Genomic DNA, 72,089 nt, shown 5'->3' on the forward strand with positions numbered 1-72,089 from the left:
AATACATGTCAGTCAGAAGGCTGACCATGTCTCCCCTGTGAAAAGGAATAAGGTACTTTGACCATGGTCTTAAAGGCAGGTGAATTGGTCCTCCAGCTAGTTCAGAAAGGTGTTACAAAAGGGGGAGTGTAAAAATTACCTGGGCAAATATTTATCTTCTTATAAGGTAGCACTGATAGCAGCCAAGCAGATCTCAGTCATGCTGAATGCGAATGTTCTGCAAATACCATGCGTACTTTAAATTCCCAGATGATCAGCACTGGATGAAGTGTGGTTTAACAGATAAGATCTGAGATTACTTATGTTTGATCAGCAATAGCATTGACAGGCATATTTGCTTTACACTGCAGTAGAATTACTGGCAACTTGTTTATAGGTTCTGGGTACAAGTTAGAAGAGCTGATGTCTGGAGGATAAGAGATCATGGTGCAATCACATCTCAACCAAGGCTTCATTGTCTTATTGTCATTTGCAAGCCAGTATTTACACCAGCGTAACAATTTAAATATCCCTGCTTAAACCACATTGATCTCCCACTTCATATGGAAGCAAATGACAAATAACAGATACAACTATACAGTAATTATTTTAAAATGAGTAGCCCACACAGCTACTGTAGCAAATGATGAGGAAGACTCAGTTCACAGTAAAACTTAAGCCTTTCTATTCCTGCCATTTAAAGAGATTTGAAATCAATCATATTTACTTTTTTCTGGAATAGACAGAGTTCAAATTGTTTTCTATAAGGATTCCAATCCATGATTTGATTGTACGTCCCCCACTGGCGCGTCAATGCAAACGTACATAAAGTAAATAAATAAAACAGCTAAAAATAGACAGCAGGTCAATAGCAGGCGTAATTATTACTACATAAATGACCTTTGAACTGTCTGTTTATTTGTAGTTGCAAATTAGATTGTAGACTGCACATTGAATGGCTGACAACCCTAAAAACTGGTATTGCACCAAGATGAGACTGACATAATCCACTTTCATCTTACAGATTAAGAATTGGCATTAATATTACAGAATTTACTTTTCCATCATAGTGTTTTGAAAAAAAATTGTTCAAAACAAAGTTATTTGAATTACTTCCTGCTGTAGGCACTCCTTTCTTATACTCAAGTCCCAGCTGATAGAGCATGTTTATACAAATTAGGGTGTTAATTTGAATGTGTTTTTCAACTCAAACTCACCGAGCCAAATTCCTGACAGCCCTGTTGTGGCTTTGTTTAGATTCAGCTCAATCTATTTCAGGAGTGGTGCATATTCTGCAGTAGAGCAGGAGTCATTCAGCTGTGTTTAGACTAACAAGTTAGGTCGGTAGTCTTCAAAATGTTAACATATCTTCAGTTACAAAGTGCTACAATACAATTCTTCAGTACTTCAACCGCCTAGCTGTTAAGCACTTTTTGATTCTTTAACCAGTTTGTCATTCTTTTTATTATCATCAAAATAATATTAGTTTGTAGCAGTGATTTATTTTCTAGATGTTTGCCTTACTGTAAAGCTTCAAGAATTCCTAAGTAAGAGAACTGAATTCAATAACAACCTCTTGACATTCACTTTCTCAGTATATCATGATAAGAAAAGGTTTGGGGTTTTTAGTCATCAGCACTGCACACATTGCTCATATTGTTAAGTCGTTTAAAGTGCTGTTGTTTTTTCCACAAGACAAAACAGTCATTTTCATCAATCTTTTATTAAAACAAGATTTACTTCAAAAAGCGCACAGAGTTAAAATTCTGGCTGTGAGCCTACAATGAATTGAATATGGGATATTATTAGGGGTCTGATTAAAGAAATTTGGTACGCTTTAAATTTGAAGCAGAACAGCCTCCCAAGCTTCCGTGTTCGTGTTGTACAGCGACAGCAGATTTCTGTGCTTGATGTATGAACCTTTACATAGTCTTCTCTGGAAAGAGAGGAACATTATCATGAATGCATCATTGTAATTACGTCTCATGAATAACATTTGCAAGTCTGTAGGGAAATCCACAGCAGTCTGTTAAACTTAAGGGTTTTAAACAATTCTATTAAAAAAAAAGTTTAACAGTAATTAATAGCGCTTTAATGCACCAAATAACTTAGCAGGTACCATGGTTCCAGCTCAATTCCTAAGCACAGTCTGATTTTAAAAGAATGACTTCCTATTAACCGTTTAGATTACAAACATAATGCTAAATAATTTGGCCATTTCCATGTACAAATGACAAGAAAAATGTAAACAGAATAAAGTACTTAGAAGAGAATTTGTTGTATTTAAACATGATTAACTTGACAAATTTTAAAAAAAGTTTTATTAATTTGTGAAGTTTGTGCAACACATTCTCTGCGATATCAATTGCATATTGTGCCAGAACACTTCGCATGCTTTTGTACTGGAGTCTATATGACTATAGATCTACCATAACTGTACTCAAACTGACGTCAAAGACCTATTGAACAAGTTAAATGGCACAGGATAATTAGAAAATACCTTGCAAAAAATGCACCAAAATGTTTATTATGGTGTGCTTGGTACAAACCTTGTTAACGGTCAGGTTTACGTAACAGATGCAAAAGGTTGTACTGAATGTGGAGCTTATAAAATTATTTTATACACGACTTACGGTAGTTGCACATAATGGCGTGCTACGGTGCTGATCATCTTTATTATTTCTAGAATGATACCAAAGAAGGAGCATTCTGCTATATCTTCAGATTCATTTCAGACAAAATGCAAAAACGAAGAACTTCACTTTCTCAGCCAAGCCAAGGGATAGATTCTACTGGCCAAGTTTAAAAAAAAAAATTATTACAGAAATATTACAATAATGGTTTACAGTATTACGAGGAGTTTGCATCTGGGACTTCACTAAAAGACAAGAGGAATGATGTTCCGTTTATAATTTTAGATCATTAAAATGTGTTCATGGTTAATTCAGCTGGAAAAAGAGTTAGCATAAGAAGTCACAATTGGCTTTAAGTGTGCACTTAAATAAATAAAATGTATAAAAAACGACAAGACGCCTAATAATGAACAACCAGACCATAAATTTATTGTAGATATACTCCGCTACAATTATTACAAAAACAAAACAAAAAAGATAAAAAGGTAATTGTGAGCCATAAGGTGCAGACCATAAACCTCTGCAGCATGATTACAGTATGAATGAGAAATATTTAATGTCCCTTGAAGACAGCTGCAGCATGTGATGGCCCATTATTCCCCATTTAATTCACTGTACTATCAGTTCTGCTTGAAATCAACCATCCTTTAAAAACAAAACTCTTACAGAATAGCAAACACTTGCAATACTCAAACTTGCTTAGAAGTATACATCTCACAACCCTTTAGTTTGATACAAGATACCTTGCTGCTGATACAAGTGCATTTCTTAGGTCATTTCTGGCATCAGGGCTGGTATTTTTATTAATGTTGTATGTATTTACTTATTTTTAAAAGGGAGGAATCAGTGTGTGAAATCACTTTACACCCAAATCCAGCTGACCCATCAATACTTCCTACACATCCTAACATCTTAAATAAGCAATTTACAAAATCACCAATCTTGACTTTAGTAAAGCTAAGGGGTCACTGGTAAACATAGGCTTTACATAAAATGTTAGCAAATGACCAAGTCAAAACTTTAAATTACTATAATGCATTTTTCTAATGATAAATCGCTCTAATACCCAAATCAACAATGTTAAAATTGAGTGAGGATAATAAATTTGGAAATCTCTCAAAATCACAACTTAATTTACTGAAAAAGTATAAAACTTACAGTAAAATATGCAACAATGTTCAATCCATACCTACAGGAGACACAAGTGTGGGTAATTCACATCTGTTCCAGCCTCCCCTCATCCCCCACACCCTGTAGGTGTTGCTAAGGGTGCATCAACTTGTAAGCTAATGCATTTTCTCCACCAATTATATATAAATGAAATCCCAGATGGTAGAGGTCTATTTTATACAGCAAATTAAAAAAAAAAAAAAAGGAATCCTGGAGGCACACTATTAAACTATTACCTTTTCTAATATCAGCAATTTTACAGCAGCAAGGCCAATACCACATTGTTTCCCTCCAAGCACATTAGCATACTTTTTATTCTTGAACTGAGGTAAAGCATGATGCCGAGTGCAATGCTTACTTGTGCTACATGTACAAAAATAGCAAACAAACAAAAACAATTAAGTGTCTGTTAGAAAATAGACTTAAAATAAATCTGCAGCATATAAAAAGGAGGACAACATTACCTTAAATGCACTTTTTAAACCCAGTAAATTCTGGTATAAAAATCTCTGCATGAGATATATGCCAACTTTGCCATCGATTTCAGTCTGTGCGGTTCATTGAGACACATGGTGTTGAGAGTCCTTTTATCACTGAAAACAATTTGCGAATGTGGCACCATCAAGTGATTTCACATTTTTCAAAGTTATTCTCACAAAAACAAAAAGGTAATTAAATGAATGTTTCTGCCTAACATATAATATTCTTAATTACAAAATGGTAAAGTGTAGAAATGCATACAGTGTGAATCCTAGTCCGAGTTCACCTCAGGTGTTCCAAAGCACACTGCAATGAGGTTACATTAAGGAGTTTAAATAGTTGTAAATGCATACAATAAAAAGCCACTAATTATCAGCTTTCATGTAACAATGTATGAGGTTCAGTTAATATATCTGCATGAATGACAAACAGATTGCCGTGTTTAAAAAGATGCTAAACCGCCTGAATTACAGCTAACTAAAATTTGATTATTTTGGCAGAATTGACCTAAAGATTTGACAACCTGAGGTTACATGTAATAATGCTCTGCATGGTTCATCACAGTGAGTTTACATGAAGAACTCCATTCCCCACAACATATCTACAGTAGACTCACAATATTATGCTGGGAGACAGTACAGGAAAATCATTACAGTATATGGCGAATAGGTTATAAAAAGGACCATTTATATGGCACATGGGCCTTTTGTTTTATCCAAACAATTTAGGGTAGTCACAGATTAAAAAGTTGGCCATTTGCAGATGAGATCTTCCTGATGCAACAATAGTTAAATGTTACATAAACTTATTTATACAAAACAAAAGGCACCATTTTTCTATAAAAACAAAATGGTTATACTTGTGGGAATGACTATGTAGTGCAAAGTGTTATCTTATAAGAGGCATGTGCCCATCATATTAAAAAGTCTTGGCCTTACAGCCATTTACATGTTTAAGGAGTGCAGCTTTATTCAGGAATATGTCTAAATATTTATATTAGCCTGAACCAGTTCCTAAGGTAGCAGCACCCATTTCCAAGTTACATCATCTGATTCTGCAATGAAATGTGAAGCCTGATCTGAACTTGTTTTACTAGCTGCTGAGAAAAACAATACTATACCTGTGGAGATGTAATGACAACCATGATCGGCCTACAATTTCATAGAATTGTACATACTGGAGGTCAATAACTTGACACTAGCAGCAGTTAATTACTGATGTGCAGCAACTTCACAAAGCATTCCCTATAAAGTGATTTTTTTGTTTTTTTTTTGTTAAATTATAAAATAACTTATCAAGACAGTTTTTACCAAAGGATTCTGATAGGGGTGGACTAGAAAGACAGCAATCTGTTTTCTCCTGCAAAACATTAAGTGACCCATTTAAATTTGAGATATTCAAGGAAGAATTACAAAACTCAAAATGAAAGAAAGAAAAAAGCATGATGAACAAGCATCTACCTCAGGTTTTATGTGCAGAAAATATCATCTCTCAGCTTTCCCAAAAGCACTTCAAGCATAAATCAAAAGGGAAAATTTAAATTGCAGCTAACCACGGATTCACTGCTGGTAGTCTGGACAACTGATCCAACGTATTTAAAAGGAGGTATTATAGTTAGAGTGCAAAAAATTAAAATATTCAAGCTTAATACAAAAATACATAGCACCAAAAACAGAAAACAATGCATGCAAATAACTGAGGTATTCAAGTGAAGAGTGCCTAATTATACCAAGTACAAAAAAAAAAAAAAAAAAACACACTAAAAACTAAACAAAGGCTGGTTTAAATGTCATGTCATATTATATATATATATATATATTATATATATATATATATATATATATATATATATATATATATATATATATATATATATATATATGTATATATATATATATATATATTATTCACATATATATCACACACTTTAAATGACACTTGCCTCACAAATGCAATCTTGTGGCATTGCAACAGCGGTAACTTTGGTAAATTAAGTTGGTATGCAATCTGTGAGGACTACAGTAAGAAACCTGTGTATCTTAAAAGTGTAAAGGTGCTCCATTTCATACAGAAGTAACCAATTCTTACAAAATCTGCAGCATATTTCCTAGGCGATATGTCTAAGTTTGTAATATCAAAACTTAAGTCAATGGAAACATTTAATGCTCACTTTTTGACACTTGATTGAAATTGTAACTGTTCTTGGTATCAAAAACATATACATCTACCAGCATTTTATATATATATGTAGCTTTATAGGTTATTATAACCCTGCAAATAGGTTTATAATATTTCACAGCTACACAAACATGCATTCGAGTGCTGTTAAAACAAAAAAATATATATATACTTATTTTAACTATTACAGTGAATGGGAATGTAAAAAATCTTATTTTTGCAAGAGAAACATTTCTAGGTAATTTAAGGCAGAACCTTTTTACTCAAATGCAAAAATTGTATATGGAGTCACTATAATCCGATCACGTACATCTACTCACTACACACTATGTATATAAAGCCCCTATCAAATAAGTGCAATAATGATTAAGAATGCCATCTCAGGACAACAGATGAGACGGAATGAGAGGGCAATACTGGCACTCCTTTAGTTCTCATACCAGCTAATCCACAGCAGCAACTTCACTGCTTTAGCACTGGCAAGGAAATTGAGGAATTCAGGGTTTTTTTGTATTTATTTCTTTCTTTTAAATTTTACTTTGTAAAACTACGTACAATCTAAATCAACCTACCGTTAAGCACGAGCTTATTGGCTCACCAACACAAAAGCAGAACTTTATAAAATAAGAAATACAAATAAAAAAAAGACCAAGACCTGACCTTTCTCTCTAAACACAAATGTTTTAAAGCACTCTCGTGAGTAAAAAAAAAAAAAAAAAAAGCAGAAGATTATTTCCTTTTTTTATACAAATGCTTTAAGTTGTGTGTTTTTTTTGTTTTTTTTTGTTTGTTTCTTCAGCTTTTGCTCACAATTTGCTTTTAATTTAATGACATCTTGAGCCTGATGCTCAGCTGGTTTGGACCTGAGGTTGATTCGCTTTGAGACTCCGCAGGGCTCTCCGTGCTGCTGCCGATTTGGCTATCCTGTAGCTTCGACCGACGCCTTTGAACTTTCCCTTCCCTACGACTTCCACTGTGACCCGGACTTTCCCATCGTAGGTCCTTTCAGCAGGGCTTGGTGGTTAGCAAGACAAAACAAAATCATTAGGTCACATTGCAGGTTTTATTTTACATTCTTTGTGATGTACCTTGGGGTTAAGCATTTACCCTTTCTGTTCTTTTTAGGATCACAGTCTACTCACATACAGCAGCTAAAAATCAATCATTTAAGATGGTTTTGGACATGACCGTTATTACTAATCTAAATACAACTTTTTTTTTTTTTTTTTTTTTTTTTTTTTTTGCAATTTGATGTTGTTGAGCACAGCCCAGGTCTGGAGATGAAATCCAAAAGTGAAATAGCACAGAACCTGTGCTTAATTGTTAAACTCTTTACAGTCCACTGCTTATATTTTCAGAATACAAGAGTAAAATGTAAAACCATTTTGTTTGCTTTTGTTTAAAGAACAGTGCAGCGATAGCTGCCAAAAATCATGCCAAGTATTCAAACCCACCAGCAAACCTGCCACACTAAACCATTAACGATGCGGGGAAAGTGTAACAAAGTACTTCCCATCATAAATCTGCACTGCATATTCGACCTCAGAATTTTAACACAACAATTCAATAGTGCTACAACTGTTAAGTAAAGGCAGTTAAAATAAATAAATACTTTGATTAAAATAGTCTAAAAGTACCAACCCATATTCATAACTTACCTGAATTTGGCAGTCTCTGGCTCCATCTCTAACAACTCACGTACTGGAGAACGAGGAACATTAGCAGAAAATTTCTCTGCAAAAAATATAGGTTTTATTTTATTTTTTACTTTAAGGTCATGTTTTGGCACATTAAAAAGGTGAATAAATTTAAAACGTTCTCTTAAATTAGGTTATCAGCCCTTTTTCCATCTCTTGGGTCGACTCATGATTTGTCGGCTCCCCCCCCCCCCCCCCCCCCCCATTATATAAAGCAGAGTAGAGAGTTAAAATAAACATTGATTTAAATTTTAAAAAATTTAATTTGCATTTCTGTAGTGCTGAAAATAATGGGTAGAAAGCCGTGAAATACATGAGTGAAACTAAAAAGAGAAGAATGGCGAATAAGGAGATGTGCCTAGGTGCAAAATCATTAATTATCATACCTCTTAAATGAATCCTTTTGATTTGCAATAGAAATTTTGTTTTAAAAGGAGTGTAAAAACTTTCCAAACACTAGTAACCATTTCCAGGTAGCAAACAAAATGTTTTTTGCAACAGTAACATGTACTTTACATTATGGAAAATGTAATAAAATAAATATTCAGCTGTTCTTACCAATTAGTGGCCTCATCATTGGATAGTACACTTGCCACACGGTCTCCAAAGACATCCCACTATCCATGTAAAGTGCCCCAGCAAGGGACTCAAAGATGTCTCCCATTGCTTTAGGCACTTCAATATCTTCTTCTTTTGCATCATCTTCTTCAGATCGTCTTAGCTAATTTGAGGAAAAAGGAAAATGTGAAAAGTAAATTAGTGTCAAAGGAGGGACACAGATTTCAATTTTAGTACAGACCACCTTCAAAAAATTGTAGTCCATTTCTCAAATTGACAGGAACATACAAATACATTTGGGATCTGCAAAAAGGGAAGTTAAATGTCCCTTTAATTCATAAAAGGAAAAAATGGAATAAAACCATCTAAAAAGGGTTAACGTCTTGTGGAAAACTGTACAGTTCCTTAAATCAGAGATGTTACAAGTAAAAAAAAAAAAAAAGCTGAAAAAGAAATGTGGCAAGAAACTGGGATCCACTGCTGCGTTTGATTTTTTTGCTCAGGAAAGATTTAGATTACACCTGAAATTAGTACGTATACCAAAATAAGTGAACTTTGACTGCTGGTTTCACAAACACAGAGATGCCAATACCTGAGAGTGGACAAAACAGCACCTGCTAAGCAAAATTAGGGAAATGTGTGTTTTTTTTTTTTTTTTGGTCAGTAAAATAGGGTCTGTAAAACTTGACACAAGTGTCCAGTCAAATAAATTTGAGGTGTATATATTTCACCTGTGCACAAGGGCTGAAATAAATGTTGTACAACTTGTCTTTTCTTTTAATATTCTTGTTCCTTTGGATCTCAAATGCAACTTGTTCACATCAGAACGTCATTCCCTTTCAATTGTTAAGTCAAAAAAGAACTATGTACACTTTCAACTGTTCTTGTTAACTTCTATTTTTGTGGCACCTTCCTTTCCTTCCTGTTTTTTGAGTTTTAATAATAATAATAATAATAACTATAGAAAATAATAACATTATTAACAACAACAACGCCTAAACATTGAATCTACAAAAGAAGCCAAACAAAATACTTTCAGTGTGGGCACACACAATGCAAGAGCTCTTGAGCCAATCATTCACTAGTTTGGGAATCAAATTTCTGGCAACTTCTTGTTTTTCAAAAGATACAAAGAAAATGCAATGACAGGTTGTAGTTACTGTGACAAGTATTTATTATGTGTCTACATGTTTTCTGCAGAGAACATGGCTTTCCAACACCTTGTACCCTCTTGATCCATAACCACAGGTTCACATAACTGGTACGCACACAGACCAACAAACAAACGCAGACTTAGTTATTGTTGTATAAGACGCAAGCGTATTGTCAGTATATTTAACAGGAAAGCATTTATAATAAAAGACAGAGATGGTGCTCATGGGTTGAAGGCTAACTATACATGCCAAATTTATGGATTATTCCAGGAGTGGGGGTCTACAGGCTTTGTCAACAATGTCCGCAAACACACCAGCACCCCTCCCCACAGTCACTCGCTCGTTGCACAAGTGAAATACATATGTATCTTAATTTTTTGCCAGCACCTTCCTTTCATTCCATTATTTTCACCATTTTCTGGAATGTGAACTGTAGAACTGCTCCATAACTGTTTAACTCACAGTATATAGCCAGGATCTTGTTCCTGTGAAATAGCAACTTGCCAAGACAGCTGTCTGCAAGCACCAGTGGGGTACGGAATGTAAAAACAACCACCTTAATGAAATTATGCCTTATTTTTTTCTTTTTTAAATGGAGAAAAAAAAAAACACGAACCTCACCAACTGTCACAAATGTGTGAATAGCTTTAAAAAAAAACAACATTTTGCCAATCTGCCAATCGGAGATTTTTCATCTCTGCTTAGTAAAAAATACATAAAGAACATTACGTTGCAGTGGAAACAACTGTATACTTGCACTGAGCAAACTTGTCCCACATACCCTGTTATTACTAACCTCAGAATCCATCCCTTGCATTTCATTCTTTTCCAGCTGAAATTGCACAAAGTCATCAATCACATGGAACAGCTCAGGAGAGACCGCTTTAAAGTATTTGTGATAGTCATACTTTACAGCCAGAGAAGCAAATATGGTGTTATTGACGAGGGCAGATCGCAAGTCAGTCAGCACTCCAGGAGAGTGCTGCCGTGGATCTTCATAAAGGTGCTTGGTTATGAGGTAGTCCAATATTGCATCTCCAAGGAACTCCAACCGCTGGTAACAATCTTCCATTGCAGACACAAAATAAAAAACACACACAAAAAAAAAGTCAATTACTAACAGAATACTTCAGTGTAATTACATGTTAGGAACAAACAGGGCGCCTTTTGTGAATGAAAGTGTGTAGACAGCTTCCAAAATACGACCAATTTTAAACGTCCCCTGTGAGATGAACACTGCTTGTTCACACTGTACTACGATTCTCTCGGGGGAAATTCTGGTGACAGAGGTTTTATGTATGGAGTTTTAGACCTGTCTGAAAATTGGGTTTTACAAGGTGTCTAATTTGTACTCTTTACCACCAGATGTCAGTACAACTAAGAAATAAGGAGGTTACTACAAAGTGCTTTCCCTCATCTAAAAGAGTTTTTTTAACTCAATTCTACTAAGTCCCAAGTATGCAAGTGAATGCACTTACATTTAAGAACACCACTGAATTTCAGAAACACTGTACTTGTTACCTGTAATGGTATTGTAGTGGTAAGAAGCATGGGTGAAAGCCTGCAAAAGGTAGGCCTTGTTTTGAAAGGTATAGTTGATTTTCTCTTCAAAGTTTTCAAATCCTGATATCAGGTGGTTCAAGGTCTTTTCAGCATCTGGGTGATCAAACATACATCTTGGGGGAATCTTCAACCAGTCATACTCCACATCTTTAGCCTTTCCCTTGCTGAGCTCAGTTTGATTACAGGTGCTAACAACCTCACTGTTCTTTACAACAGGAAGCACTTTTAAGCCAAGAGAGCAAAGGAACAACTGAGCTGCTCTCTCTCCACAACTGGTCAGATAGCATCCAAGAAGAGCTTCCACACAGTCCGCAATGCTCTTGTCAGCAATACACTGCTCAGTGTGCAAGTCATAAGAGATGGACTGCTTGCCTTGGTCGGCCCCACAGTTTTCCTCAGATGGATTCCAAAACCCAACTACAAAGTCATCCTCTTCGGCAGCCTTGCTGGGGTCGAGGTAACACATGGCATCCCAAGAGCTGTAATCAAACTCGTCACCATCAGAGGGATACTGGACATTAGCAAGGGAAGACTTTTTAGGGGCTTTCCATTCATAGCTGGGCTCTGCAGCTGGAAAGGCTGGAAGGGATATCTTCTTTCCAAAGGCTCCAGAACCAATCAGCATGTTATCAATGAATTTGATGTGCTCCTGGTAGTATTCCAAATCGTCTTCAACATTGACCTCGTCCTTCGGTTCCTTCCACATTAGGTCATCGTCGTCTTCATCCTCTTCATCCCCATAGTCTTCCTCAGTTGTACCGTTGGCCAACTGGTCATCTTCCATCTAAAAAATTGGAAAAAGACAATTGCAGCAGAAATACCCTTTTTAAAAATCTAAACCACAGAATAGGGAAGGAAGCATCATTGTGGGTCGCAAACCTTAGAGACCTATGTAAAGTCACACAATTTCAGTGCAGGGATAAATTAACTTAAGTTAAAAGCACTTTCACTAGCACAGTCCTGTTTGCTCTTCCAAACAAATATAGCCAGGATCTTGTTCCAGTTCTTAACTGGGTGCAGAATTCTTGTTTGGAATGATGTACTGAAATGGACAAGTACCATTGTACAAACTTCTGATTATAAACATTCTTAACATAAAATGAAGAGCAAGTCTCCTTGAGGATACATTGCACAGAAATGTACTACTAGTAATTTTTTTCAATGAAGTAATTTAGAGAATTTGGAACAAAAACCTGAACACACTGCAGTTCTCATGGACCAGAGCTGACCTCTCCTGATTTAACTGGTATAGTATTATACATGTTAGATTTTCCCTTAAATTCTATTAAAAGTAGTAATGATGTTGATCAACCTGCTTGTAAACCTGTAATACAAGATTGACATCTGGAGGATTTTTTAAGTACATCAGCCTAAAGGTCTCAGTTAAAATATCATTAATAGGACCTCTAGTTGTTTTTTTGCACAGTATTTCAGTTTTAAAAAAATGCATTCACTTTTAGAAAGACTTACCATTTCATCTGCATCCAATTTATCTTCACCACTTTTGTCCTGGTTAACCAGATACCCAGGAGGGAGCCAGTTCACCGGTGGATCAAAAATTGAAACCACCATACGGCTTGGGAGGCCTTTCTTCTTCCCAAGGCGATACAGGTTGCAATTACTGACCTACAGTGGAAACAATAAAAAGAAAAAGAAAAAAAAAGTTAACAAACAACATGCATCAAACAGTACTTCCCTGATCAATCTACTGTAATTAAGATTAAGAGCACTGAAGCCCACATGCAGGATCTGCTTGGAGTTGCATTTAAAAATTTAAAAAGTTGCAATGTGCTCATTAAAGTGAACAATAACCACAAGAAGTTACTTTGCTTGGATTAAAGGTCAAAACAGGAAAATGACTACTAAATCAAACTTTAAAGTACACAGATTGACAAATGTTTTTACTTCTTAAAGCACTATCCCTGAAAAGCTAAAAAGACATTTCAACTGGCAAATCTACAAAAACACTTAACACACTACAAAATACATTTCAACAGCTGTTTTATATGCTGTCACATAGCAAAAAGCGCACACTTAGAGATGTTACTTGTAAAAAGGACAGGAGGCAGAAAGATGGGAGTAAATGTATTTCCTACAAACAAAATGATCGAAAGGTATACTAGCCTTTAATACTGACAGCTTAAGAGACAGAGGAACATCCTGCTATTGAACAACAAATCTGATTTCGAAATGGATTTTTTTTCCTGTTATTTAAAGCCTGAACACCCGCAATTACCTAAAAATTGGCAGATGTTTGCCTGGGAAAGTGTCAATTGCTGACAGTGTCAATGAAAATATTCAGGTACAAATAAAATCAGTGTGACAGTAATACTGTTATTTAGAAACCAATCATACATGCAGATTATGCTGCTTTGAGAGACTTTTTGTACATTGTGTAAAACTGACCAAATAAATAAAATTTTAAAAGCAAGGTTCTATGATCTACAAGGTATAAAGAAATACAGGACATATTGTTCAAACACCATTACTGTTATTATATTGGAAATGCTGTCAAGGGAAGAAAAAGAAAAGAAAAAAAAGGATATATTCTCCAAACAATGCACATTTACTTTTTTTTTATTGAAATGGCTGGGCTTGAAAAATTCTCAGAATCAAAAAAAATAGCAGTTTTTGTTTCATACAATTCATACAAAATATAAAATGAATTGCAACACCCACCTTTTTACTCCTCATGTATGACAGACGGCCTTCATGGGCATCAGGATATGTACAAAACAAGTAGGTGGTGATTGCATGCTTCAGAAAGGAGTCACCAAGCATTTCTAGCCTTTCCAGATTAAACCCGTCACTGGCGTTGGAGAGGGTCAAGGCTTGTAGTATAAGACCAGGGTTTGGGCCAAGGTTTTTGGGGGAGTCACCACAAACAGGGCTGACCGCAAGTTCCAACATATCTGGATAAACTGCTAAAGGTGCTGAGGAACTGGCCGTCACTCCCAGGCAATCTTCCGAGGTAGATTTTTTTACATGTCCATCAAGGGTTTTATTACTTGTAAGAGTACATTCAATGCTGGGCATGAGCTGGTTCTCAATGCTGTGTGTATTCGGCTTGGGAACTGAGGTAGTTGATTTTAAAGACATTTCACTCTTGTGGGAGGTTAGCGAATAATGCTGGCAATCATTATCTTCTTGCAGGTCATCAGCAGTGCCATTTGTGAGACTCTTAGCACAAACAAAGGTATTTTTATCTCTGCTCTGCTCAGAGGGGCTGGTTACATAAAGCTTGTCAGATGACTTTTCAAAAGAAGCTTTATTGTTCATGGGCGTTTGGTTACACCACTCTGATGTGGAGTTTTCTATATTAGTACCTTGATGTGCAGCATTTTCAGGGACTACAGTTGTGCTGTGCTTACAGTAATTTTCCTCTTCTGTGCAAGAGCTAGGACTTGAGATGAAAGACTTGCTGTCAATAGAATTTTTCCAACCAAAATCCAAGTTTGGGTACCTGGTTCAAATAAATTAATATCTGTATAAGTCATTAACAAATCAAAGGTTATAAGTCATTATCTGTTAAAGGTCTGAATACTTCTGACATTTTGTGAAACTGGTTCTAATACCAGGAAAAATATATAGCTTAAAATAAATAAATAAAATAAAAAAACAGAGCGAATGTCATCACTGAATACTTTAAACTTGGCTACATAAAATATATTTACAAAAAACTAACAGCAGACCTGAAGTCAGGAGGAAGAGTTCTGACCCCTACACCTGCATCAATGGCCGTCTGGGCCCTCAGTTCCTCTGCTGTTAGAAGGCAGTGCAGACGATAGAGGATACTGGGGAGGCAGACTGCTTTCCTCCACAATGAAGCTGGGATGGGGTGGATTGCACAGAGTTCAGGAACCAAAATCTACAGATCAACAAAACAGAAAAAAAAAAATTGCCAGGATCAGTCATCTATATTTTTTTATTCACTTCAAGGTCTAGATAGGACAGCTGGTTGTTAATTTATTTGTTTAAAAAAAAATAAGCAAGCATTATTTAAAATGAATAACTGAAAACTCTGTGGAGGCATCCTACCTGTTTATTCTGCAGACTCTGCCACTTAGCTTTCCTCTTTTCTGCACTGCTCAAGGGAAGTGCTTTACCTTTCTGATTTAGGTGTCGAGGAGTTAACAGATTCAGTCTAAATAAAGAAGAAAAAAACAAACATCTGTCACCATTAATTGGGAATCCATTATTAACAGTGTAAATTTTCATGAACAATCTGTACTGCACACGATTAGGAGGCACATTTTTTGTTCATACCTTGAAGAAGTGTGGTCCACATCCAAAAGCGGCTGGTTGAGGTTTGACAGATCAAGGTTATACTTAGTTTTATAGTACTCAGCAAAGGTTTCATACTCTGGGGATGGGAATTTACCAAGTGGTGTAAGATCTGTGTAGACATCAGCTACATAGAAGCGATGAGGCTGGTCAAAGTTGCGATACCTGAAGAAAAAAAAATTCAAATGCGTTTGGGGAAAGTAGTGTATTTCTATAGTCCTATTCTTTTTCACCTAAAAGACCATACATAAAGAAATATCTGGTTTGTTAATTCAGCATGTCAATACACATGGTTTCTAATTGTAAGCAAACTTATTTAAGTTCCACTGAAATATATTTCTGTTTTGCAAAAATAACTGGGCAACTGGGTGGTTAAGCAGTAGTTGTAAATCTCTCTCTTACCGTGGAATGATAACTGCATCCTGGTAGTCCTCCAGTTTGAAATTGAAAAGATTTTCCTTTGTGTACTGTGTGTTAGGAATGCCTACACGTGCCTCCGATTTTTCAATCTCTTCCATAAACTTAAAGTCCAAGTCCAAGGTGTTGGAGTCCTCAACTAAACAAAAATAATGAATAAAAACATTTCATTGATGTATTTAAAATACATTGAAAAGTGTATATATGATATATATATATATATATATATATATATATATATATATATATATATATATATATATATATATATATTTATTATCTCCCCCCACCCCTCCCCAGTTGTAACCATTTAATCTGTTTGTTCAGCTGTAGTCTCAACTCATATTGTAGTGCCAGTAACATAACATGTGACCAATAACAGAAATGAGCCAAATAAGAAAGGCTTAATGCCAAGTAGACGGTTCATGTTCCACTGTGGATAATCATTATCTTCACCAAGGTAATCAGCAGTAAGCAAATGCGGAAACAAATAACGGTACATGCTAAGACATCTCCCCTTTTAATGTAGGGGCCCACCCAATACAACTGATAAAGTTCCCTTCTCTTCACCATGTATGACGCTAGAGCACTTACCAACATTAAGAGGTAGTACACAGTAGGTTGAATCTGCCTCTGTAGGTTTAAACTCTAGTGCAGGTTTCTCAAGACGAAGAATGTGAGAGAAAATGTACTGATGAAGTCTGGTAATCAGCTCTAACTGCTGGGCACTCAAGGTGAAGCCAGATTTCTGCAGTTCAATGGATATGGTAACTTCTCCAGAACGAGTGTACACTGGAAAGTTAGGAATCTATAAAAGAGAAATATATAATGAAGACACAACACACACCTGACAAACACAAAATAACTCTCTCTATAATGCACATGTAGTGAAGCAAATATGTAACTTTCCGTGAATTAGCCATGCATAAAGCACCATGTAATCAACGCTGTATTTATCACAAAAAAACAAAAAAATCCCACTTGTGGATCATTTTAATGAGCAGTTTTTAAACTATAAAATAGCCAGATTCTGCTGCTGGAGCGAAGCTGAAGTGAAACTGAAGCGTCTCATCTCCCGGAGAAAACCGCAGCTCCTCTTGCAGCAAAAAAGTAAACCTATTAGGAAAGATAAGCAAGTAATAAGCCTAACATTTATTTAGTTATAAAATGAATGCTGAATAAGATGTCTGTTATAAAATGCCAGTGCAGCTTTTCATCAGTTCAGATACTGTAACAAAAGGGAGAGACAGAAACAGAAGAAGTTACTGAGAAGTTGTTTATAGTTTGAATACCGGTACTGTAGAAATATTGCATGAATCACTAGCATAGGGAATTGGGGGACATGCTGTAGAAGCGCTATATCCGAGAGCCTTATAGCGAGGTAGCACTGTGTGTGACATATACATCACACACGCACTATATTAAATATCATTTCAACAAGTTCCAGATTGTTTACACAAGATTAAAACTGATTTTTAATAATGCAATAGTCAAACATAGAATTATGTTTTACTGTTAAAAAAAAAAACAAAAATAAAAACACAATTGAAGGGTCAAGCTTTAAAACATGAGAGAAATATTCCAAGTTATTAGATGAATTATACTGGCTAGAGGGTCCACTTCCTATCTATGTAGGGAGGTTGCTTTTTATTGGAAGCAAAATTTGAATTCACATCAACCCACATCAGCCAGAGCACTCACATGTTGAAACATGAATTAATTAGTAATAGTTACAGTACAGTTACGTCATTAATGTTAAAAAACAATACTTAGCATATGCTTATTTCTACTGTATACATAGAAGGTGGTGCATTACCCGAGGTATTGGTTTTGCAGTCAGTATCCCAAAGCATCTGGTAGTATCTTCTGGAGGATACAGTTTCCTTCTCCTAAAGTTTAGCTCGTCTGGGAGAGGAGTGGTCAGTGCCATACCGATCACATAAAGGTAGCACAGTTTCTCAGGTACAGGGTAACTGTTCCGCAAGCATTCTGGAATCTAATTCGGAAGATAACCAAAAAGAGGTTAAAAGCGGCAGTTTTATTCAACAGAATTAGAAATTAAACATCTCTTTAATTAAATATTTACATTTCACAAATGATGAGAAAGCACTTCAGGAAAGTCAATTAAACTTTCCAGCTAACGAAGATTTGACTTTTAGGTTTCTCTCTCTCTATATAAATGTTTTTTTTTTTTTATCCAATCATACATTGTTATTTTTATATTGAGTCATTGGTGGAGCCAAACCACCTTTGACATTGATAAAGATTTTAAATCACATGCTGCTAATGTTTTCTTTCTACAACCTAAATACTTATCTATAAAAAAGGAGACAATACACACAGCTTTTGGATAGCACTGCCTGCGTTTTGTAGAGCCCGGTCTCCCTGGCACGCTGGTTTCTTCCTCATCATGCAAGTCCAACTCCTCCTCATACTTCACTGTCTCTTTCCCAACAGGCATCAAGTGATCATCAAGTTCACCTAATTGAGGACAAATTATTATTAAAACATATTTTGACATTACTATGACCTGAAACTAAAATACAAATTTAAAACACTTATTCAGCATATGGTTCTAAGCTTTTAGCCAGAAGCTTTTTAGTTAAGCTTCAAAAAGCAAAAAATATATAAATTTAACAGATTACTTGCCGCTAGTAAAAGGAAGAGATTGGCAGCACCTCTCTAATATAATGTTCTACTCCACATATAAAACATGAATTTCAAAATAAAATTGAAATTGTGATATTTAACTACCATAACTAAAAGGAAATTATATTGCACATGTTGAAATAAACGTCCAGCATGATGCCAGATTATTATTGTGCAATTGTTTTTCAACTATGTTTCTCACCAATATAGAATTTGTAATTATGTTCCCTCACAGCTCAACTCCCCACAGTAGCTTAGGAGAAATAAGCATTCTCCAATCCCACTGACAGTCATTTCTCTGTATCCTGCAGGTCAGCAATGCCAGTGTTTGCTCCAGCTCACCAGGTACTTGGCTACTAGGGGGCGCTGTAGTGCAGAGTGGTAGCAGTCCTGAAATTTTACCTCAAAAGCAACACGACCAATCCTATGCTGCAGGTGGCTGGCTAAGGTCGACAACTTGGTGCAGCCAGGATGCAATCCTGAGCTTCCCTGACAGGCTCACAGTGTACTCCACAATTGTGCAACACCACATTGTATCGTCTATACAAAAGGTTTTTTTTTTTGTTTTGTTTTTTACCTATTTTGTGTAATTTTTCACAGCAAAGAAGGGCCACAGCTTTCTCAGCTAGTCTTGCACAACTCATAGTAGGTCCCTAAAAAGAAAACAAAAATAGTACTTTAAATTATTTGCATGATCATTTTATTGACAAGTCATTTTATATATACCAGCAGTTAATAAAAAGAAGAGATAAAAGAAACAAGACACTAAGTTAAATAGACAGCCCTTTCAGCTAGTGCCCTCATCAGTAAACTAAACACTTACAGTCACAGGAACTCGGAGAGGTGAATTGATAGGAAGGTAGAGAGTGGACCGGTAGCTCCCATTCCTCAGTTCCATCGTTTTACATTTTGGGGCAAGGTGGGTAAATGGATCACTTGGTAATCGTGCACAGTATCTGTAAAACAAGTGTCAAATTAATGGTTCAAAGTGCTTAAGGTTAAAAAAGGTTAAAAAAGGTAAAAAAAAAAAAATCACAGCTCATTTAAATGCAGCATACACATTTTGTTATACATACAAATTTAAAAAGGACCATGTAGTACCTGTTAACATGCCCAATGGCTGTGTTAATCGTAACTCGTGGGCCTCCATCTTCAGATCGCAGTACATACGGTGGTAAAATGTTGTCGTCGTCCAAAACAGGCTCAACTTCTAATTCACTGTAATCCGTTGCCTTTGAACACTTGTTCCTAAGGATCTGAGAAAGAACACTGTATAGTATCTGTTTCCATTCATTCAGGAGTCTGAGAATTATACCGGTACTTAACTCATTAAATGATTGTAAAAGTACCTTTTCTATGGATTTGTATGTTTTCAGGTCCTCTTCAAAAGTTTTGGTTCTTTCAGTGTCAGCCAGCATGACATAATTTGAAACAGGGGCTCTTGCTCGACCTTTAGACTGAACGTAAGAACGATATTCTGTTGGCAAATCAAATCTAACCACCAAATTGCACTTTGGAATATCAACACCCTCCTCCACAACACTAGTTGCAATAAGCAAATTGGTCTCATGAACACGAAACTTCCGAAGCACCTGCAAAAGAAACAAGACACGGTGTGCATTATACCTCCAATTATACTAAAAAGGAAGCCAACAGACACTAATCATTCAATTTTTAACCAAAACTATACTCAACCAAAATAACCAAGCAGGCAAACATTGCAGATCAGTGGTGGGTGGTTTACATGAGAATTTTGGTGGTCCTTTGGGTAGATCTGACATTGGATTAATTTCCAAGCTTAAATATGGTATTTTAAAAATCTGTTAAAACCAAAAATCAGAAGCCCTAAATACAATGCACTGTAAAAGCCTTAGTTTTTAGGCTTTACTTACTGGATTAACAGTAAAAACAACAAGCACTTGCTTAAAATAAAATAATAATTGGACCTTATTGGTACATTATTTTAAAAAGTATAATATCACAAAAAACTACTGAACCCATCAAATTGTTTCCAAAAGTATGCAAGATCTAACAGAACAATGTTGATTAACTTTATTTTCTTTTTTTTGTTAAATTTAGAAGTTATAGAAAATGGAACTACCAGACACACAAAAGTACCAGTGAAAAACTGTCTGGTACAAGGGCTCACCCAATCCAATCTAAAACATAATCCATGGTTACCTCTTCTTGCTTTCTGAACTCCACCTCCATCTGTTTGTTTCTAGGTTGATTCTTCCCAATACTGTGCCCAGTTATGAAATTGCTGCTGATGTAAGCAAGTTCAGGGTCTTGCTTTCCAGCTTCCTTTATTAGCCTGAGGAGATAACAACATTTCTAAGTGCACCAATCCTGCTGAAGTAGCTATCATAGATGTTTCAGGATTGGAATGTTGTTGGCTTTCATTTTCTGCTCAAGGTAAATTTGACACCAATTTGTTTAGCTACATTACCTGTTGGAATTCAAAATAATAAATCAAACCAAGAAAGCCTCACCTGTTTAAGACCACTGCAGTGTAGCGTCGCTCCACAAAAATTATCCCACACAATATGTTGGTGAAAGGGGAAGGAAAATTGGCTTCAGGTTTTTCTTTTTCTTCAATTTCTTCATCCTCATCCTCGTCCTCGGAATCGCTCCAAGAAACATAATTATCCTGGTTTCTGTTGTTGTACCACTCCACACTCTCAAACTGCTGCCGCTCATACGGTTTGTATTCATGCAAGATCTGAAGCAGCTTCATTACTTTAGGGGTAACAAATTTTAGGTCAAGTGAGGCAGACGAGAAGTGCTCTTCGCAGAGTGCATGGATTTTTCTCAATATGGTGTCTGTAAACAATAACAACTTCCGGTTCAACTCCTCCTGCTCGTTCTTGATGTATTTCTGCAGTTCCCTCACCATTATTCCAACTACTTTGTCTGCGCACCAAGGTCCCAGAACTGTCAACACTGCTTGGCAATCACTCAACACCTGTACAAGAAAACAGTATTCATATTTTTTTTTTTCATCTGCATGGTTACCAAAAAACAGGTCAGCATATACACACAACCCTTTATAAATGACAACATGTTCGTGACTAGCTTCATAAAGTAACAAAAATGGATTAAGCATAACCAGTATAAGATACACTGAATTGTTTCTGGAGTTACGTTTACTGAATGCATACCTGTTTGGAAATAAATGTTGGATCTCTATCTTCACGAAGTGCAGATACGTTGCAGTCATTCAGAAACCTGAGTGCTTCATCCAGCTCATTAAAGAGTCTTTCGCAGAGCCCACTTTTGTCCACATATGGTCCACAATCTAAAACAACTTCACGAGGCTGAGATGAGTACCTAAGGAGAAAACAAAAATAGTTTAAAACTAATAATTTAAAAACAACAAGTGGTACATTTTAACCATGCACTTGTGACATGAAGCCTACAATAATGATGTTTTAATTATTATTGGAACATAACTATAGGATGTAGAGAGGAACATCTTGTTAAACATACTTCTAGGGGATTTAGCAACTCTTGTGGTGAAGGTAATAAGAGCACTACTGGGCAACATGTGTGGTGCTTTAACAGCGGTTCTTTCATACGGTTCTTTTGAAGCACAATATAGTTCTAAAGGGCATAGCTTTGCAACCTCTTTTTACTAAATCCGACTGTACACAAGAAAAGGGTGGTTAAATGTAAGGGTATACTAACCCACTATAACCCAACCTACCTATCTAACACAACGAGGTCCGTAGCAGTTTCTGCACTGCTCTTCAAGATTCTCTCAAGGTTCAGAATCTTCTCCTCTAGCTCTGAGGGGTCGCATTTCCCATTTAAAATGGAAGCAGTAAGACCCAGTATTCGAGGACAGGATGAGCAGTCCTCGCACATCTAAAACCACAGCAAAAAAAAAAAAAAAAAAAAAAGCATATTCAAAATATAAAAAAGGACCAGGCAGAAAAAAGCTGGACATAGACAAAGGGTTCATTAACTCAAGCAACATGGGTTGCAACTGTAAACCCAGTAACAAAGAAAACCAACAGCAATTGATACTGTACCTGTACCAGTTTAACAGTCTGAACAAAACCAGTATAAACAGAAAAGCCAAAGCTTAATTTTTAAATGTTTTTACCTTCATAATTTCCCGATAGGGATGGTCCGTAATTGCGAGATGACATTCATCAAACACAAGCAGATTGATTTTAGATAGGTGTAAATATCCTTTCTTCAATACATGCAAAAAGATGTGGCAAGTCATAACAAGAACCTGTAAAGAAACATATTTATAAAAAAAAAAAAGTAGAAAACTGCATTAAAATGTCCCAGAAACAAAAGCACATTAATTTAAAGAGTTACTTTCATTGTCTCTTACCATGATCAGAATGTTTCAATTGTTTGCAAACCCAAACACTTCAAATTATTTCCCCACCCCCACCCCCCTCCCAAAGAATCACAGACAAACTGATCAATTAATAAACGCATAACAAACACCTGTTTTTCTGTTATTTCATGGTTCCATTCCTCTTTTGTCCAAGTGTGTGTCATTTCAACACTGGTATATTTCCCAACCAGAAGATCTGAATGGGTTTCAACTGTTGCTGCCTGCTGAATCACATTCGATGCTCAAGAAACAAAAAAAAAGCATATTAATTTCCTGGGGAAAACACTGAATATAATTATTCCACCTTTCTTATCTCTAAGCAACTCTTTCAGCGGCAAGTTATTTTACAGAAAGACTTCCCTAGATTAACTAATTCAACATTTTCTGTAAACACATGGTGTACTGTATAAGTTTACTCTGCTAATCTGCTGTTGAGTGCAGTTGTCTTTAAGACCTGTATACAGGTCTGCAGTGTTGAAATTTGTATTTTCTACAGAAAATATGTTGGAATACTTTAGGAAAATACAGCATATTAGACTATTCTTGAAAAATGTTGTGGCTGATGTGAACACCTCGGTATTTTTTTGTTTGTTTTTTCTTTTAATTCACAGCTGCGTATACACAAAGGGATACTACCCTGAATAAACTCATACAAAACAATTCACAATGCTCACCTGTATTTACCAAGAATACTGTTCTTTTCCCATGTTTGCCAAAGTCACCCCTGATTTGATGGGACAGCTCTTTTGTAAGAAGTACTGCAATAAATGTCTTCCCTGAGCCAGTATTTAAGCAGACAATAGTATTGTGTTCTAGAGCTGCTTCAAGAAGTTCAACCTGAAACAATGAATGCCACATTGCAACTCAAATATGTTCACTTTCCTTACACATGTGTACAACCAATTTTGTCTAAAGGTCTAAATCCAAATGTACCTGATATTTCCTTGGTGTATAAATGTTATCATGGATTGCTTCTTGTTGCCAAGGGAGTCCAAAGAAGGGACCCATTGGTGATGAAGCAGGGGTCACAAGCTGTAGTCCCGCCATGCTTAGGGATTGCAAAGCAAGTGCTTTTATTCTTCCAGTGTTTCTCTCATTTCATTTTGTTCCCATGAAGCTTACTGTTAAAAATGCTTATATCCATCAGCAACACAGAGCTTTAAGTAATAAATAGCAACTCAAATTAATCTAATTGGTATTACAGTTAAAATCTACTAAACAGCAGTCTCGTGACCTGGGTGTCAGACCGTGATAATGTGCTAAGATTATTCAGGAAAACTAATTAATGCTTCCCTTACTGTAAGAAGGGCTCAAACCACTTCCACAAAACTCTTTAGATACCTAAAAATTATCACCAAAAAAAAAAAAGACACAAGCCCTAAAAAACAGCGATTTTAAACATGAATACAAGTTCACATCTCTAAAATGTTACTCAGATTAGTGGTTGGCAGGGTGTACCAGCCCATAGCTGAAGTACCGTTCTATTACATAAAGAAAGCAGGGTTTACAGGATCCCAGACACTCAGGTACATAATGTGTACGCATTCCAAGACTTTGTACTTGCTTCCAATGCCATTTATTCTAATATGGCTTAACTCTGAATTACTTGCTTTAAAAAACATTTGCCTCATGCACAAAAAAAAAAAAAAAATCATGCAATTTTGAAAACCTAAAGAACGTAAAAAATAAATAAAATTAATAACTTTTACTTCCCCAGTAAATACTTACAGTTTGAAATTGAGATTTCAACATTTGCCCAATTTACATGAATTTTTGGCTTCATGACCTCCCACCTCAATGAATGCAAATCATTCTTCAGAATTCGCCACCTAAAAAAGAACTGTCATTAAATCAAATGCAGTTTTAATATCAATTCATATGAAAAAGTGGCTACACAGTTTAAATCCACTGCGCTGTCAACATACACAGGCATTTTATATATTTTTTGTACTACAACATTTAAGTTTCTTCAAAGCTTAGTGCAAAAATGTTGAGATTTCCTATTGACCAGCTAGCCTAATTGTTTAAAAGCACACACAGAAGTCATGGTTTGGCAGGATAAACTGTCATCCTGAATAATAATGTTACATATTAATTTACACCAACCACATTTGGAATTTCTAAACATGCTCTGCAATTTAACTTGCAAGAAAGCCCCATGTCAGTAGTTGGTTTTCAACAAGGAAATGCATATCGAAAAGGGAGATTGATAAGTTTACATACAGACAGCACAATATGTGAGAATTACAACACTGCAGTGGATTCAGATGCTTAAGTTAAGTATTTTAATAAAATATTCATCATACTGTTCATAACAAAACCATCCAACATCAGAATTAATTTACAGTACAAACTGAATCGGTCTCGTTTCATTTTACTAATAATTAGGCCCACATTGTGTATAATCTTCAAGACGACAATCATTTGATTTTTTTTTTTCTTTCGTAGCCAACGTGTAATTTCAGGTTTGTTTTAAAACAAGTCTGAATTAAGATATTTTAAAATGATAAAAACAGTTGATTGCTTTTGGGTTGTGCAGACTTTTTTATTCTTTATTTTTATTGTTGAATATCTGCACTAATCTGCAGAACTTAACCCTAACCCTATTACCAGTCTAGTGCTGCTTATCTAATTAGCGTTCACATTTTGCTGCAATAGAGAAACCGTTGTTGTCATTAAATTTTAATAGCCACGTAGCATACAGTTAACAGGAACCTCCAACGCAAGTGCCCAACCACCATCTGCAAAAAATAATCCAGTGTAAAAGCAACAGCGGTAAATGCATTTTTAACCCTCTCTTTCCGCTCCTCTCCTCCTCTCCCTCAACAACTTATCAAATTTGTTGGCATTCCAAAGCTGTGTGCCACTATTTATTGAGTTTATCCCAAGTTGCTTATTAAAATCACAACATGCTTTATGAACCGATTCAATGCAGATGATAACTTTGAGCCAGACAGGGCACATACCACAGCCCCAGTTAAGTTCTAGTACAAAACAGTGAGCTTAACCCACATTAACCCAAGCATCTAAAGGGTTCCCAAGCACCTCTCCGGACAATGGATTTCGACTGCAGACAGGCGACTCTCGCTGTCTGAAGGCCAAAGGCATCTGTGATTTCCCAGTGTGCTTCTCCCCAAACAATGGCAACAACAGGGAATGGTTACTGCAGCAATGAGTGCGACACTCCACTGCAGTTTTTGTCGTACATTCCAGCAACACCAGCCTCACGCACACATGAAAAAAACAACACTGCAGCCAAGTGCACAGTATACAGTATGCAGTGTTGGGAGGGAGGGGAGCCACAGTGGGAAAAGAAAAACATTATATTCAAAAGGAAGGAAAAGGAGGCTGATCACAAACGCACTCAAATATGCTTCACTTGGGAGTTTAGGAACCAGGGAGCAGACAGGAAAAAAAAATACAAGAAAATTCAGATGGAACAGTATATCTGCCATGCCTGTCTTGGCCGTTCTGAAACCAGCATCTACTCCTATTACTGCCGAAATCTACTGGATGAAAATGAAAAGCACTTCTGTGATTGTACTCACAATACTGTTTGTGGTTGTTAAACTATGTTGGTATGTGCAAATGAATGAAAAAGGGGCCCCCACAGAAAGTGATACTTTTTCCAACCATACATGCAAATATGGTGGTAGACAGAACCCTTGACTTTGACAGTTAACAATCTCATCTCCCACACCCGTTTACTACACAAAGCACGCTCTCCAACCAGGCAAGCAAGTGATCAAATATGTTTCATGAAAGTTTATACAGTTTTAAATAGATCAGAAAGTCAGCAAGCAAAAAGTAAGAACGTAAGTGTACATTCGGTCTTAAAATATACAGTACCATAAAACAATTGCAAGGGCTGTAATGTCAACAGGAAAACCCATTAATTTATTGGTTGGGCAATCTGTGTGGTGATAGAGGGAATCACCTCAGAAAATTTCTCCCAGATAATAGTAATAAGTACATTTTTTTATTTATATAATACAGTTGAAGCCAATATTTTAAGTACAAGCAACATATTTTTAAAATGTATTTTATTTTTTTAAACCACAGCATCCTTTGGTACAGTAGATGTATGTTCATGTGATGCCAGGAATTTTTTAGTCAAATATCACTAGATCAAACATTAAAGCAGACTAGCTGTAAAACTGTAGATGTGTGGTAAGTAAAATGTGATATCATACTTTTAATTCATGTCACCGATTGGTATGCACTACTTACATATTACTTAAATATATTACTTAAAAACAGGCAAGATCATAAAACTGTCCAAGCCTGTGTTGCTGTACTTTAAACATAAATGGATAATAAATGTCATGAACAAAAAGAGAAGAGAAACAGTAACAAACAATCGAAGGAAATGGCCTATATTTTCCATATGGGAAAATTGCAGACAATTTGCCCCCGCCATAGTAAATGTATTACACTACGGGCAATTTGCACACAGGGGGAAAAACAGCCCAATATCTCGGCCTTGTAACTATTACACCACAACTGGAAAACATTAATACACCTCCATTTGATTACATGTATTGTATTACTGTTTTCATACCCGGTTGTAATAAATGGTCAAGCAAAGTTGAATTAAAAGGCAAGAAGTTCTACCAAAATAAATACAAAATACAGTATTGTGATTAACTTGGGCTAATGGATTTACAAACCAAGTTCCATTTAAATTCAAGGAGTTAGCCAAGATTTTGCTCAAAATGTTGTGTGACATACAAAAGCGAGTTTTCACTAGTTCCTACTTTCTAATCCTCTGCACAGTAACAAAGCAAGTAAGTTAACACGAGGTAACAAGAACGTAATTAAAAAAAAAAAAAAAGTTATAACAAAAAAAAAAAAATATGCTTTTAAAAGCATTTTTAAAAACTAATAAATTAAAATCTGTTGGTTTTTGTTCTGTTAACTTAAGTAAAACAAAATATCATCATACCCAGTATCACAATCTTATTTCTTCACGGATTTCGCACACATGTATGAATGCAAAAAAAACACGCAAAGGACGTTCGTGTACCGGTTTCCTCTTTTTAACGTGCCAGTCGTATACCCTCAAATCTTTACAAAGCTCACTCTTATCACTGAACACTACCAGATCAAGAAATATGTCAAAACCTGGATCGCACCGTTATCGCTAGGCCTCAGTGCGACCTTGGCCTTTAAAAATCGTACAAGAAAAATGTAACTAATAAACGCAGAATAACTTTGTTATAAACTACGCAATCAGGTTTTGTGATATTTAAAAACGCCACGCGGTTATTTATTTATTTATTTATTTTTAAGAAAATCATGCACATCGTCCAGTAAAATCTTGTCCAATATTAAACACACAATAAAACGATGTGTAAAACGTGTAACCCAGGATAGGGAGCGCTAATCCAAATCAGCATGTAAAATGATTATTTAAAAACACTAAAACAACAACAACTTTAAAAAAAATTAACGCACCTTCACGAGCTCACTGTTTGTATACACTTTCACTATTCCTTTGAAGATTGGTTGTATGTTACGGGCTGCAAATGTGATACACAATGTATTAAAACAGAAGAAGCAAAACAATTTTGAAACAACGCACAATCACCCTGGTTTATTACAAGACACAACTGCTTACCTATGGGAAGGTCTGTGTTTAACTATTTTGCAGGGAAACGTGTTTTAACTCCGTCTGTTTACCCTCGACTTCATTATCTCCTCCCGCTGTCAGATTAATCCACGATATTTCCATTCACTTGGGCCTAGACTGCCCAAAAATCACTGCGTAATTTGCGTAAGCGCTCTGGTTCTAATTTTGCACAGATCCTCCGTCCACTGGTTGCGTAAACTCGGTAGTGAATAAAGAATCCTTTTCTGAGGCTGAGGCGCGAGACCAATGAAACGGGTATTCTGATTGGTTAACATTGTCGGGGTAGGGGTTAAGTAAAAGGTTTGGACGAATCAGATCAATTGAAACAAGCATTTTTAGTACACCGTGTGTGTGTGTGTGTGTGTGTGTGTGTGTGTGTGTGTGTGTGTGTGTGTGTGTGTGTGTGTGTGTGTGTGTGTGTGTGTGTGTGTGTGTGTGTGTGTGTGGATACATGCCTGAACATATATAAAAATAAATAATAAAATAAAAAATAGATTCATGCTAGCTTTTGAGGGATGCATTTGTGGAAGGGAGTTGGGTTCTATCAATGTTACAGAATTACTTAAATACATCGACGAAAGGCCATCGTCCTGGTTCTTCGGGAAATGCTGCACCTTTCTGATTTGGCGAACCTGCGCAGGGGCCCAGGGTGTTTGTTTAGACATGGTTTGCTTTGTACTGTAATTATATCACACATGCAACAATCCTGGACTTTGTTGTTGTTGTAAAAGTAGACTTGCAAGTTAGTATAAAATGTAAAATCGACCAATCGTAATTAAAAAGTCAGGACTGCCTAGCACTAAGTCACTACCACCACTCTATTCGTAACACAAATGTATTTAGCAGCACATCATCAACTTGGTCTTCCTCTGTGATCCAGAGCATTTCTACAGCACCTGTTTGGTAGTAGTTTGAGAGGGACGACTCACAGCATACATTGTTCATAAAATGTAATTGGATTGCTCTATTTAACAAGAGATGTACACATAGTTGTTCCAATACAAACGTTGTATGTCAATATGGTTACAGCATGATTATGTAATACTTACACTAACACTGGCCAAACTGCTAGTTTTGTTCATGTCTTTGGATTAATATGAAAAATATGACAGCTGATTTTGTTGCTGCCTATATCTGTACAAAACAAATTCTTAATATAACCACAGTTTCCCCTGCAAGGCCAGTACAATAATGTAAATATTTCTTGATTATGTTAAACTACTAGAAGCACTCTTTTTGTTTAGTTTTTTTTATGTGAGTGAAACTGGTACTGGTAGCAAAAAGGCTGCTCCCAGTAGATTTTCTACTGGTTCTTATCACTGAAAAAACTCATGTATACACAGTATGTGGCTGCCTGTACCTTTAAATATTTTCTGGTACCCTCCACTAGATGTCACTGTATACATAATAATTATTTGATTGATCATTACATTGCCTTTTCCAATAATGTTTTGTTTATTTACTATGGGATTTCTTGTAAACAATATTGTGTTAAATTAAATCTCTCTTTGCTTACATTTTACAATGGAGACCACAATGTTATAGAACATGAAAAATGAAACAGAATGCATTTTATGATGTTTTATTTAACATTTGTGAAACAGTTTATTTCAAGAAAAGTAAATAAAGTGTTTAAATCTTTACATCGCCCATTTAACAAACAGGTAATTGCTTCCAAATGACATATTTTAAAGGTTATTGGCAATGTTGGTAAACAGTATGACACAATGGTATGCTGAGATGTCTAATATATTTGATATATATTGTTAATAATTTAAAATGAATGTATGCAACTTTGTATGCAACTCAAATTTCAGCCTCAGATTCGTCGCTCAAAAAGCCCTCTTACTTTTGACAAACATTTTTTAAAGTCTCAATAACCCTGAACTGACCTTGTACGTACAACAGGATAAGAGAACATACCCTGGACAAACAGAATTGATGATTCACCATTATCCTTATTTTGCAGGGGCACAACTTTTGCTGTTGTGCATACACAGAATAAACCAAGAAACAGCACTGGCAGGCAAATTGTAATGTGTTGCATTCTCTTCGATGGTATTTAATTTGACCTCTTTGTAGAACAGTTGTCACTAAACATGGATCAGTGAAACATCATTTTTAAATCAAGTAAACTGGTAGCTCTATAGTTCTGCTGGTGTTTTACCAACATCAGCACCATTTCTATGCTGAATAGACACATTGAAATAAAATCTAATTTTAGGGTGAAGGGTTCAGATCTTTACTTTAGATCATTAAAAAATACAGTAGTGCATTCATTTAAGACGCAGTACACTTTTTTTTTTCCTGAGTCTTAACTTATGTATACTGTTAGTGAACTCAGCCAATTGTGATTTAGAGAAGGTTATAATTTACCAGATATCACGATTAAGTGGCTAAAAGGTTTGGCTATAGTGTTGAAAGAATAGTAAAAAATATTTGTCAATTAGCAACTGTTGAAAAGCTTTGAAACCATTTCCAGTGGGCCTTGTATCAATCCATGTAGAATATATGTTTTGAAATAATTGTTTTCCCTTCCATTCTTATGATTGGTATAAAATAATAAATACTAATAATAATAATAATAATAATAATAATAATAATAATAATAATAATTCAATAGCTGCAAAGTCAAGATCAACAAAGTACCTGTATTTACTACATTACAAATGAATACATTTCTCACGCTGTTCAACTATTCCATTAAGCAAATGGCATAATCCACTCATATTTAACACAGATATTGAAATATACAATATTAAAATATAACAGAGTTTTATTTTGCATGTATTATTTGTTTTTCAAAGCTTTGGGTATGTAAGAATATGATAGCAAACATTTAAACTTGTATGAATGTCTTTCTGAACTTCAACATTAATAATATATTTCAGGAGGCAATTTCGTAAATATGTACCTGTGCTTTTTAAGTCATGGCTACAATCATGAAGCTGAGTCGAACAAAGTGAAATCATTATAAATAGTTTTAAGAAAAAGCAAAGGCCCAGCCTTAATGTCTTTGGCAGTTCACTGCTATCAAAGTGCAACTTTGCACGTGGAACGATGCTTTAAAATTCAAAGTTCAGCTTCTTTTAAAAATGTTCCACTACATATTTTATAGCACAAAAATAAGTCAAAATGTGTGTTTTTATGTACTTCTGATGTACTTTTGCTTTAGAATAACATCAATTTAACAATTTGATATTACAACTCCAAAACTGCAGTTGTTTTTAATGGCAGTCTGAACACACTGCAGGGATTGCACGATTCATGTGTAATTGTTATATTGTTTTATATACACTGGTCAGAGAAATCAACTACTAAAATCATAATGATATCAGGAAAAACAAAACAATTAGGGATTACTTTTAATCTTCCAAAGCATTCTTGTGGTTTATAAAAAGAAAAAGCTGCTGCAAACCTAAACCGCTCTCAGAGTTATAAAAAAAACCTGTTTTAAAGCCAGATTTTACAAACATACAAGCATATGGAAAATGAAAGGTACTGACAGACTTTGTCTAATTTAGTAGCATGTTCTGCTGAGACAGTATACTGAGTAGCTCAACTAAAGAGATCTTTACATTATGCCATGCCAACTGACATCAGTAGTACATTAAAAAGAGTCAATCATAGTTCAGCTGTGGAATAATGATAATACAGTAAACCAGGATCCAAAGGGATAGAAGCAGGTAAATCCCTGGAGTGGTTCCATTGCTGGGGTCTTCAGAACTCCATGCTGCTTTGACTGCTGAGCTCTCCTGACCTTGGTATTCTCCACTGCAAACAATTCAATAATAAGTACACGCCATTCTACAAGCACAAATGATGACATGTTTTGGTTTAGTATACCTGTTTATAAGCATGCTACATTGAACAAAAGACGGGCTGACTGACGCATAAGGGGAGTGTTGCTGTCAACATCAGCCAATCCTAAATCTAACGTAATCCATGAGTACGTGAACTAGCTGTAGACGTTTGAGATACTTAAGTAATGTAAGGTTTCCAAATAGTTACAGGTGGAAAAATTCAGTTTCCTTGGCAGGACAGTAGGTTCAATGTCCAGCAAGTACAGGCAATTCCTCATCCTAACCAGTGCAAGTCTATGAAATCAGTACAAGCACCCACAGCTCATAAAAACAACACATTCATTAAAATAATATGGTCAAAAAGTTACCTGATATTGGAACTGATAAGATGGTCATTTTCACTTCCATTTTTCTTTATCTGGTTACTCGTTGTCTGTAAAAACTAAATATATATAAAATGTGTATGAACAAAAAAAAATCAATAACAATTCAATAACCACTCTGGGTTTTCAAAACAAGGACCTCCAAACTTACTGAATCCAGAAACGACCCCACAGTGCCTGGGGCGTATACAGAAAACATAATACAAACACTGGTTTGCAAATCTTAGATTATCTCTACATATACAGGCATAGATACGAATAAAGCAATAATATATTGTGCCAGTTATTTCAATTGGTAACACTCCTAAACTTTTGTTGTTTTAGATACAGCAAAGATACAATTGAAAAGGTCCTACTGGAAATGAAAACATGGCTTTGTTTTTAGCTTCAAATATTAATTACATACCTGTTTCCTATGGGACAACTTGGGGTAAATGTGGCTCTCAGTTATTGAGTCTTCAGAGTGTACATTGTTCCTCCTGTGTACAAACAAAATAGTTACCCTTTCTTCCAAACATAACATACACTTTTTCTCCATTTTATTTTCTAAACTTTTCTAATAAACACCCTACAAGCAAGAAAAAAAAAAAAAAACATGGAAGAGATGTAATGTGTTTCTTGTCAAAAACTAGAGGGTTCTCTAACACTTTAACACATCTGACTTTGGAGTAACCTTTTTAATTGAGCAGGAAATGTGATACTGGACTACATGCCTCCTATGCCAGTTACTGTACCTTATGATTTCTGTGTCCTCTGTGTTTTCCGAGTCATCATCAAGCCCTTCTGTTAGAACTGGGATTCCACTTTTGCTATCACTTCTGCCATCCTTGATATCATTGCATTCTTCATCCAAATCTGTTTCTTCGATTGTTGGCATCATGCCATCAACCAGGTGCTCTACAACCTAAGAGTAAATGTAAATGCACAAAGTAAAACGTCAGTCAAAAACAAGACTGTCTTTGAATAATCAATAAAACTAGCAGTGGATACAGAAGCTAGACATCACAAATATTGTTTATAACTTAACCTGCAATAGGTGCAATAACAAATTGCAAGACATTTCTGTGCAATGCATGTCTATATACAGTAGGATCTTCACTATTGCATTATCAAATAGCAAGCAATAGGGGACTCTACAATACTTCAGACAGTAACATGGGAACCAGTTGTACATTTATTATGGAATGACATCTAATTAGTTTTTAAATTAGACAAAACTGGTATTGCGAAATTAGTAATTCAAAAACAAAACAGGACAACTAATTACGTTATGGGACTACTAAAACATTACCTCAAGATTCCCCTTTATCTCTGACTTTGCATTCAGCTGTACACTTTGCTCCTCCTCACCCTCTTCAAGCACCTCAGCTTGTTCTTCTTCATGGGTAAGTGCGGATGAAGAATTAAAACAACTCTCTTGATCGACACCTTGGACAGTTTCTGTTATTACCTGTGCATCAGAATAACTCAATATCGCTGTGTGTTCTTCAACTTTAGTGGAATCCTCCAAATATTCCTGATTTCCTCCATTCATTTGATTCAATGTAGCAGAAGGTACAGCTTGCGATGTGTTACCTTGAATCTCAGAGAATGGCTGTATATGTCCCTTAACATCAGAAACTACATCCAGTGATGAACTTGTAACATGGAGATGTTCTTTACCTTCAGTGACTGGCGGGGAGAATGCTTCAGTGATGTCTGAAATGGCCACATTGTAGTGAGGGTAGTAGACAAGATGCAAAGGTGTTACTGAAACAGGACTTTGGCTTACACTCTGTGCTTGACTACCATTCATTGGACACAGTTCCTTATCAGGAGGCTCTTCAGAAGCAGGGTCACTTTCAAGTGCAATGGAATCAATCTTTTGCATTGCTTCTGGATTTTCTTCTGATGGTGCATCATTGTTGCATTTGGATGGTACCATCAGTGCATTAGTTCTGTGTTCTACTCTAGCGATCTCTTCCAATGCATTGTGTGGTTCGCTTTTCTCTAAAGCGGACTCTGATGTATTAGGTGCCTTTTTGACTGTGGCCTCCTTCTCCTCTTCACCACAGAGTTCTGAGGACATATCCTGGGCGTTTTCTTGTTCAAGTAGATCCAAAATGTATTTGTATGCATCTTCTTCCTCTGAAGGTAATTTAGATTTTACCTTAAAGCTAGCTTCAGATATTTCAGAAAAAATACTCTCATCTATGAACAGGTCTTCAAAAACGTAATCTTCTCTGGCATGTCCCTGTAATGGAGAGGCTCTTCCAGGTTCCTCGGTATCTTCACCAGTTTCTACTAATTCCCCATTGATGAGCAAATCCCCTTTCTGAACAACTGGTGACTGACTAACATTCCACTGACTGCGATTTTTATTTTCCTGGATCTTTCCATCAAATTCTTCACTTATAAACTCATACAAAGAATCGGGTGTGTCTCCCACAAAAGACGGTTGGGCAGAATTTGCACTTTGAGCCACACAAGATACTCCCATTCTCAGTTCTAATGGCAGCTGTGGATAAGCAGTTGGGTCCGTGTGATTTGAGATGGAGTCTGAAGAGTCTTCTTCACTGTTCCAAGGCTGGTTATGTCTATCATTTAGAGTCTCGTATGCGGGAGGTGACATTTGTTCATGCTTATCTCGTACAGAGGAAATGAAAATCTTTGGCGGGGGCTGTACCCAGTCATTTCTCACAACTGGATGATCTCCATTCTGATGAAGCCCATTTACTGGAGAATTATCTTTAACTGGAGAAACTGATTTTTCAATAACGTCTGATATTTCATCCTATAATATAAGAAATAACAAATATTACTAATATAGCACAAAAAAATGTGGGCAGTGTCCATTGCTTTATCTGTGACAAAGCTTTACAATGGAACTATGGTAATCGATTTTATATATATAATATATATATATATATATATATATATATATATATATATTATGATATATATTATATATAGTTTTTTCGATTATTCATGGGGATTTTCAATCATTGTATGAAATGCACATGGGGATTTTCATTCATTGTATGATAATCACCATTTTGCATCACACAGAATAACTTAAACACCCATAACCCCCTAACATGAAAATGTCTGTGTCTAGAATTTACCCGTGGGAAGAAGTTATGCAAGTATACTTACATCCTCAAGCTCAGGAAAATGTTCAAGAAACTGAGAGACATAAGTCATAATGGACTGTTCATCAGGTGCAGCAATGGTAATATCTGTAAATTGATTTGTTTTGTTAGATGTGGCTTAAAACTTTGATCAGAAACCACAATTTTACACAGAAGTTTCGCTGTGTAAAATTATATCTAATCTAAAACGGCAGGATTGTGTTTTGTTTGGTTTGTGCAAGTCTGAAGTACCAGTGACAGCATTGTACTGTGGTAATGGTGATTAATAAATATGCCATTTGTTTTTTTTTTTTTCTTTTGCAGTGGCTATTGAAATATGTCCATGAATTTGACTTTTGTATCTAATTCCACCCATCTGTCATCCCTAAAAACATTACATTGCAATATCAAAGATAAGTATGCTGGCAAATTGATTCTACAGCACTTAGTTTTTTTTTTCCTATCTCTAAAAATGCTAATACAACAAATGAAAAGTGTGAAGCATTAAAAAAGACAGCCACCTTGTCAGTAATAAGCAAACACACAAAATCAATAGGTATCACAAGTGAATTGATAGCATATACCCCGACAGTGTACTGTTTTTGCAGTGTACTGTAGTACAGGATATATTTTTCCAAACATATTCAATAAGGGAATTACTCACCACAAAGGCAAAATAATGTCAGTATTAAAAAATGTTTGGTTACTCTGTGTAGTCATCTTGGTGAGAACGCACTTGTGTGTCGTTTATGTCTGCATTGTTTTTCAGTGGAGCTGTGCAGAATTCTAACAACAACTACTGCACCCTATTGGTGGAGAATGGTAATAGCAGCTAATCTTCTTACCTTCTGGTTCTAAAAGTCTAGGAATGCCCAGGTTATAGTATGCAATTCTGAAGGCATCCTCTAGGTTTTCCCAAGCAGTATTCTCCAGACCCTTCTTTATGTCCACCAAGCTGGGGTCAATTGCTTTAATAATGGCCAGGAAAGCTAGGCCACTCTTCCAACTTTTTCCAAAATCTTGAACAGCCACGCCATACCTTTAAAAGAGAAAACTCCTGTTTACTGTTTACTGTTTAAATATCCAACAAAGCCCCTGGCTGAAATATGTTTCTGAATAATACAGTCGGCAGCATCTAATCGGGATACTGATAATCAGGATTTCTGTTTAAATGGCGGTTCTTCCCAATGCTATTTATGTTGTTTAATTGGGACGTCACTTCGTTTAATTGGGATACACTACTTTCAAATGATGAACAGAGATGGGTTTTCCAAGCAAGACAGGTTCGCATAGTGACTAGGTGTGACTAGACACAGTGCAGTGACTAGGTGAGTGCGTGATTACACTGTGACTTGGGTAAAATGTGTAAACCACGTTGAACTCTTGAAGGAGCTGGAGTCTACTGTGGTTTCTCAGGCTGCTGTTGCAAAGAAAGTTGGCGTGTCAACATCACAGGTGTCTCGCTTTGTGATAAGATGTCATGAAGAAATAAAAACAGCGATTCAGTGAGTATTTAACATTTAATCATAATGTGATGCGATTTCATTTCTTTTCTTTTTATCTAGGAACAAAACTATGTCTCAAATGCCTCTCATTGAATTGGGACAGCTATTCAGGATATTTTTACTTCTCCTGAGGCATTCCGATAAATCGGCGCCAACTGTAGTACTGTAGTCTCAAAATAATATTGACAAGACAGCCAGCTGTTTAACTTACAGCAGTGAATAACTTTACAGATTACCCCCGAACTCTCGAAGCATAGCTACCGTCCTGCTGTTAAATAGCAGTGGCAGATGGATAAAAAAAGACAACTCTTACTTCCTTGTGCGTCTCTGTACCCATTGCAAAAGTGTCTTAATGGTTCTCCTTTGACCTTTCAGTGACACTGACAAGCGCCATTCCTCAGTCGGTGTGCTGGGGTGTGATGTATCTGAATCTGTGCTGTTCTGCAGAGAGGACAAGCTTGAGGAAGACAGAACTCTATTCTTGATATTTCCTGTCAGTTCTTTGATCTGGAAAAGAATAATAAAACAGGGGGAACAAATGTGTTTGATGTCTAAATACTCCATTAAAATCTCCCCTCAGATAATAATATCTTTATTTCTATATAGCACCTTTTGTGGTGGACCACCATCACAAAGTGCTTTACTGAGGTAGGCTGCGAACTGTGCATTATATGCAGAGTCACTTACAATATGGACGTTAATTTAACATCTCATCTGCAGGAGGGAGCACAAGGAGGTTAATTGACTTATTCAATGTCACACAGTGAGTCAGTCAGTGGGAGAGGTGGGATTTGAACTGATAACCTGCTGGTTACAAGCCCTGGACTTTAACTACCAGACCACACTACCTCCAATAATGCAGAAGGAGGTGGGGAAAAAAATGATTTTACTTGGCTCTGTTTTAGTTCCTGACTGCTGCTTTGTTTCATCTGTTGGGGATTAATGCTGCAACTGGGCCAAAGCAAATGAACACAGTCTAAGTACAAACGGAATCAGTAAGTGCTGGATGATCTTTCATGGCCAGATGGAATTTAGTAATCATGTGATAGTGTAGAAGCTGCAGATTAGTCTTGTAATTGAAATGGTATGTACTGTAGATGCTTCCACTCTATTTTTGACCTTATCTGGTGGCATTAGCGCTAGCTTAAGCACTATGCTTTTGTGTAAATCCCCTGCACTAGTGTACCAGGTGATCAAATCTCAGCTGGGGACTGCAGCTTACCATGAGAGTGTGGCATGTTTCCAGAATGCCATCATGCTGGATTTGGACCCTTTTCCTATGCTAGTGTTTTACTATACAAGATTAGCAGCCTGGGAGTCCCAAAGAGTTCTATAGTTCAAATCCCCCTCCAGCTGAAGAAACCAGCCATCATTTTTATTTCTCTCAGAGTAACCCTTCATATGGGGCTGTTCTTCCTGACTGAAAACTACTGACTATATACTTTGCGTGCAATAGAACAATTGTATTAATATTTTATAAAAAAAAAAAGCTATGTAACATTGTATCTGTTTTAATGTGATGCATAACGTCATAGCCGTTTGTATGAGCTATTCATATTGTCACAGTTAAGATTAAAAATATACATTACCTGAAAGAAGAGAATAATGTTCCATATCAATCCAAGAACAATGGAGGAATTGCCATCTGCAACATCAGCAGCATCAATGCTGACCAACTTTACCTAGACAGGTTAATAGGAATTGATGTTACATCCAAATACATTTTGCAACTTACTACAATTGTTTTGGCTTTCAACCGCACAACAAATTTAAAAAGTTTGCTATATCTCTTGACCCACAAGGCACAATTGAGAAATGTACTAAAATGGGTGATACCTTGTATTATATTATACATTTGAGTAATTTTATTTATTGGTACTTACCTGTCTTTCCTCCAAAAACTTCAAGACCTTTGCAATATTGTTGAGCCGAAAAATGCGATGCGACGATGGTCTGAATTCATGAAGCTGGAAGACAACAACATATTTAAAAATGGCACCAACAAAGCATTGAAAATCAGTTCCTACGTTATAATTCAAAAGTATTTATTTAACCAGAACAACAAGCTGAAAATACGCATCATTTTTAAATGAGTCCAAACTCAACATATTACATATTAAGCATTAACAATGTACACTGTACAAGTATAAGCCACGATAGAGGACTATGTAAAAACCGCAACAGGTCCGGACAGCCCACATGGTCCAAAAGGAATCAAATTATGCCTGATAAAAAAGAAAAAATACAAAATTCTACTTACCAGCTTACAGCCTGAGAGCTCCTCCAGCAGTATCATCAGGATCTTCCCATCCTGGACATCTTGAAATAAATCTGTCACTTCCAAAGGAGGTTTGCACTAAAGAGAAGTGGAAGCCCTTTTTATTTTGAATTTAGACAGAGAAGTCTTTTTCCTAATACAGTATCAGACTTTAGCATGGAAGACAAAGTATACATTGTAATATATATATATATATATATATATATATATATATATATATATTATATATATATTATATATATATATCCTATATATATATCTAGAAATAGATAGATAGATAGATAGATAGATAGATATAATGTACCAAACTGTAACACTCACAGTAGTGATGCAGTCATCAATTAGTATTTATTCCTAGTTAATATCTCAATGTTTTACCACAATTCTGATCAATATAGTCTGTTATATTTTCACAAATGAATGAGGGAAAATAGAGGACAAATGTTTTTTGTCTAAACGTTTCACAGCATTTCAGAAGAATATGGCTTGCACAGGTCCAACCAAGAGTGCAAGTTGTGTAACATGACAAGAGCGCTCATAATCTCCTTGCAAACAAAACATATCCTGTGATGTACACTTTTCTAAAGGCCTGACACTGAGAAAAAGACAATGATAATTAGTATGTTTTTTTCAAAGGGAAGGGAAGTATAGCCTTTGGAAAACACTTTAAGGGGGCTCGATGGTACTTACTTTCTCTAAATGCAAATTGATCCACCTTGTGAATGTCCTCTTCTGAACAGTTTCTCTTTCAACTGTAAGATAATACAAATGTAACTTGCATTAAAATCAATTATATATGATGTTACAGGGTTCATACATTTAACTAGTCTTGCTCCCTCCTCATGTAATGGCAATCCCCCCACCCCAGTACCCAATACGTTTACATTAGAAATCCAGCAAACATGTGGTGATTGATGCACTTACTATAAACCAACTGATGTCATATAAATGCATCCATTCTCCCCATTTTCTATGGTAATATTTCTGTGCCATCTGTCACAATTTACATGTACCATCTCTTCTGCAAGGCACAAAACAAATACAAAATGTACCAAGCCAACTCTTTCTTCTGTCACGTTGAATATAAAGATGAGTCACCATTAAGGCACCTTGTGAGTCATTTCCATTTAAAGTCAACGTGAAGATTGTATTCAGTTGCAATAGTGGTCAGAGTGGAGAGATTTTACCAAAAAACAATATCAATATTACAGTATATCTATAATATAGGAACAGCTCTCACCTTGGTTATATACTGTAGTAAGTGATAGCATTACAACAGTGGCGTTTAGGACACGTTAGAGAGAAGCTGGGAGCCTGCTCAAAAGATGAGCCAATATTTTCTAGCCAAAAAGTCAAACCCTCAACTAGACCTGTTTTACCCCTCTAATCCCAGAGGGTACTCAAAGTATCATCAGATTAGTGATCATACTATCAATTCAGTGTAAAGTTAATGTAGTATATAGTACTTCACATGATCTGGCACTTAACAGTTCCAAAAGATTTTAAAAGCATACTTAGATAGCTCTCATTTTTAAACAATATGTATGGAAATGAACCAAAAATGTATATTTCAAACCATTAAGGGATTATTATCTACAGTATAAACACCAACACATTGTGTAAAAGCTCAGGACTTCCTAACGCATATACCATTAAAAATAAGGGACATAAAACCAGTACCTTTGTACCTCCACAGCCCATAAAGCAAATATGGCATTTGTTTTAGTGTAGCATGGACTGTACGCCAAGTCCATTGTGCTACCTTTCAATTATTTAACAAGAATAGACTTAACTAAGTAGTAAGCAAACACATAGTAAAACATTAGCCCAAGTGGTAGTCTGGCTGCAATTCAAACCCCATCAATAAGAACTCCGGAAAGGACCCCTCCCTACTTCTGTGGTCAGCAATTCATGACTCATATTACATATTCATTTTTTACATTTACTATGTGCTCTTATTAGCCATTTATTCTACTCAAGTGTTCTTCACCTGCCTTAAACCCAGTTTACCAATAGATCTTTAAAACAGACCTGTAGCAAAGTGGTTCCTGTGCACAAGATAATGACAATAACAAAGGTATGGGTGAAATGATGGTTTAGTTTTGTAATCCAAAGCCACTTGACAACATAATAATGTTAACTGGCAAAATGTTAAATGGCTCAGAAAAACCACAGGTTTCAGTCCTGAAACAATAAAAACACTATAAATATAAACAAGGTATTTACTACATGCACCAGTCCAAAGTGAGTGCTGTTGTGCTGATGGTGCAAATACAATTTAACGTGATACAAGTGCAATGATGTCCAAGTTTTGTGCTGGCCTCTGGCGACAACTCCGGATTGTGTTAGCCGTCTAATAACAATAAACAAGTATAATTAGACACGACAAAACAAATAAAACACTCACGATTCACAATACTGTTCTTCTTCTGGGTTAATGTTAACCATAACAAAGGAACAGATCACCTCACTACGTCCCCTTTTGTACCCATGTACCCTTGGTTAACGATTGCAACAGCTCCTCCAATCCGCAGCTGCCACATTGTTTCCTTTCCAGGTCAATGATTTAGTGTACCGTAGCTCCATCCCCTTTCTAGATGGCCGACTTCTGTCTAACCCTGGGAATTGGCAGTCTGTTCCCTTTACACAGCGCCCTCACAGGTCGGGAGGGAGAGCTATCACCAAGAATCATTCTTTCTCTGTCACAAAAACCCCAAGCAGTTGTAGCTCTGCTCCTGTCAAGCCATAATTAAAACCAAAATTATTAACATGACTAATGTGACAGGGTACAGCATGTCATAGGATATGTTTAGCATTTGGTATATGCAGTTTTGACAGACAAAAGGGTTATTCAATGATGTAAATAGTCATTAGGATGGCTCTACTAACAATTAAATACTGTACAGTATACTTTATTTTGAAGTATTATCACTTACTAACCATGATGATAAAAACAGCTAGAACTACTCAGTAATCCTGTTTGTGCAATGCTGCAAGTGTTTTTTGTTTTTTTTTTCTAACACAGCCAATTTCAGGTCTGGCTGTGTGCATATCATGTGAGGTTAATTTGTTTGAAATGCAAAGAATGGCAACTGTAGCTGAAGGTTTGTACTGCACCTGAGCAAACACATTCTTCTGAGATACACCATGGGGTTTAATTGACCTGGAAAATAGTCCTGTTGCCATTTATTGCAGCAATGCAAGTGTTGTGAATTATGCATTACCTACTGTAAAGCTACATGTTTCCTCATTTCCATTCCACAAACACATGCCTATGACCTACTTTTGGAGATGCGTTTTACCAGGGCTGAAAAGGGAATGCCTATTTGTTTTAGCAGGTGCCACAGAATTACAAAACAAATGGAGAATTTTGTGACAGAACCCAAAGATGGCCCCTGTGTTAACGTGTGTTACCAGCATGTAGCCACAAATCATACTGGGCTAGCATGTTAAAGGTTGAAATTTGTACGGCAGCCCTGTCACAAAAATACAATACAGTCTTCTGCTCTTAGTAAAGCCTTTTGGAGCCTTTTTTATTCTGCATTTTCAGAACCTCTACTACAGTACAGCAACCCATCTCTCCCAGCGTTTTTTTGACAACACACTCATTCTGTACAATAACATGTTTAGACAGAGATGGAGTGCAGTTTGACTCCCAGCAGAAAGCTGGTTGTTATAGAAACAAGGATTGTTACAGTATATAAATAACAACCTGCTCAAAAAAAAACTATACTGCAAAAGGTGTTAGGTTTCAACAAAATAATGTGAAAACAGGATTTCCTGGGGTTTTTTTTTGTTACTAAATAAATTAAATTATTTTCATTTAATAAAACATATCACAATCCACTTCCACTTTCGTTAGTTCATCATTAAACAGCACCACTTTCACAGGTAGCAACATGACTGCATAGTTGTTTTCTGTTGGTTTCGATACTCAGTATTCCTGCGGAAACGCCTTCCATTTAAGCACAGCACTTTCACAGATCGTCAGTTATTTAATGATCCTTTTTTGTGAGCAATTTTTATTAATTTACAAAACTACAAATATACAAGATGTAAGAATAACAACCCGCATTGTAACTAGTCTTCGTGGTTTGTTTACACATTCATAAACAGCAATCCACAGACCTCAAACTGTGAATGTCCCAACAAATTGGTCTACTTAGTGCTGGTTCAATTTGGCATCCAGTATAGTATTATAGTATATTAACAGTGAGGGATTTCTATGCATGATTTCTATCCATGTATGCATTTCAGACAGATATTCTAGATTCCAGTCTGTCATTACCTCTTGATTTAATAAGAATCAGAATACCGGAACGGAAATTGATGGCACCAAGTTAGAAAACAAAGATTTGTATCTTTAAAAGCATAAATTGTAATCTATGTTGTGGCTCTACTTAATGGGGGGTTGTTGAAGCGCTGCTGTTTTAGTCACAAAAACACAGTCTGGAACAGATGCCAAGCCAGTGTCTTAGCTTTAAAGCACATTTTGATGACGGAAGTCTAGCCAGCGCATTGCTTTATTTTTAAAGTTGTTTCTTTTTAATAATAAGTAATAATAAAGTAGTAATAAAGAATGGAATTGTGATCTATGATCTATTGTTATGGTTTTACACCTCTATTTTCATCAATTGCAAGCACATTCTAAAGCAACATGAGTAATAAGGATTTTAGTACCTCGCCTCTTTCCTATTCCTGTTTTTTTTTGTCTGACTTCATTAAGCAACGTAATTAACATCACATGGGATCTTAGTTTAACTGATCAAACTTTTTTTATTTTTTTATGTGATTGTCAAGCATTAAGTCAAGCAGTGGGCAACTAGGAGTTTTGCAGACCTTTGCAGAACTGTCGACCCTCCTCCAAACCTGAAACCGAATGTCAAGGATTTCAAGAGCCGTCATGGGTCAACTGTCAGATGCATTTATTTAAAACTATACTGAGCAAAAATAAGAGCGCACAAAGAATGTCATTCAGCTGTAACTGTATACATCCCTAGGCTAGTGTTGGATAAATTAATCTTATTTTCTTTTTGGGCATCCCATCAAAATCTCCTTAATGAGTCAATTTCCGTGTTTATCTAATATGAGTTTGATTTACATTGAGCTCATTTGTCTAGAGGTAAAATTAAAATAGCATGTGTTACATGCTATTCCAGGACAATTCATCATATGCATTAACAAAAAAATAGACATACATGACATTATTAAATATATAGCCTTTTTATCCATTGAGTTACAAACTGTCAGGTTTCCTTATCCACTCTGTGATTTATATGTAAAGCAGAACGCAAAGAGTATACTGTACCTCTTCTACAGTTTGAGTGATAGTAAGTTAATATAGGAGATGGTGCTTAGTGTTTAAATGCTAATAGTGTTTTCAGTTTAAAACATGATAATAACATTTTATAGATTTTGATTTGTATCAGACAGAAAAGAAAATTGAACAAATTAAATGTTACTTTTATGTATTACTTTGGGATCAGTCATATGGAAATGAGGACAGTACTGGGCCAGTTGCACCAAAATATCTCAATTTTAAATTGCAGACATATGCAGTCCTGTAAATAATTAAATTACAAAAATCTGCCCATGGGCCTTAGCTACTTAAAACCCCACAATAAGTTAATAAGTGTCTAAGTGTTAACTAAAAGATGGAACCTAAAAAGGGATGCACTTTTGCTCAGAGAACAATATGGCATACATCTTTAGTTAAAGCTATATTGCCTCATGTGTTTGGCTTCAAATGCAACTCAATTACATTTCCTGTGGAATACATAACAATTTGCATTTATGAAAACTATAGGAAAATGGATACGATGTTAAGCCTTCTTTGTTTATGCTGTGCCACTCTTGCAGCTCCTGCTCCAAATGGCATTAGCTTGGGAACTGCACTCTGTCGAATTAGTTTCAAACAAGATGCTACAGTAGACTTGCAGTAAGCATTCTCGAAATGGGGAATTGGAGCATTAAAAAGGAAGCAGGCTGCAGAGAAATATGGAAGCAGCTTTAGAAGATCAACTGAGGCATTATAGGTCAAATCAACAGGTGAAAAGAAACCAAGCCACTATACAAAATGGCGTGTGATAAACAGATCTGTGTCCTCACCTCACTGTATTACTGAATGGCTCTCACAAGACTTTTCTATCCAAGTAATTATTTCTTACAGCTGGATGGTGTTGGATAATAAAGACAGAAACAGAGATGAAATACCTACATGTCATCCTGATCATTGTGGTCATGGTCTGGATTAGTGTTGCTCGCTAATCAATAAATCAAAACTGTGCCAGTTGTTTGAATGCCAGTTCTACAGCAACATTTTTTTTTTCTCTAAATGGTTGTTATGAAGCCCAGTGTCGCCAATAAAAATAAAAAATCCTCAAGAAAAATCTTTAGTCGTAGTAAGTTAAAAAAAAAACATGTCATTTGTAACATTGTTCATCCGTTAGTTCCTTCCTAGCCTGTTAAAAACTGACAACAAAAAAAACTCATAACCAATAAACATGTTTTGAAAGCCCAAACTAACAAGGGCTGAAAGCCTTGTAGTATCAATGTATAACCGTACAGCAGCCTCTGCTGTTGTCTGGCACTGATATTATAAATGGGCTTTAGCTACAAATGTACAGATATGTTCAGGTTTTACTAAGAGCCTAAGGCTGTTCATGTTGTGTAGACCAACAGGATGGAGCATTTACAGATCTGGTCATTCCTGTTCTTCGTATGTTATCCATTACCCACCACTACAAAGGAATCTAATGTTTTGAAAAAACAGATACTAGGTTAGTTCTGTTGTTTTTATTTTCTGTGTTATTTCTGGTACAGCGACATGATATACAGTGCTCTAATGGTACCGGTAGTACTTTACTTTTACTACGGTCAAGTTTTACAGAATAAGGGTTGACATAGAACAGGCTTATCAGCTTTCAAATACAGGACCCTGGTTTACCCTGGGAATCAGCACAGACTAATAATGGCTTTTTAATAGCTTAAGAGCCCTATTTTGAAGCAAGTGCAAAAGCAAGTTCAAATGAGAATGGAATCATGTTACCAGTATGAAACTAATAACCCACTCAGAATAATAATGTAACTGCTCCTTCCTGTCAGTTTTATACCCGTAGCAATCAAAACTTATGAATTAATAAATCTTGTGTAATCTTTTGTAGCTCTCAAGCCTAGCACATTGTTGTTATGTGATCTAACTTAACCCTAACTCTGCTAACAACCTCTAAAAGTAAACAGCATTTGTTTTCAAACCTCCCCTTAACCGAAAAGCCTCTCTAGGCTAGGGCTGCTACAATTAAATCGAAAATCGATTTTTCAATCGATTAAATTCCTCATTATATACATCGAGATAAATACTGGATAATCGATTAAATAATTACATTTCTGTAACACCCATACCTAATAACATTCTTTAAGTTTATCAACCAAAAATAGACTGAATGTCCTGGCTTGCTAGTTACAGTATTTCTGCCAAAGACAAGCAGTGGGTGTGTTCTTCATTTCCTGCTGAAGTGTTAACCAGCATCTGATTTGCTGGTCCCTTCCTGACTACCAGCGAATCAGTTTTGAAAATGCTTTGTAACTATGCGCTACACTATGTGTATTAGCGTGCCACATTGGATCCAGAGCAGGTCGACAAGCTTGTATTCCTGACTGTATATAGTGTGCGCTTCTTTGGTGTTTCAGAATGAACGTTAAACCTCAGAATTATCCTGATTTTATGTTTTTTTAAGATGTATTTTTCAAACCAGGCTGCGTGCTCCATCTGGGAGAACAATCAATGCTGCCCACAGCTGATAAAACATTTTTATTTTATTCCTCCAGTACCACGTGCAAAGCTATATTACAGTTAATTACCTCTTGCATTCACTTGTTGTGCACAAGCTTTTACTGAACAGCAATCATTAAATTAATGACTCCAGGGGAACAAACATTTCTATAGGCGGTACAATCATCGATATTTTTTCGAACTATTATATTTTGTGTGCCCAATTAATCGATTAATATTTAGAGGCTTAGCAGACAGTCCTACTAAACCCAAGGTGAATTCTACAAAGATGCTTGTTGAAGAGGTGGTAATGGAACAGCCATGCTTTTTTTTCTGGTGAGCAGCATTGCCTCCCAGATATTTGCCTGTTTCTGGTAATAGTTTAAAATGTTTTCTTACCCTTCATCATTTAAAATAAGGACACGTTTCACATTGGCGGACAGTTAATTGTAGGATGACGAAGGAATGAGAATCAGGCTGACACCAGACTCTGCCCACAGCAGGACTGATAGTGAATAACAATCCTGTTACCTTCATAACAATATTGTTTGTACAGTAAAAAGGGAATGCATGGTAGTAAAAACTAAAGCCTGTTAAGCAATACTTTTACCTAATTAAACCCTACGAGCAGTTACTTACTTTTGAGAAATGCCTATGCCCCTTGGCATACTTCCACTATTTGCTCTGAAATAGTTTTTTTAATGATCACAGGTGCAGAGTAATACACACTGCAAATAAATCCTTCACAATGAATCCATAACTTTAAATACTCATAAACGGAAAAATACAACTATAAGAAGTCAAGTCGAGGAATGTTTCTTTCTGACATTAGCTTTCTTCTAATTACCATTTTCTTCTTCATTAGCTGTCTCACGTCACATACTGTATCATCACTTTTCATCACTGGTTTATCTATGTATGCCTAGTATTTGTTTTCAGGTAGCAGTTGGGCTTCCCTGCACTGTTCTCATGGTCTCGGGTAAAGAAATATGCAAAAGAAATAAAAAGTAACCCAGCTCCACGCTCATTACACACATAACTATGCCGAAAGCAGAGAAGCACTCATGCACTCAAGATAAGTATTCCTTAATATCGCTAAGCAACACCTAAGGACCTTTTTTAGACATAATATCCTTGAGTGTCTGAAATTCAGTGGCTGTAGTCTCTGTGTAATCTGGCCATGTGTTTACATTTGTGTGAGTAACTGAATGAACGCATTATTTCCTGATTAACACTGGAGTTGTTTTTTGGTTTTTTTTCTGATAACCAGAACTTTTTGTTTTTTTCATATGAAAGTATTTTGAGGAAGTATTGTTCCATTCCAGAAGACTGCCACAACACATTACTGATTTTTATTGCAGTAGTGTATGTACAAGTTGAAAATAATAACAATATAATAATAATAATAATAATAATAATAATAATAATAATAATATTTAGTAGACTTTCCAGTGTTGGTCTGTTAACAAAATGACAGCTACTGTACTTGTGTACATAACACAGTTAATCGAATAGCAAGTGGGAGTTCTTTTAGCTGCTCATAGAGAACAGAATAAGTGCTATGTCATTGTGTTTTGGCGTACTCTGGTGACACCAGCACCACTTGAAACCACTGCAAGAGAAATCTACACGCAGGCGCACTCACTCAAAATACAATGATCTTCCAGGTGAATATGCCAGGCAGCATCCATCACACGTGGCCACCTACAGTCGGTTATATTGGCGCTTATGCCACTGTAAACAACACAAGTCCCCTGACCTTTCAGGCAGTGTGAGCAGATTCCGCCTAGTCAGAATCCTACATGAAGGAAGAGTCTGAAGCAGCATGTTTTTGAAGCACCCCCAATGAGAGCTCCAATGGTGCAGCAAAGAAACAGTGTTCTCATTTGAAAACCAGGCCTTATTTACTCATTGTTCTGAAACGAAACTGGCAGAAGTTCAAATGGGAGAAAAGTAATAACCCATTCAAACATGTTTGCTCAGTTTAGTTTGCTGAGCCAGGCAGTCAAAACAGTCCTGTACTGTGATGAAAAACAGAGGTCTTTGCAGTGGTCAGACTGACAAGAGAGCTGGACAAGGCCAGCAACAGAAGGCTGAGACCATTTATAGCCCGTAGTTAAGTTAAAATAAGTATAAATACCCCCAACCATCATAACTTAGCTTTCAAGTCTGATTATAGTGCAGAGAAGCAATGAACATACTGTGCATCTGAATCCTCTTACTATGTTATTTTTTGACCTGCTACATAAAGGTTTCCTTGTCTGTACTATTAAGAATCAAACATTGTCTTTAATGGAAATTCTTTTAACACCAGCCTGCTATTTTTATTATATAAAAATATTTTGGGGTTATTGAAATTTGAATTGACATAAATGAATAATCTTTGGGACTCTTTCCCATCTCAGAAGTGCTTAAGCTCCTCTAGAAAGTTCAGTTTTGGCAGATACTGATGTATTGGGTCACAATAGAAAAGCCTTGATCTATAAAACTACACCAGCCACCAGTGCAAACAGGAGTCTGAATCCCAATTAGCTTTGTTGCGTTTAAGAGCTTAAAATGTGTGGGAACACACTGGAATGGAATTCCTGCAATTGTATTCCAGAGAAAACACACCCTTATGAAATGAAATGATGTTTTCTTTTTTCTTTTTTCTTAAGGCTTGCGCAGACCATGACTACCCATTAATAAAGGCATACTAAAAAATTAGATTCTCCTTTAAATTGTTAAATCACATCACGCCATACAATTTGTACTGCATAATTTAAGAGCTGAGAGCTTTTAACCATCACTTGAAGTACATAATGCAATATAATCTATAAATAAAATATGTGCATGTTAACTCATTGGTTCCCTTTTTTCATTCTCTACAACTGAATTACAGTAAATACAATTTTTTAACTTATACTCAAAATGGCTTTGACGTGATATTATTTATCCAAATGTGTATTTGTAGAGTATTGATTCCAATAACAGGATTAATGTTATGACTGTATCAACATAGCATCCACAGGATAGTAATGCAATAAAGCTGTACAGAATAAATAGCAATAAAACACTCTATGGTAGAATATGTATTAATACTAAAACAACCTTAGTAACATTCTTTAAGATTTGATTCGACTTGAAGTCTTGAGAAAATATAATATCTAAGAACATATACTGTTAAATTGTATTTATAGGTTATGCAATCGCTTATGTATCACATACAATTGAATTTCTCTGTGAATTTAAAGTATTCATCTCAAACTAACATATTCCCTGACCTCCTACTTCAAACCCAATCGTGTCATGGGTCCAGTCTTTCATTTCCATGTATGAATGAGGGAAAATCACAGGCCAGGTGTGTTTTAATTATATTACAAACTAAAATGGGAACAACCACCCTGGGGTTAGGTTTACGCTACACACAGGTAACCTTTCTAGTTACATACATCATTTCAAACAGTAAATCACTCAAGGGCTGGGCAGGGAAACTCTATTGCTCTCCCCTAATGCAACATCCCAGCAAGAGATGAAAGAAAGCAGGATTTGTTTACAACTGCGGTGCTAGACATATCAGACTTTTAAAAATTCCAAATACACATCTGTAAAGGTATTCTCATTCATATGTGGAAGTGACAGATTGAATTCACAACATCGGATTATGACATAGCTAGGAAAAAAACAATACTTAATACTTAAAGCATATAGTATGCCTACGCAGTGTCCTTGATCTCCAGATCTCAAAGTCTTTTTTTTTTTTTTTTAATTGTAAATTAAATGATAGGATTAGTCAGATTTCTGTATTTGATCCAGATCATATGCACCCCATCATGTGGAAGACCTTATGTAACTGTACTAGTATCTCACAATGTTGTCTGCAATATAATATTTATGCGCATTTAACATTGTTATTGCACCCACTGCATCTATGGGTTGTCTGGTATTATACATGTTATGTAAAATAACTGAACATATTGTAGCGACCTCGGTTAACACAGGCAGGCGCATCACACAGGGCGAGGCAATCTACACACAGGCGGAGGGTGGGTGCTAACCCAGGACCTCTCACACTAAAGCATTGCGCCGATACCGCTGTACAAAAGAGCCGGCTCCTTTGCAAGGAACGTACATCGGGCTTTTGTCTATGTGTGTGATTACGTCACCCACCAGACCTGCTGCTGCCTTCCCCCGTGCACGCTACAATATGTATTGAATGATTACTGTTTTTATATTATGAGTGTTATAGCATATTACTTTGTTACTTCACTACCAAACGTTGACTGTTTCATTTGCAAATGTGCAGGAGGCTGGACCACTGTTCAGTGAGATGCTCTGAGGTGCTCTTAGACCATGAACTTAAAAAATACCCAAGTGGAAAACCCACCTTTACAAAACCGATCATCATAGCTTGACCCCCCTCCCCCCTCCATTAGCATTAGCAAAAAGCTTGAATCCTCTCCGGAGCTCTCAGCCTTATTAGTTTGCGGGCTTTAATAATGCTACAATACTATTACATCCTGTAACATGTTGCGTCTCTATTGAGGCAGCAAGGGTTCAAGCAGATAATGTTACAAAGTCAAATAATTAAAGGTAAACGTTTATATTCTGCGTTTGACACAATAACCATTGGTGATGCCAATCAGAAGCCAAACGTATTTTTTCCCCTTAGTTAAGTCAAGCAATTAGTATGCATGTGGCTGTTTTGTACCTCGTCTGTTACCCTCCAAACTGCTAGCTTCAACGTACCCGAGGTGTAACGCTATACGTGCACTACAGAAGAGTTCCCTAAATGCATGTTGTACTCCATTGTAATTGGTGCTTCATTAGCCAAAACACATCCCTGCATCAAAAAGAGGCGGTCATTCTTTCAACTAAGGAATGTGCCGCAATACCCCTCTCAAAATTCTGGCTGCCCAATCCTGACCCTAACGCAACGTGTGTAAACTATTCAATCACACTACTGCATGAGTACAACAATGTTCTAAAGTTGGATGATGCGACCAAAACACAAATGGAACTATAACTAAAATGTATGCGTTACTGAATACGTGAACACACTTCGTACATTTATTATTGCGGAGCTGAAGTCACCAAGGTTAATGCAACGACATGATTTAACTTAATGAATACTGCATATCCTGTACCTACACACACATTCACATAATACTTTTTTGACAGTGCACCTACCTTGTAAATTTTGAACTCTGATGTCGCTGATCTGTCCGATTAGTTCCTCTCGTTCAAACCAATCATTCCATTCGTGCCCTGCCATTTCACTAAAAACTTACAGGAAGCTCTCGTGCAAAATTGACAAACTCCAGAATAAAAGAAGCTTTGTTGCGCGGCTTTATCTTTCGGGGTTTTACAAGGTAGCTCTAGAGAGACATTGCTGTTCAAGTCGTAGACTTTATCTGTGATTAGATGAGTTGCTCAATGCTTTTCTGGAAGAGGATGGGTCTGAGCTGCGTATTGTGATTGTGAAGTTAGTTTTTGCATGACGTCGCTGGCAGCCACAACAGCTTCAGAGAGCGAGAGAAGCAGGGGGGAAAGGTACCTGGAGTACGTACAGGAAAAGCACCGCACGCTCACATCACCACCACCACCTTCCAGCTAGCGATGAGGAATGGAGTCGAGGGCGCTAAAGTCAATGATCTGTGTTTAGAAAATGGACTGGGATCTACACAGCTCTATTTAGATAATACAATTACAGACATGGATGCTTACCAGCATTTTACATGCAACACAATAAGCTTTAACTGACTCGGGAGACTTTAAAAAACTTCTTTCAAAACAGTAAAATGTTTATGTATTTTAGAAAGGCATTATAGTTTTTCACTATTCTTCAAATGAATATTTTGCCAATGCACAGTGTACAGCGGGAAAAAAAGAACTAGTTTGCCCCAGTGTTCGCTTTGAAGTGCCCTTGACTTAAGTGGAATGAACAGATCTCTAAAAATCCATCACAGATCAGTGTAGTGTATAGAAACATGCATAATGCAAATTCAATGCAGTTAAACCTTATCCGACAATCCAGACATAACGGGGAATACGACAAAACACATTTGAATTTGAGACATGAGCCAGAATCTAACATTTTATATACCTTTTGTGCCCCAGGGGACGTTAAAATATTAGCATTGCAAAACAGGCTTCTTGTTTTTTTTTTATTTATTTTTTATTTCCATATATCTTGTTTTAAAATGAACGTTTTCTTGACTTTTTAATTGTTATTTATTGTTTATTTGTGTTTATCTGGAAGCTCTTTTCAAGCTGCAGAAGCTTTAAGAAGTTCTAACTAAGGTTTTAAGATATATTTCATCATTAGTAGTATTTTCTTCTGTTTTTTGCTAAGAACCAAATAATACTTTAAAAGGCAACCAGTGACAATGGTAATAAGGTCTGTTTAAAAACCTTGGTTAGCAGTCCTTATAAAACAGATATCTGCTGGTGAATGCAGACATGAACTGTTATTGTTTTGTGTGAATTAATAACAAAAATAAAACAAGTAAGTTCTTGTTTCATAAACATAGGCTTGTAATGTTTTTCAAAGAACATAAATAAGGGCCAACTTGTAAAAGAGTGCTGAAAATACTTCTGCTAATACTGCTGTCCAGAAGGTATTACTCTCATCCAGGAATTCTGTTTCTTTATATCTGTAGGCCTATATAACATGTTTTGTTTTGTTTTTCACGGTGAATCAGTGGTGTAATGTTACAGCAGTGGCTCATACGATATTGATCCACCATGTGTGGAATATTGATCTTATTAAATTCCATAATTGCGTTAACTTGGAATACAAGAATATTGAAAACAACACAAGTATGCAGGGTGCAAATGTTAAAGGGCATAGGCAAATAGACTACTATAAATAGACTGCTATATTTATTTATCGTCATGATAAAGTACAATCTGCAGTATTCAAAAAGCATCCTCCTTAGTTGTTTCTTGGTAATCTGTAGTAAAAATTAATGCTGTCAACTTTCCACTGAGGTAAGGTGTTTTGTGACTATGACCCAGCATACCGTATCCGCATTCCTATCTTCATGGGTCCTGTCAGTTACGTTATGTGATGTTAAACATAAACATTTTTTATTACTTTGCAGTTTCAGGTTGTATATGCTGCTTGGGATATTTGCCTTTTTGTATGTAAAGATGCTGCTCTACAGCTAATATAAAAAGAATAACACCTGTTACAGGTATTATAGTTCAACCATCGCCTACTGTGTCAATCAAGCACAGGACACACCCTTTATGAACTGGTTAAACACCAGTCAATACCAGTTTATAAACTGCCATTGGTGACGTGATGTTGGATGACAGTGGTACCTCATTTAAGGTCAAGAGGTAACTGCATGAAGGGAATGTGTGAGTGTTGGATCTGCTCCTCCTGTTCCTAAGGGTGTTTTTTTTTTTTTAAGAACAATACCACTAGTTTCATAACAGATACATTTTTATTAACTCCAAACAATTACATTTTAAATAGCCAGAAAAAATGTAAAATGCCTTTCAACGTGAACTTTATTCTAGAATACCACTAAGGTCTGCTTATTTTAAAACAAAGCATGCAAGACAAGGTGCACAGTCTGCACAGTAAAGTGCTCTGATAGATGATATTTTTTTTTTACCCCAGAGAAAACATGAGTTAACATACTGCATTCGGATATGAATTTCATTTTCTGACCTCTCTCAATAATATTTCCAAACTGAATTACAGAATGCATTAAATGTTCTCTGATATTAACAGACCATTAGTATTAATAATGCCATATAACAAAAGCCAATTCAAGTATATAGATGGGAACTACATTTCAACATAACTTAGGGTTATACATACTGTAGATGTCAAAAGTGTAAAGCTGCATGAATAGAAACTTTTCACTGAGACTCTGTAAACTGTGCCAAACATCAACCTACGCAGATATTTGAAATTAGTTGAAACAATCTGTTCTATGCATATAGTTATGGAACTTAATAAAGCAAGCTTTTCACCTCGCTAATTATGTATTAAAAATACAATATCTCTTTTGAGAGAGATTAAAACAAATGATGAAGGAAGCTGGTTATATTATATGGCAAAAATTAGAAAATGTTCAGAGCGTTTCAAGCAGGAATTACATAGTAAGCTTTTACATTAGACTAAATGACCTTGTAACGCTATGCATTTTTCATAAATGCAAATGTCATAAAAAGGGAAGGAAAAAAACCTTTCAGAACAAAAAATATCCTTATACCATAGACGTTCATTATATCCTTTGTTAAACATAAGCAGACATTTAATTAGAGTATCAGCTGTATCTAGAAAAAAGACATCCCTGTATTATGAGCTGCTATATTTTTAGTTGCTAAGGCACATGGTATTCATCTGTTTCCTCAGCTGGAGGTAATTCAGGTCCTGCCAAGTCTGTCATGTTGTCTAACTTATGACTCATCTCCAGAATTCACAATTAAATCAAAATGAGATGTAACGGAAAGAAAACAAGAATAAAGAATAATTTGAGGCCCAATATGCACAAATCTCATTACACAGTTATATAAGAAAATACATGAGACACTGGTTTAATTTGTATTTATTGTTTTAAAGGAGCTCCTTATAAAAAATACATAGTGCAGGATGCTGGGTACTTGGTATTGCAGTGTATGCAGAATATGTTTGTGTAAAATACTGTACAGTGCAATGTGTTATAATAACACTGCATATTACAATGGGCTATTACAGTGTTATAATGTTTCAGTGCCTTTTTCAGAGGTTAAATGTGAAATGTGCAAGACATACTGCAGTATATTTAAAGAAAGCAATGGTAGAGTTTTTGTTAAGTTGCCCTAAGCAAACAACCAAGGCATGTAAATGGCATTCATGTGATTTTTTGCCTTTTACAATTATATAGCTAAAAACATTGAGTCTCTGCACTTTATAGACAGCATCTGAAGCATGATCAAGTGTTGCATAATTGAAGGTGTAGGTCAAACTCCACGCCCACAACAAACAGCTGAGCAATATGACAGTTTTCAGCGGTATTGTTTTAAAAAAACAAAATATATTTTAAAAAAGCAACCTTTATTCTAATCCTACTCAAAGGTCAGTCTATGTTCTATTACTGTTAATGATACATGTTTCATTACACCTGTGATGGATCAGACTAAACCAGCTTGAGTTAAATGAAATCTGACTCTTTAATTTAATGTTTAATGTTAATGCAAGTAATGACTGAAGCTATTCATCTTTAAGCAGGAGAAAAATCAATCTTTAATTGTGTTTAGTACACCCATATTGCACGCCCATGCTTGTAAAAAATAGTGGGTTTTCTATATATTTGAATACACTTTTTAGCACGTAAAACATAATTCAGGTTCTTAATATGTTTAGTACTCACCTGGCTGTTCTTACCTTTACAGTGGAAATGTATGGTACTCCTTCTGAACAAAGGAAGGGGATAATTGTTCAGGTGGCATCAAACGATTTGCCTCATTACTACATCAGGGCTGAATTGGGTTGCCAGTGTACATTTCTAAGTTAATTGATTTAGTAAATACTGACATGGCAAATACTCATAGCACTTGCGTGTAAGTATATGTAAAAAAACAAAGTATACACTGATCATTATCACTCAGAGTGTATATGCAATTGTTTGCCTTGTACCAGAAAGATGTACTACTATTTAAAATGGCATTGAAATTATAAAATTAAAAGGAATTTGTTCTTCCTAATGAAGTTGTTGTGAACTGTATTTGCCTTGCCTTAATAGGTTACTCTTGTTAGAAAAAAAAACTAATTCAAACAATTACATTATGTCAAAATCATACATTAATTGAAACTGAAATGTATTATTTTTCTGTGTGCTGCCAGATTTATCTGTGTAGTATGCACATGACTACTGTATAAGCTAAAAATATGAGATTCAGATGACGTGAACTGTACAAGGCATTCTGTCACATGCCCTTATTTTTTAAATGCAATGCACCAAACATATACTAAATGTGCACAGCCATGTAAGATTTTTATTTTTAATTGCATTGTTCTACATGCCATTAACAGTGACAGAAGAACTAGAATGGTCTATTTATTTTTTTTAATTTATTATTACAGTAGCTGTGTCCAGTATACTTTATAGTAAAAGCAAGGGTCAAAGAACAGCTTATCAACCACAACATGGATATCAACAATAGCAGCTCAATCATGCCCTTTATCTCCTTCTCATTACATCCAGATGGACTGTGCTTAAAGCCTTCCTGTTTTGTTGAGTTACATCTGTTATACATTGCTTCCTGTTGACATGGACACATTGAAGATGAAAAATCAGAAAACTGTTTGATGACTCTTAGGTCTAAGCTGGAACATATGGGATCAGTAACTCTGTGATATTTGCTGGACCAAAGCATGTTGAGCATCAGCACTTGGAAAGCAATATTCTGCTCTTACTGTGCTTTTTTGATGGTGTCAGTAACCCTGATATTAAACGCACACATCTTTCAAGACCATCTGCATGAGGAATGATATTCATCTATGAGGCTGCAGAGACAAAATCTGCTTCACAAAGATGGGACTGTGAGTCCCAATACTTGTTGTATTATAGGTTGAACATATAGCTTCTTAAAATATATATGAAGCCAAATGCTAACATTTTGGAGATAGAAAAAAGATGATTGCCACATGTCATCAGATCTTGGTCCTTTAAAACCATCAGCGAATCAGTAAATGTAGGTTTATATTCTCAGCTATTCATAGTCAATGGCATCCTAGTAGTTGTGTTGAATGTGATTGCCACCAGCAGTACCAACGTGTCTTTTAATTCATTTTAGGATCAGAGTCTTCTTGCTTTTATGCACCAGTTCCAAATATTTGGACTAAATAGCTTTATTTGGCTTCCAGGCATCCAGCTTTCGCAGATGTTTCAATCCCACATGCTGGAGTCTCAGCAGCAGCTGCTATGATTAACAGTACAAGCTATAACCTGCACCTCCTCTGTGGACCGATGATGTTTTACATGTTTGTATATCTGTCCTAAAAGCAGTATCTGCAGCACATCATGGTGAAAGCACAGTGTTTATAATACAGACAATAAATGTAAACAAATTATCATCTATTCAGATCAAAGTATAATTTGATGTTGATAAGTAAATCAGGAAATTAAAGATACATTGTAATAATACAATGCAATTGCCTTCTTCTGTGTGGACAGTAGCTACCTATACATTTTCAGAAAGAACAAAAAAAAAAAAGCTAACATCCCTGAAGGACAAGGTATTGCTTTATATGACTGCATTACTCAAGAGGCCTGGGCACGTTCAAACATGACCAATGTGAGATCTTCAACTCACACTATATCTGCAATCCTTGATTTCCTTTTTTAAAATGAAATCTATGGTCTATTTAATCTCATTATTTTAAACTACTTTATACACAAGTCATTTTATATATTTAGCATATCATTTCATGTCCACTTTTATGTACCCAGAGTCTGAAAAAAAAAAAAAAAAAAATTTATTTACTAATGGACTATATATATATATATATATATATATATATATATATATATATATATATATATATATATATATATATATATATATTTTTTTTTTTTTTTTAATTAATATTCTCTTTAGCGCGAACAGTTATCATTAGTAGATATGTCGTATCTTCATCTCTAAATTTTACATTTATTTTTTTTTACTTAACCGACCCGGTGTAGAGTTACACAAAAATATCCACTAGTCACAATTGGAAGTCTACTTTGGCAACATTAAGCATAGTGGGACCACCCTTTGTATACTGGTGGGAAAACATATACTGGCATTAATTAAGCAATATGTTGTCATGGTTACCTTTACAAATATTAAACATTTACTATATAAATAATGAGCAAAGGGCATGAGTAGCTATGTGCTGGACCATACTGTGGAAAGAATGAGCACTATTCACTGCCTTGCACAGCTGTAAACAAGTACAGTACCTAATGAAAGGTTAGGCTGGTCTGGGTGTAGGGAACACTGGCCATCTCACAACCTTGTGCATGAGCACAGAACAATAAGCAGTGAAATACTGAAATATAATTAATTTGGGAGTTAAGAGCAGCAGCCATAGGAGGAAATGTTTTCTTAAATGTATTCTTCCTTCACTTTATGACTTGCTTGCATAACTTATTTTAAGAAAACTTCTATCGAACGAGATTGGAGCGAGTCTGCTGAAGTGAGAGCTTGTTTACTGAGAACATATGGTCTAGCTGATGAAAAAATACCACACACACACACACAATGCTTTTGTTTACACAATGCAAAGCCTTTAATTATTTAGCAACTGTGTAAAACATATCAGCAAATATGCATTCAACATGACCTCAGACTTCAGAATATAATGTATGAGACTGTCTGAAAAAAAAGATACAAAAGATATTGTTTAAATAATAACTACATATAATCTTGTGCTATAGCGCATATTGATGCAATTTTAACAAGTAGCCATACACAGACTATGCATCGTCAGGAATAACATACATTCTTAAATTTTGGTTATATCTTTCCAAAATAATCTCCCTCTTACTTTCTTTAGTACAGTACATAATTTACTTATAGTACGATTTGAGAATCAAAAAAATAATTAAGAATTGCAATGTCGACCTGTTACATGATGTATAAGACTATCATTCTGGATACACCTACTGGTCCAGTGGTTAAAGTCCAGGGCTTGTAACCAGAAGGTCACTGGTTCAAATCCTGACTGACCCTGAGCAAGTCACTTAACTTCCTTGTGCTCTGTCCTGTGGATGAGATGTTAAATCAATGTTCTATTGTAAGTGACTGCATATAATGCACAGTTCACAGCCTACCTCTGTAAAGAGCTTTGTGATGGTAGTCCACTGCTAAAGGCGCTATATAAAAAATAAAGATATATTCCGTACATACATACCACTTGTAAATAGTAAACTATTTAATAGTGGATGTAAAAGTTGATAATGTTTTCTTCCAATTAAAACATTTTACAGGACAAACTGTATATTGTATATATAGCAATTGTTTGATACTATACAATAGGAGTCTAATCCTTGGCATACACTAGTTAAAAAGGCACAGGGAAACACTAAAAAAAGCTTAAATATGAAACGTTAATACACCACAGTATATCAACCTGTCAAAATCATTGTGTACAGCGTGTGTTCAGATATTAATTCCTTGCTCCTTGTAAGAATTTGATCAAAAAAGGAAACACTGCTAGCAGTGCCGACTTTCTTATATGTGAATTGCCAGCTTTTAAAAACACCAAGTAAATAAGCAGCATCACATAAAAAAAGTTAAAAACAAAGAGTAAACATAATGTACTAAAAGTACACTAATATTAGGATTTTAAATGTATATATATCCTTCAGAACTGTCCACAATGATAGAGGACAAACATCACTATTAAATGTAATTTAGTAAGTTGTTCTCGCTACCATGTGCTGTCAGGCAGGGGAAAGGAGTTCATCTCTCTGTTATTGAAATACAAAGTCAATGTTGATTGCTCACTACATTCATTTTAAAAAGTCTTTGGATTTGCAGCGCAACATAATGACACCAGCAGTTTTAAAAACTTGGCAAATGCTCTAAATTATGAATACTTCATATTACTTAACCATTTGATACAATTATTATACAGATTCAATTAGTAAAATGATGTTTATAAGTGCAGTTACAAGTCAACAACTTTGGCTTTATGTAAAAGTTTAAAAAAAAAAACAAAAACAGGCCTACATAAACTACAAACATTTCAATCAAGTACATATTCCCATCTTTTGGAAATAAGGCTTAATTGATACATAGCAAATCATGGTTTTATACAGCATCCAAATATATGTTCACGTTTTTTGCATCTACAATATAAAAATACAATATATAATACTATGTCATGTTATGCTCAATATATTTTATGAATAAACAACCTCAACAAAACTGAAGTGGCTCCCCACATAACCTATGGATGCTTTTATAATGTTGATACAAATATGCCCCATTATTTGAACAATTCAAGTGGTACCTGATGCCCAAGCTCCATCAATTGCATTAGGAATTCAAGTTTTAGGACTTTAGCATTCTTCTAAGAACAAAACATCCTCTTCAACATCTCTTAATAGTGAGGGCTTATTTTATTAGAGGGAGGTTTAGGAAACTGGTTGCTCAACTACAGAAGCTCATACTACTGGAAATTCCACTAGAGTGATGTCCAAAGTGTTCTAACCTTACTTAAGATTGAGTCTGCTGACTAACAGGCTAGAGGGGTGTCTTGCCTTTGTACTCATTACAAAGGAATTTAAGGCAAAACTGCCGCTTTACACTCGCACACATACACACCCACACTTCTTTCACTAAATTTCACCACAAGAACTCAAACAACGAGGCAAATCCCTGATTTAAGTCTCAGAAAACAAGCCACAAACCTCCAAAGGAACACAATATAAAAAGTACGCTATTAAAGTCCTCAACTAATGTGTTTTGTTAGCACTGGCCCTCTTTGAGTCAGTCAGCACACAGCATAAAGAAAAACAATCCCATTATCCGCTAGCAGTGCAGATTAAGATTATGTTGGTGGTGGTCCATCATATCTCAGCATCAAACTGAAAGATCGGGCAAAGTTGTTGGCCAGAGAGCAGCTGGCTCCTTCGTCCACTAGGGGCAACAGAAAGGCCAGGAGTAAGAGAGCGAGCAGTATGAGCTGGAGAGGCAGGGCAGCACAGCACACCCGGTACAGGAAACCTGATCGTTTCTGAAAAACAAACAGATAGTTATAAAACCTGGAATGCAACCATGTTTACCATGTCACACATGTGACAATTCTCTTTTCATGAGACACCAAAAAAGGAGTTAGTGAATATAAAGATTTTGATGAGACTGCCGTTTCAGGTGTGAGATCTTTTAGAAATAAAACACTGATTTTATACACATTTTAACCTTTAACTGAATTTAACCTGTGAAGATTAGCACCTTGTATAAAAGAATAATGGGACATGCTTGTTTTTTTGTGGCTTAGTCTAACATTAAAGAGTAATTACTTTAATAATTAACAGATGGGATTAGTGGGATGTGATGCAATGTGGTTTAAACATAGTAACACAGGCAACCACAACTCTCCCTTTTACAGCAATGACTAAGAGTGTTGAAATGTGTCTAAATAAAAGCATAAACTACAGGGGTAGGGTAGATGGGTAGTAGGGGGGTTAGGGGTAAGAATGAACAAAAGAGTCCTTTGAGGTGGTCTAATCTTGTGGGTCCTGCAATGGGCCTAACACAATTTATTAAAAATCATGATGTAATAGAAACAGGATTTAAATCTGGAAATGTTATGGTCTCAGCCTGCTCCAGCTCAGCATTACCTCAGCTGTAAGGTGTTCAACTAATGAGAAAAAACTAGGCAGACATAAAGGAGAACAGCACAGGAAGTTCTGAGGCAGGTTTAATGAAGTTAACAGAGCGAGTGGTTCAAGAATGTACAGTACATGACGAAATATAGTTTTTAAAAGAATTGTCATGGGAGTGGCTGAATCAACTTGCCAAAATTAACATGCAGATACTTCTAGAATCTTAACTTGAAGAGCCTCCTTAAAAACCACCAGCACTGGCTTCTTATGAACGAAATAATTAACAAGATTGACTTCCTTGACCCTGCGTCCCCCCCCCCCCACCCCACCCCACCGCCTCTAGATTTTTAAAACCGGCCTTTTTTTTTTTTTTTTTTTTTACCAGATATGAGATAATCTTATCAAAATGAAAGACAGAAGTTCCTAAATTAAAATAAAGCTGTATATAGTATTACTAAAATATTGTGTACCTTTTCTGTCCTGATAGGCTCATCCAGAGGTCCAAGTCTCTGTGAAACAAAGTATATCAGTATTCTAAAACGTTTATCAGTATTATCAGATACCAAGTTAGAAACTGATTTTCTAAAATGTTATTAATGTAATAATTCTGTCAGCAATTGTTTTATAGTTTCTGGGTTTTAGGCAAATTTGTTTTTTCTTTGCTACATAAAAGCAAGCTAGAGACCACTACATTATGGTCTGCCAAACAAAAGACAAAGCACCATCTTGTGGTTATGACAAAGATATTCAGTAACTACATTACCAAATAATCACACTAACACAGTGGAGTTAAAAGTTTTTTTTTTTTTTTTTTAAGGAGATAATAATTTACATCTAATAATTCATATAAATACCTGGGCAGCTATCTTAAGGTCCCCAACATCTTTCAGTTTAGATTTATAGAGCATCCACCGGTAGCGCAGGTCCTCCAGGTGTGCATCTTCACCAATTTTAGTTCCTTTTGACTTCAGCAAAGACTGAAATAGATCCTGCCCCATAGGGATGCGTGACCGTAGCTCCTGTGCATGAAGAACAGGTGTCAATACAATACAAACCATACAGTACTGTACATTTAGAGGGGTTTAACATCCATTCAAAGTATTTAATGATGTCCATCTCATACTAAAAAAACTTAATTTTAATAAATAAAAAGGATCCAAACAAAGTACTTTACCACCAGTCAGGCCATCCCCAGTCCTTATTTTCACTCACTGCTGCCCAGGTCTACAATACAACCAGGGGCCCCGACCTGTTACCCTCCCAACTTCTTTCAGACAATAGATTTGTATTGTATTTTTTTTTGTTTAGATTTAGCCCACATGTGGTTTGCAGAAGTGCCTTTAATACAAAATCCTACCTTAAGTCCTTCTTGCCTGCTTTTCAGTTCTTTACTACTCAGGGACTCTTCACGTATTAAGATCTTGGTTAGTTTGCCATTTTCACTTCTCAGCCACTTTTCAAATTGCTTCTGGAGTTTATGGTAGTCACCATGACCTTGGATTTCTCGTGTGTCATCCTGAAACGCATATATGTTTAACTAAGCAATCGAACACCTCTCCACATTACAATTAGTATTGTGATGATTTTAAAAACGCAAGGGTATGAAACAGTGCCTTGTTGAAGTGTCAGTTAATAGTTACGGCAAGAACGACCCTAGCTTGGGGTTAGTCATTGCTCTGTTCTGATTCCGTCTCAAGTTATTTATTTCTTGGTGAGATATAGGGTTTCTAACATATTCTGATGTGGATGTCGTCTTTGTTCATCATCAGCTACACTATTTCATATGCATTTCCAAAGCAAATTTTCTTCGATGTTCAAAAAATCAATTTACAAGACCACAAAAAGTAGTTATAATTCCAACAGATTAACTAACACACAGTACTGCTGTTTTGTATACCTTATTAAAACACATATAAAAATAAAACAGAAAGTTTAAAATCCTGCTACCATTGTGTATCCATCAGGAGTGTCTGTTGTCACTTTGATGCGTTGTCCTGAACCTCTGAATTTCACTCCAAGGTTTCCTTGAACTTCACTGCTTCCCTGCTTTTGGAATTCATTTCTTCTGTATTCTTTATATTGTTCATTTCTGGCTTGGATACCTCCTCCTCCTCCCTCAGATTTGAGATCAGTTCCTCTTATTTGTTGGTCATCTCCACCCCTGTATTCAAAGCCTCGTTCACTACATCTCTTTTTAAGTTCATAATCTCCTGCAGCATAGACGTTACAATCTTCTTTGGAATCGATACCACCTTCATCTCGGTCATAATCTCCTTCCCTCCTGAAATCAGGTACATCTCCAGAACTGACTTTATTAACTCCGAGTTCATTACTTCCACGTCTTGAGTCATAATACCCTTCACCTCTGAAACCCTTTCTTTCTTCAGTTCCGAAATCAATTACTTCAATTCTGAGTTTGTTACCCCCTTCAGCTTGGATTTTACTTCGCAAGCTGTAGATGCAGAAAAGATTTGAAACACAGTAATAGAAAACAATAGAAACCAGGGGAACCAGGGGCTTTTTAGGGGCTTCAGCTACCAGCACCATAATATTGGAAGCACCATAATATTGTAAAGTCTGAATGCCCAAAATCAATGATTCCTTAGTTAAAGTTTCAGCTTAATTTAATCTCTCAAGTTAGATATGCTACATATTAAGATCAACAGTCAAAGGGGAAAGGAAAAAAAACTGACTAGAATTACTAAAACTTTGGAGTATATCACAAATAAACCAAGGCTTTTGTCATTTAAACATTGCCATCTGAAATACAGACTCTTATTTAAATGTATACAGGAAGCATATCTTGCCTGGTGATACTGCTCAGCAGGGAAGCCCTTGATTCCCTCAGCTGCTCCAGGTCTCTCTGTATGTGCACTCTGCCCTCAGAAGATGTTTTTGTCAGCACAGCATCTCCTTGAGACTCAACCTGGTGAAGCAGGATATCCTTCTCAGAGAACTCGGCAAGCAATTCCTGCAAAGAAAAGCAACACAAAGCTTATTTGCATTCGAAAGGCCCGCTGCTGGTTTTTGGCTGACAATTGGAAGGCAAAAATATGTAGCGGGCTTTTCGAATGCAAAGGGAAACAGAGGGTTTGGGCCTAGTATAACTTTGCATTAGAACCTCTGTTAAGCCGACACCAACAAATGGCGCTGAAAACTCAATTATTGACTGACCTGAACCTCAGCTTGGTGGTTCTCAATGTTCCACTCCCCATCTGAACTCCGAAACAACTCCAGTTTCTGTTTGGTTTCCATCAACCAATGTTCCAGGTTCAGCATGTCCCCATGACAACATTCATGCTCATAAATAGCATGTTCACTTGCCTGAAGTTTAATCTGAAAGACATTTGTAAAAAGAAGTGTAAACCCAGCTGCTAGATCAAAGAGCTAAAAGGAAATTAATACAGTTGACAAAGTAAAAACATCACAAAAACTGCACCAACTTATTTGATGTATTGACTTTGTTTAACAAAACACTTTTATTGGAAATAAACAAATGTTTAATAGCTTGAAGCTCATTAGTAGTTTAATAACCGTTTCTGTGTTTGGTAAAACTATAAATGGTGACTCGTGAGGATTTAGTACCCTGGTAACAAAGCAGCCCAATTTACCACCTAAAGTACTCTTACATTTCTGAAAAAGTAAAAGGACAAAAAAAAAAAAAAAAAAAAAAAAAAGGGTTTGACAGCTTGTATTTTTTACCTTTAAGGATCTATAAAGTGCTTTCCAGTCAGCTGATAGCTGGACGATTTGAGTTTTGTAGGCGGGGTTTGAGGAAGCCAAACTCTCCAGCTGTCGACTGTGAGCTTCAAAGTCAGCTAAATCGTTCTGAATCATCTGTAAAAAAAAACTAATTAGACATGCTGATATATTCTTACACTGGAACATTCAAACAACAAGAGAGTGCTTGTTTTACAACTAGGGGGCAGTAAAGTGCAAGATTGGTAGCTTCTGCACTGCCTCAAAGCCAGGAGATCCCAATTGTCAAACCCCACAATTCAGAGTGTGTTTCCGAGACGGTTTGAGTTTGAACAGCTGTCAGACTTACAGGGGTGGGGTGTTTCATTCATTACTTGTGTTAAAACTCCCAGTATGTATAGCATCAGCACAGAGAATTATGAACTTATCTGGCAAAATAATGATCAAAAACACCAATGCATTTACTGATGTTTGCAGGACACAAAGATCTGATTTATAGTGCATAAGACATTCCTTTACACGACTGAACGTGTTTTTTAGTAAATATTTTTTAATAGCTTTGGAAGCATAGCTAACCTGCCTATGTTCAAGCTCATGTTTTGAGAAATAATGCTGAATTCATTTTGCAAAACTGTTACAATTGTTACAAGCAAATTACCTCCAATCGTTCAAACTGAGCCTTTTTAGTCAGGATGTCAGGCTGCAGTGCATTCTCTGCTTCAATTTTCACCCTGATATCAGCCAATTGTTTCAGGAATGATCCATAAGCCACATCAAAATCCTTTGTTCTTGAGATTAAACTCTGATATGTAAAAAGACAAGCATGTTAACATTATAAAAAGAAAACAAACTGGATCAATACAATATTTTGTAATCTTGTAATGTAATTGTCCTGTTAATTTCCATAGGTGAAATGGGTAAAAAAAATAAAATAAAACTGGTCTATGGTTTACTGGTTCAGAATAACAGCATGCAAATACCAAACCTATAACCATCTTGTGACAATTGTTTCTTTTTAAACATTGGTGAACAGGAGGGACACACTATGCAAAGGAATGCTGTTCCCTGGTCTTTCAAAGCTTTCCTGATGACTTTACCTGCAGCCGGCTCTTCGTTTGGAGTAGTCTGTTGTGGAGGTGTTCTCTCTCTTTTACAGCTCCAACAAGATCTGACTTCAGGTCCTTTGCCTTCTCCTCAGTAAAGATGCTGCCCAGCAAATCCTGCTTTACATGCAAGAGGCTGAGCCTCTCATGGAGCTGAGAGCTTTGACACAGCAATGTCTGGGTAAAATGACAAAATATATATTTAAAAATCAGAATCAGAATCTTCATTAAGCATCCGAAACTGCAGAATGCATATTCTGGGCCAGATTTAAACGTATAAACTTTAATGATCAAAACAGAGGTGGTACTTAGATTTGCTGCTATTAAGATATAGTTTTCAAATATGCATTGTTGCTGTTTACATTTTAAATCAAGTGCCTGACTGCTGTACTGTTTTTCCTAAAGAAACAGGATCTAATGTAATCTCAGTAACACTAATGTATATTGACTGTGTCCCAAGTGCACAGTTCATATACATCAGCGTAAACACACCATTACAAGAATCATAAGCTGTGAAAGCAATTGTTCTGCCTTCCTCTGCTTTTTTTTCTCAATTAATTTCTATTAGTTTGATAACTACAGCAAAAACAGTATAGATATAAATGACTCAGATAATGTTTCAAACTGCTCTGGGCTTAAGCACAAATAAATAAAAGGGGATATTGCTATTATTGTTAGGTGGGTAGGTAAAGCAGTATAAAAATATATATTTGAACTAGGAAACAATACAAATTGGGAAAAAAAAAAAAAAAAAAAAAAACACAAAACCTTACCTTTTCTTCAAATGTATGATTGTCACAACAACCTTAAACTAAACAAGCCAAACAAGAAAACATCACAACATCATACCATAGTACTACTAAAACTGAAAATGTATTTTTGGAATGTTTGAACAGTGCACAACTTCTTGCCTCCCTTGAGAACATGTTCGAGGTAAACAAGGTCAGGACGGACAATGGAATCTGTGCCATACCTCAATCTGCTGCACATGAATGCTGAGCAGTGAAAAATCAGTAACTTCTGAAGAATTCTCAAGAACTTTCAATGCTGAGGGCCTCCACTGCACAAACTGTCGCAGAGGATCCTGGAAGAGCTGCCTCAGACTGCTCTCTGTCTCAGTCGACAGTTTAAATGCCTTTCCTTTCACACTGCATTAAACAAGACCACAAAAAGATCTGCTCACAACAATACTGTGAAGTCATTTAGTTGCTGTTGGGTACCAAAAAACACACTATATTATTACACACTATGTATATGAAGTACAAACAGGAGTGAAGGCTGGGTGTTTTCTAAAAATGTTGTTTGAGTTTTACAGCAAGCGACAAATTAACTGGAAACAGGGAGTTTTAAAGCAAATGCTTGACTTTACCAAACATTTATTCACCTGTGATATTCCTTGACTGCAGCCAGAACATCATCAGAATGAGGCTTCACGTTCTGAGAAAACCTGAACAACTCCTTCAGCTGAGCTTTCAGCCTCTCAACACGCGACTCTTCCACTGCCAGAGCTGTCCTGATCGCCTGGGAAACCAACTCAGCATGAAGGCAGTACAAAGAGAACACATAGAGAACGCTACATCTAAACAGAAACAAAAGCGCAACAACGTAGCTATTCCACAGCTTTATACTACAGCACTCCCTTTTCTAAATGAATTGATATTATATATATATTTTTTTTTTTAAAAACACATACACTGTATTAGAAACTAAGCACAAAAACAAACAAACTACAAACTAGTTTAGACTAAAATGAGACAAGTCACAGTCCTGGTTGTGAAATACCTATTTGTTTTTGTTTTTTAACAACAAGGTATGAAACACAAGATTTATATGCTTATAATTTTTACTTCACTTTGGAATCTCTGCCTGAAGGTAAAATATGTCAATGTTTAATATGTCAACTTGACAGATACATGAAAGTCCAACAATTGCAAACCATGCCGATGGTGACAAAAGCTGAAAAATGCAATTGTGATCTCCACACAACTTACCATAAATTTTCGCCACAGAGCTACCATTTGCTCTTCAGTTCTTTCCACATCTTTGAACTCCAAGTCTTGGTTAAGCTTCTGCACTAGCTTTCTGAGCTCTGCAATGTCAGACTTCAACTTGAGAACCTTGGTTGTGTATTCTGATTGAATACGGACAGTGTTCTGTAGTCTCTCTTGCTCCTGTTCACAGGCCAGTCTCAGGCTCTCCCAGGCTTGTCTCAGCTCTTCCACCTCCTGCGTTATCTTCTCTGCTCCCAGTGGAGATGTACTGTTCTTCACACTCACAGCCAACCTTTCAATGTGCTGTAAAGTCTTCTCCTCGCTCTTAACACTTTTAAGAATGTCCTGAGGGAAGCAGTAAAAAAGAAAGAGACCGCTTTTGAGTTCCGATTTAAAAAAGAACAACAAATCTCATCCAGTAACTTATCTAATAAAAATTCACCTGTCCACTTTTTATAGTTAATTCATTAAAATGACTTCCAAATGTTACATCCCTAACTGGATATCGGGCATCCCATGGTTTTAATTGCTTTAATTTAATCCCAGCAATCTAATTCTAGAGATTTACTAGCAATCCTTTAAAGGGACCTAAATTTCAAATTGTTAATTATACTTTTTTTCGGTTTTTACTGATTGCATTTTTCGGTGCTTATTCTTTGCCATTTTCAAGTTTTATATACTGTATGAAATTATTGTTTTCAGTTACTTTCCAAAATGCTTGGGCAGTTTTTTTTTTCGCCACAATTTGCTATTCTGTTTTATTCTATCTAACTAATATAGCTTTAAATCACGCAAACAAGCCTTCTAGTTGTAATCTCGTTTTAAATCTCCCAAGTGGAGTCTCTGCTAGAAATATAGAAATTTGCTGCTACTCAGTAGTTGGGGTGGGTTTTTTTCCGGTTTATGGTTAAAACTACAGAATTCTCCGCATGTGTTAATTATATACAATGAGATTCACTTTAAAACTGCTGTACCTTCCATGTCTCCTGTTTTTCATCTGTTGAATCTGTCATTTCACTGCACTGGTTGATTTCTTCCTCCTTGGAGCAGAGCCAGGCTCTGAATTTATCAGTAGAACCTTTGAAAAGCTGGTGTTCCTCTACAATTTTTTCAAGTACTTTCATTCTTTCCTGAAAAAAAGAAAAAAAGAAAAAAACGCTTTCAGAACTGAGACTAGTTATTAATATGCAATTAGTCCTTTGTTTTATTTTATTGTGGTTACAGTGTTAAACTTTCTTACAATCACAGCATTTTAAAAAGGCTCTCATGAGATGAAGTGCTCTTTAGATTCTGTGTGTCTACAAGATCTGAACATTCTCCACCTCATGGGATTTCTGGACAGACTTCCAGAATTTACCCCATGTCTAAACTTATTTTACAGCTGTACCCCAGAACAGTCACTTGAAACACAGCAAGAAAACCTGGTATCTTGTTTCACACCTGTTGAAGACTGCCCCCTTTACTAATTAAAGGCATACAATAGACACATTTGTGCATGACAGCACTGCAGATAGGAAACACTAGCAATAGGTAAAAGTTGAGTCAAAGTTTAACATGAGTATAAGTATAGTGAATGAATACTTCAAATGAAATCAACATGTTAATAGAAAGGTACTACAGAATGTGGTTAAAGAGATAGGGTTTGCTTTAACCACTAGTCATTTGATCCCTTTTAAAAGCATCCCATTACAGCAACAGGGCTTAACATTGACACTACAAAAATCACAGGGAATAGCTGTTATTGCACTGCCAAACACACTGAACATGGTGATCAAACAAGCTCCTGGCAAGTTAATGACAACCAGAGACTGCACTGTGTTTCAGATGTATTAAATTTACTGAAGTACAAGACAATGCATTCTGTGTATCTCATCGTTCTAAAGGTCAGTCTCATCACACATACTTAAGCAAGATATACAGTCAACTAGTAATAACAATTGTGACAAATACAGATGGAAGCCTCCCTATAGCCTCCCTATAGCCTCCGTAGAGCACCAGATTCTGTTAATAAAAAATGTAAAGCAATGATAATCGTAAGACATATCACAATGTCTATTAAAACCATGAACACTACAGCCTGTACCAACCTGAGCCTTGGTTCTGATCTCTTCATAACTGCCTTTGAGACGTTCCTGGGCCTCGCTGTCCACACTGGGGTCCTGCGTACGATTATACAGGGTGGCTGCCTCGTCCAGCAGCCTCTCAAGCAGGACGGCCTGGTTCACAATGTCACTCAGCAGGACACGGTGATGGTCCAGCTGCCAGTGCTTCTCTTTCAGGCCCAGCTGCAGCTCTAGGTTGGGTTCCAGAGTCCTCTTCATCTTCCCCAGCCACAGCCCAAACTCTTCATGGGCCTTCAGGTACTCACTCCAGTGCAGCCACACCCACTC

The 72,089-nt window shown here is 36.1% G+C and overlaps 3 protein-coding genes across 6 annotated transcripts in view; all 3 read right to left on the reverse strand.

The window, feature by feature from the left end:
• Positions 1-7,199: 7,199 nt before the first annotated feature.
• On the reverse strand, positions 7,200-28,857 carry LOC121330218 (endoribonuclease Dicer-like). The gene is made up of 28 exons (XM_041276560.1): positions 28,740-28,857; positions 24,848-24,948; positions 24,053-24,240; positions 23,794-23,956; positions 23,230-23,360; positions 22,871-23,005; positions 22,469-22,629; positions 21,924-22,092; positions 21,255-21,727; positions 20,944-21,076; positions 20,112-20,354; positions 19,864-20,018; positions 19,586-19,718; positions 19,340-19,415; positions 18,455-18,594; positions 17,930-18,109; positions 16,708-16,921; positions 16,099-16,252; positions 15,679-15,861; positions 15,451-15,556; positions 15,105-15,280; positions 14,092-14,875; positions 12,883-13,038; positions 11,371-12,196; positions 10,646-10,914; positions 8,696-8,858; positions 8,099-8,174; positions 7,200-7,454 (listed from the first exon to the last, which is right to left on the reverse strand). The coding sequence occupies exons 3-28, from the start codon at positions 24,164-24,166 to the stop codon at positions 7,289-7,291; spliced, it is 5,679 nt and encodes a 1,892-aa protein (XP_041132494.1). The 5' UTR covers positions 24,167-24,240; positions 24,848-24,948; positions 28,740-28,857; the 3' UTR covers positions 7,200-7,288.
• Positions 28,858-30,319: 1,462 nt separating this feature from the next.
• On the reverse strand, positions 30,320-53,146 carry LOC121330372 (calmin-like). Its single transcript, XM_041276850.1, has 13 exons — positions 52,771-53,146; positions 40,521-40,582; positions 39,813-39,908; positions 39,436-39,519; positions 39,142-39,234; positions 37,866-38,059; positions 36,893-37,086; positions 36,073-36,155; positions 34,229-35,710; positions 33,672-33,841; positions 33,344-33,416; positions 32,923-32,996; positions 30,320-32,525 (listed from the first exon to the last, which is right to left on the reverse strand). Exons 1-13 carry the CDS (start codon positions 52,853-52,855, stop codon positions 32,372-32,374), a joined length of 2,844 nt encoding a protein of 947 aa, XP_041132784.1. The 5' UTR covers positions 52,856-53,146; the 3' UTR covers positions 30,320-32,371.
• A 7,652-nt stretch (positions 53,147-60,798) lies between these two features.
• Positions 60,799-72,089, reverse strand: part of syne3 (spectrin repeat containing, nuclear envelope family member 3) — a 17,981-nt gene continuing 6,690 nt past the window's right edge. For 3 of the 4 annotated variants that reach the window (XM_041275813.1, XM_041275811.1, XM_041275812.1), the window contains exons 5-19: positions 71,787-72,089; positions 70,674-70,829; positions 69,700-70,044; positions 69,093-69,229; positions 68,682-68,856; positions 67,703-67,885; positions 67,264-67,407; positions 66,609-66,743; positions 66,081-66,242; positions 65,714-65,877; positions 64,854-65,358; positions 64,264-64,422; positions 63,761-63,925; positions 63,377-63,415; positions 60,799-62,314 (exon numbers count right to left, since the gene is read on the reverse strand). The exon at positions 71,787-72,089 is cut by the window's right edge and continues 7 nt beyond it. In XM_041275813.1, the coding sequence (XP_041131747.1) occupies positions 62,129-62,314; positions 63,377-63,415; positions 63,761-63,925; positions 64,264-64,422; positions 64,854-65,358; positions 65,714-65,877; positions 66,081-66,242; positions 66,609-66,743; positions 67,264-67,407; positions 67,703-67,885; positions 68,682-68,856; positions 69,093-69,229; positions 69,700-70,044; positions 70,674-70,829; positions 71,787-72,089 (2,958 nt within the window). In that variant the 3' untranslated portion in view covers positions 60,799-62,128. The remainder of the gene's footprint in view (positions 62,315-63,376; positions 63,416-63,760; positions 63,926-64,263; positions 64,423-64,853; positions 65,359-65,713; positions 65,878-66,080; positions 66,243-66,608; positions 66,744-67,263; positions 67,408-67,702; positions 67,886-68,681; positions 68,857-69,092; positions 69,230-69,699; positions 70,045-70,673; positions 70,830-71,786) is intronic. The other variant, XM_041275814.1, reaches the window with a different exon arrangement.

The sequence above is a fragment of the Polyodon spathula genome, chromosome 17, assembly GCF_017654505.1.
Source record: "Polyodon spathula isolate WHYD16114869_AA chromosome 17, ASM1765450v1, whole genome shotgun sequence".
NCBI lineage: Eukaryota > Metazoa > Chordata > Actinopteri > Acipenseriformes > Polyodontidae > Polyodon > Polyodon spathula.

Bases quoted from the DNA above. Each gene is read 5' to 3' on its own strand.
- LOC121330218 (XM_041276560.1), bottom strand. From the start codon at position 24,166: ATGGCGGGACTACAGCTTGTGACCCCTGCTTCATCACCAATGGGTCCC. The intron at 18,595-19,339 runs GTAAAAAACAAA...GTCCTCAATTAG, and splicing joins TGAAAAATTACACAAAATAG to GTGAACTTGATGATCACTTG. The intron at 16,253-16,707 runs GTAAGTGCTCTA...ATTTTTGTTTAG, and splicing joins TGTACTACCTCTTAATGTTG to TTGAGGACTCCAACACCTTG.
- LOC121330372 (XM_041276850.1), bottom strand. From the start codon at position 52,855: ATGGCAGGGCACGAATGGAATGATTGGTTTGAACGAGAGGAACTAATC. The intron at 40,583-52,770 runs GTAGGTGCACTG...ATTATCTTACAG, and splicing joins CAGAGTTCAAAATTTACAAG to TTGAAAGAGAAACTGTTCAG. The intron at 33,842-34,228 runs GTAATGTTTTAG...ATTTACTCTTAG, and splicing joins AGATAAAGGGGAATCTTGAG to GTTGTAGAGCACCTGGTTGA.